The sequence below is a fragment of the Arachis stenosperma genome, chromosome 5, assembly GCF_014773155.1.
Source record: "Arachis stenosperma cultivar V10309 chromosome 5, arast.V10309.gnm1.PFL2, whole genome shotgun sequence".
NCBI lineage: Eukaryota > Viridiplantae > Streptophyta > Magnoliopsida > Fabales > Fabaceae > Arachis > Arachis stenosperma.
In genome coordinates this window covers 123827061-123888008 of record NC_080381.1, presented here as the reverse complement: position 1 = coordinate 123888008, position 60948 = coordinate 123827061, and the positions used below count along the sequence as shown (strand labels likewise).

At 33.6% G+C, this 60948-nt stretch overlaps 4 protein-coding genes, 1 long non-coding RNA gene and 2 pseudogenes across 6 annotated transcripts in view; 5 read left to right on the top strand and 2 right to left on the bottom strand.

Annotated features, from left to right (window-relative positions):
• Positions 1-3868: 3868 nt before the first annotated feature.
• On the top strand, positions 3869-7497 carry LOC130981302 (carbon catabolite repressor protein 4 homolog 5-like). The gene is made up of 11 exons (XM_057904900.1): positions 3869-4215; positions 4754-4778; positions 4891-4937; positions 5204-5291; positions 5475-5567; positions 5670-5702; positions 5935-6032; positions 6264-6396; positions 6734-6819; positions 6901-6982; positions 7094-7497. Exons 1-11 carry the CDS (start codon positions 3869-3871, stop codon positions 7121-7123), a joined length of 1062 nt encoding a protein of 353 aa, XP_057760883.1. The 3' UTR covers positions 7124-7497.
• Positions 7498-9361: 1864 nt separating this feature from the next.
• On the bottom strand, positions 9362-10065 carry LOC130982830 (uncharacterized). The gene is made up of 3 exons (XR_009087203.1): positions 9996-10065; positions 9840-9888; positions 9362-9589 (listed from the first exon to the last, which is right to left on the bottom strand). It is a non-coding gene; the product is annotated as an uncharacterized LOC130982830 (long non-coding RNA).
• Positions 10066-13254, bottom strand: LOC130981301 (probable ADP-ribosylation factor GTPase-activating protein AGD14; annotated as a pseudogene).
• An 11647-nt stretch (positions 13255-24901) lies between these two features.
• LOC130979107 (multiprotein-bridging factor 1c-like) lies at positions 24902-25328 on the top strand (annotated as a pseudogene).
• A 17011-nt stretch (positions 25329-42339) lies between these two features.
• LOC130979262 (2-oxoglutarate and iron-dependent oxygenase domain-containing protein CP2-like) lies at positions 42340-46702 on the top strand. Of its 2 annotated transcripts, none has more exons than XR_009086612.1 (9): positions 42340-42875; positions 43256-43303; positions 43902-44078; positions 44475-44625; positions 44791-44874; positions 45158-45282; positions 45678-45839; positions 46167-46278; positions 46366-46382. XR_009086612.1 is itself a non-coding variant. In XM_057902665.1 (9 exons), the coding sequence occupies exons 1-9, from the start codon at positions 42570-42572 to the stop codon at positions 46402-46404; spliced, it is 1161 nt and encodes a 386-aa protein (XP_057758648.1). In that variant the 5' UTR covers positions 42341-42569; the 3' UTR covers positions 46405-46702. The 2 variants fall into 2 exon arrangements, 1 of the variants encoding a protein (XP_057758648.1); XM_057902665.1 differs by having other exon boundaries at positions 42341-42875; positions 45721-45839; positions 46366-46702.
• A 2086-nt stretch (positions 46703-48788) lies between these two features.
• LOC130982955 (uncharacterized) lies at positions 48789-51064 on the top strand. The gene is made up of 3 exons (XM_057907108.1): positions 48789-49409; positions 49679-49864; positions 50439-51064. Exons 1-3 carry the CDS (start codon positions 48936-48938, stop codon positions 50724-50726), a joined length of 948 nt encoding a protein of 315 aa, XP_057763091.1. The 5' UTR covers positions 48789-48935; the 3' UTR covers positions 50727-51064.
• Positions 51065-60195: 9131 nt separating this feature from the next.
• The window catches only part of LOC130982841 (nuclear poly(A) polymerase 1-like), a 6513-nt gene continuing 5760 nt past the window's right edge, over positions 60196-60948 (top strand). Inside the window, exons 1-2 of the mRNA XM_057906958.1 lie at positions 60196-60284; positions 60417-60948. The exon at positions 60417-60948 is cut by the window's right edge and continues 94 nt beyond it. Coding sequence (XP_057762941.1) covers positions 60923-60948 — 26 coding nt within the window. The 5' untranslated portion in view covers positions 60196-60284; positions 60417-60922. The remainder of the gene's footprint in view (positions 60285-60416) is intronic.

Sequence of the window (60948 nt, the reverse complement as noted above, 5' to 3'; positions counted from 1 at the left end):
AGCCGAGCTGGCGGCCTGGGCACTTTCACTCGTTGAAAGAGAAAGAGAGAGAGCCCAAAAATATCGGCCTAGAAAGGCCGAGGAGATATCACTCTTATACTCCTCTAAAAGTTTCCCTAGTTGATGTATACAGGGAAATCTGCCATACTGAAAGACTACCACCCCCTAGACCCATCAAAAATAAAATGGGGGGGGAGTCACGGTAACTACTGTGAGTACCATAAGATGTATGGTCACTCAACAAATGATTGTTACGACCTTAAAAATGTGATAGAAAAGCTGGCCAGGGAAGGTCGGGTTGACAGGTATCTCACGGAAAGGTCGGACAATCATGGGAAAAGAAAGCGAGATGACAGTGATCAAAGAGATCCACCACCACAGACTCCAAAGAGACATATACATATGATCTCAGGGGGATTTGGGGGAGGCGGACTCACCAAGTCATCTTGCAAGAGACACCTGAAGCGAGTTTACGATGCCTCCGACCTCCCAACCATCTCATTCACCAAAGAGGATGGGCAAGGGATCATCCCTGGACACGATGATCCCGTGGTGATAACTGTGATCCTGGCTAACGCCCATCTTCATAGAACTTTGGTAGATCAGGGGAGTTCGGTCGACATCCTCTTCAAACCCGCGTTCGATAAACTTGGGCTGGAGGAAAAGGAGTTAAGAGCCTACCCTGACACCCTATATGGACTGAGAGACACGCCAATAAGGCCACTAGGATTCATACCCCTCCACACGACTTTTGAAAAGGGGGAAAAATCCAAGACTCTGAGCATAGAATTTATAGTTGTCGACGTTAGGTCGGCATATAACGCCTTGATCGGCAAGACTATCCTAAACCGGCTCGGAGCGATGGTGTCTACCCCCACCTTTGTATGAAATTCCCAACACTTGGCAGGATAGCAACGGTACGGGGAGACCAGAAATTGGCGAGGAACTGCTACAATTAAAGCCTGAACCTGAGAGGAAAGGGCAAAGAAGTTCACACCATAGAGCTCGGCGGGGTAAGAGCTAAAGAAGAGCTGCGGCCACAACCGGGAGAAAAAACTGAGGAAGTGCAAATTGGCGAGGAGGAAGGGAAAAACACCAACATAGGAGCCAGCCTAGAGGAAAACCTAAAGCGGAGGCTAACAAAGCTCCTACGAGATAATTCCGACCTCTTTGCCTGAAAAGCTTCCGACATGCCAGGGATAGACCGCGAGCTCATGTCCCACAGGCTCTCAGTATACCCCGAGTCACGACCTATACAGCAGCGCAGGCGTAAGCTCGGACCAGAACGGGCTCAAGTGGTGGAGGAACAAGTACAAGCCCTCTTGAAAACCGGCTTCATCAAAGAGGTCGAGTACCCGGCATGGCTGGCAAATGTAGTGCAGGTCAAAAAGCAAAACGGCAAGTGGAGGATGTGCGTCGATTACACTGACCTGAACAAGGCGTGTCCTAAAGACCCATATCCACTTCCCAGTATTGATACTCTAGTAGATTCCAGCTCGGGGTACCAATACTTGTCGTTTATGAACGCCTACTCGGGATACAATCAAATCCCGATGTACAAGCCGGATGAGGAGAAAACATCGTTCATCATGCCAAGAGCAAACTACTGCTATGTGGTCATGCCTTTTGGATTGAAAAAATTTTGGGGCCACATACCAAAGGCTGATGAATAAGGTGTTCGCCCCCCACCTTGGGAATTTAATGGAAGTCTATGTGGACGACATGCTGGTAAAAACCAAGGAGGAAACCGACCTCTTGACAGACCTCTCGCAAGTCTTTAACACCATAAGGTTACATGGGATGAGGCTAAATCCTACAAAATGCACCTTCGTGGTGGAGGCTAGAAAATTTCTGGGATTTATGCTGACACAAAGGGGGATCGAAGCGAACCCTGACAAGTGCAAAGCCATCCTAGAAATGAAAAGTCCGACTTGCCTAAGAGAGGTTCAACAATTGAATGGCGACTTGCTGCCCTCTCCAGGTTCTTGGCAGGATCAGCATTAAGATCCCTTCCACTGTTCTCTCTACTAAGAAAAGGATGCCAGTTCAAATGGACTCCGGAGTGCAAAGAAGTATTCCAGGAATTCAAAAGGTTTTTAAGCCAACCTCCAATTCTGACTCGACCTATAGTTGGGGAAAAACTCGTCCTGTATATGTCCGTAGCAGACAAAGCTGTAGCATCAGCTCTAATACGGGAAGACGAGGCCGGGCAGCATCCTGTGTACTTCACCAGCAAAGTTTTACAAGGCCTAGAGTTAAGGTATCAAAAACTGGAGAAGTTCGCGTACTCCTTAGTAGTAGCCTCACGAAGGCTACGGCTTTACTTCCAAGCTCACACAATAAGAGTTCGAACGAACCAACCCATGAAGCAAATCCTACAAAAAATGGATATTGCGGGCAGAATGGTTCAATAGGCAATAGAGCTCTCCGAGTTCGACCTAAAGTACGAAACCCGGACGACAATCAAAGCCCAATGTCTCACCGACTTCATAGCAGAATATGCAAGAGATCAAGAGGAAGAATCCGCTACATGGGAGCCATACGTAGACGGATCCTCAAAAAAGATAGGAAGCGGTGCAGGCATAATACTAGTTAATGAAGGGGGAACACAAATAGAGGTTTTCCTCAGATTTGAATTCCCAGCTTCCAATAATCAGGCAGAATATGAAGCCTTGATCGCTGGATTAAAGCTGGCGGAGGAAGTCGGTGCAACAAAAGTAATGATCTTCAGCGACTCTCAAGTGGTGACCTCCCAAATAAATGGAGAGTATCAGGTCAAAAACCCTAATATGAGGAGGTACTTGGAGAAGACCTTGGAATATCTCAGGCATTTCGAAGAAACCGAGATTAAACATATAACTCGGGACCTCAATAGTAGAGCGAACGCCTTCTCCAAGCTAGCAAGTACCAAACCAGGAGGGAATAATAGAAGCTTGATCTAGAAAACTCTCCAAGAACCCTCTATAGTTAAAGCAGAGGCCAAACAAGATGTCCTCGAAGTCACCGGGTTAGACCTCGAGTGGATGAAACCCTTAGTCGAATACCTAAAATTCGACATCCTCCCCAAAGAGGAAAAAGAGGCCAAGAAGACCCGAAAGGAAGCACAAAACTACACTATGGTGAAAAATATTCTCTATAAAAGGGGAATATCAACACCACTGCTAAAGTGCGTCCGACCTCAAGGACAACTGAGGTGTTAGAGGAGGTTCATAATGGAATCTGCGAAAATCACCTTGGAGCTAGGTCGTTAGCCAGAAAAGTAATCCGAGCTGGATTCTATTGGCTGACCTTGCAAAAGGATGCCACGGAATTTGTGAAGAAGTGCCAGCCATGCCAAATGCATGCAAACTTTCACGTAGCTCCCCCCGAGGAGCTCATTAGTATAACTTCTCCATGGTCTTTTGTAAAATGGGGATTGGACTTGCTAGGACCATTTTCCTAGGCGCCTGGGCAAGTAAAATACCTAATAGTGGGAGTGGACTACTTCACGAAGTGGATAGAAGCAAAACCATTGGCTACCATCACCGCTCAATGAAGTTGGAAGTTTCTCTACAAGAACATTATCACAAGGTATGTAGTACCTCACTCCATCACCACTGATAATGGCACTCAGTTCACCGACTCAACCTTTAGAAACCTAGTAGCCAGCATGAAGATCAAGCATCAGTTCACCTTGGTAGAACATCCACAAGCAAATGGACAAGCCGAAGCAGCCAATAAAGTCATACTAGCAGGGTTAAAGAAAAGATTGCAAGACACAAAGGGAGCCTAGGCCGAGGAGCTCCCACAAGTACTTTAGGCTTATCGGACTACACCTCAGTCTACCACAGGGGAAACATCCCTCTGACTTGCTTATGGCGTAAAAGCCATGATACCAGTTAAAATCAGCGAGCAAAGTCCTAGGGTGAGCTTCTACGACGAGGTCGGGAATATACAGGGGCACAAAGAAGAGCTCGAGTTACTCCCTGAAATCCGAGAACAAGCCCAGATAAGAGAAGCAGCGTTGAAACAAAGGATGACAAACAGATACAACAAGAAGGTCATTCGAAGAAGTTTCACCCCAGACGACTTGGTTTTGATCAGAAATGACATTGGAGTCAATAAATCTGGGGATGGAAAGCTTGCTGCCAATTGGAAAGGACCATACAAAATTAGAGAGGTCTTTGGAAAAGGCTACTATAAGGTGACCGACTTAAACGGCACCAAGCTACCTAGGTCGTAGCATGCTTGTAATATGAAAAGGTACTATAGTTAAAAGCGAATCTCACTCCCTGATGTACTCTTTTCCCAACTTTGTGGTTTTTTTCCAAAGAAAGGATTTTCCTGAAGGGTAGATTTTTAACGAGGCATCAAAGTGGGGGCTAAGGGGAACCAAACCCTTAGTAGCTAAAGAAGTACCCTTACAAATAAATAAAGATCTTTCCTTTTCAAATATCTCTTTATGAAATTCCTTTTTGCGTTATTATTCTACGAAACGCGCCGACTTATGCTCGACAAAACGTGAAAATCCCATGAACCGACCTAAATGGTCGTCAGGATAAAACGACAATGTACAAGTCGGTGTAAAGAGGTTATAAAAGTAGGTCATATAAGAACTCGGAGATTAATCAACCTACGAATCGGAAATCCCGAGGTGAAATGAAATGCATCACAAAAATAACCTAAGTCATAGAAACTCAATAGAGAAAAATTGAGTACGAGGAACACCAAAAAGAGATAAAAAAAAAACCCATTGAAAACGCAAAGACAAAAGCTGTCCCAAAATCTTTGAGAAAAATGTAAGAGCAACTTAGACAAGGATCAGCCGGCCAAAGAAAAAAAAATATTTTTCAAAGGAAAAGATCAAAAAGTTTTTATTTAGTTCTTATTTCATTATTTGGCAATTGGCAGGCACAAAATGATAAACCAGAATCCGAAACCTCTGGACTAACAACAGTGTAAGTTTCTCCTGGGCTTCGGGAAAATGGGTTATGGGTAATATAAACTCAATATTTTATGTCTCTGATGAATCTTTCAATTTAACGAGGATTTTATTTAAATATCATGGAATGGATGCTAAAGTATATAAAATTTGTTAACATGTGGCCTTAATCTTAAGCTGCAAAGCTAGTATTAAGTGAAAATTTTGAAAAGTGGAAGTGTCATGTACATGCTCACACTTTTCATACTTCCCATTTTGAAACTAATTTATCTACTTCTGTAGGACATCATCTACCGAAAGAAAAAGATCTGTAATAGGAAATATACATGTGCTCTTCAACCCAAATCGTGGAGACATCAAACTTGGCCAGGTATTTATTGAATTTCCTCAGCTAGTGAGGGTCCATTATGTTGATTTTGCATCTGCTGGCAAATCATTCTGCTTCACTGGTTGTACTAAAAGGGAGGAAACATATTTAGTTGTTTAGGGTTGATTTAATTTTCTAATCTATTTTATTGATTCGGTTAATTTTGCTACTTTACATGATGGATAGGTCAGACTTTTACTTGATAAAGCTTACAAGTTATCAGAAGAATGGGGTAGTATCCCTGTTATTATTGCTGGGGATTTAAATAGTCTTCCACAGGTAACATCTTGCTTTGTACTAAGAAGATGAACAATTTCTGATTAGGGGTCAAATATGCTGTTACTTCGTCGCTGCTTTTTGTTTAAATCTCATGTTTTTCAGAGTGCAATATATGAATTCCTGGCTTCTTCCAAAGTGAGTTTACCATATTCTAATCATGGTATAATCTAAAGCATTTTAGCTTGTTATTTTTAATGCAGTCTGTTATTTGATTTAGTGTTTAATTTTCCTTTCTTAGCACCCTAGCCTTTTGGTTTATGCATGGGATTGAGGGAACTGTTTTTGTTAACTGCATGTGTTCTAGATATATGGTTTCAAATGAGTTTTAGAGTTTTTATTAACTAAGTTATTGCTTTATTTTCTGCAGCTAGACATCCAATTGCATAATCGTAAAAATATGTCCGGACAACTTGAAATACAGTCCAATAGCAGAGTTTTCAGATCACAGATTGGTTATGAAGCTAGGTTGGTTTTGAGTCTGTACAAAGTCATTTATTTTAAGTGTTATGTATCACGAGTCATGACTTCATCTTCGAACCCCTCGGTATAAAGTGACAAATCAGATTCAGGATCATTTAAGTCTTTAATAATTCATGATAAGTTGTCTCTTTATTATTCCGTAGGGCTGGAATAATTGTTCGAGAGCCTGTAATCCAAGTGTTATTAATTAATTATTTGGGTGTATATCTGTTGCAGCATTTCAATATCCCATTCTAGGCAATTTCTTCACGGATGGACCATGGAAGAACTAAACCTTGCAACTGGCACAATTGGAGCCGCCAATCTTCAGCATCATCTAAACCTCCGCAGTGCTTACAGTAGTGTTCCTGTATGGTGTTTTAATCTGCCAATCATATTTTTGGGTCTCTTCCAACTAAAATTGTTACAATCTGCTACTTCTGCTCTTCAGGGGGAAAAATTGTCATTTTAATTGAATATGTTTATCTTCAGCACCTTCTAGCTCGACAGTACTCAGAATGGTGCCCTTGTTTTATGTTTTAATCTGGCGGCCATATTTCTGTCTCTAATCCAATTTCTCTTAAATTGTTTCAATCTGCTAATTATGCTCTTTGGAGCAAGTAGCTTTTTTTGTTTGATATGTTTCAGTTTCTGGCAATTGATATTTAGAAGTTAGTGTTGCATAAATCTCATAGTTTCTGCTGCAGGGAAACCATGGTACAAGAGATGATATTGGGGAGCCCTTGGCAACATCATACCACTCCAAGTTCATGGGAACTGTTGATTATATTTGGTAATTATATTTTTTTCATTTTAAACCCCCAAAATCATTTGCGTTTACCAAATTTTAAGTACTGATGCCAGTGGTAAATAGGCATTCGGAGGAACTCACTCCAGTAAGAGTTCTTGAAACCTTAACCATTGATATTCTTAGAAGAACTGGACTCCCCAGCGAGGTATTTAGTTAAATACAAGCCTTCTTTGTATATTTTGTTCCACTCAGAATTTGTCAACATCATACATCAACTCTGCTCTCTTCCTCCTCGGACATCCCTTGCGCGGCACAGTTATTTCATCATAAAGAAGCATATCATTAAGTAGGATTGTGAATTGCACCTGATGATTGGAAGTAAACATCATGTCACAAACGAGCTGCAAACCCTCCTCACCAGCTCCGATGTTGCATGCAAATGCTTTCAGATGCTTCAAGCAATTTCTGCATCGTGAAAGGGCTACGTATGCACTGGTTGAGTTTCAGAGAGTATTCTAATTGAGGGCCTCATCACCCTTTTTTAGCTATGATTGTAGAACTCCAATTCAATACAAATTATGGCATAATGTTTAAACCTTCCTACATTGCAACTCCTTGATATTATGTTAAAAACATCAGTCTTGTTAAGTCACATCATTCTTGTAATTTTTTTTCTTTTGTTTGCTCAAGTTTCATGGAACGGCCTATAACACTACTTTGTTAGCTCTTGCAATTCAAAAATAAAATAAAATAAAATAATGACTTGTGTCGCCTTCTCTGTAGAAAGACATATGAATTAGTAAAATTTATTTATTAAGACAAAATATTTATGTTGGACAAATAATGACCAAAAAAACTAAAAATTGCTGACCTCTAAGAATTATTTATAGACTAATAATCAAGAGCAGTCCTATTCAGAGCGTTGAGTAAAGTATATTTTTTTTTTGTCATTTATTTTCATCTTATTATCTTAAATATGCTGAAATCCATATTATAGAAGATGATTTTCATTAAACCTTGTCAAATCAAATACGACATAGGAAGAAACTTATCCGAGCAACAATATCAAATTCAATAATTTACTTTCAATTTTATTTCCAAATAAATTTTGATGAACATTATTTCACAAAATAGAATAGGATACAAACGTATAATAGTATTCAATCTATAAATCAGGCTAGCAGGAGCTGGAAGAATTTATTATTCAATCTGTAAATCAGCTACACACATTTTTTTCCGGTCTTACACTAAACGCACTCAGCACACTCGTACACACTAGAAAGGGTTCTATATTCTATTTCTGAAATTCGAACTCTAGTGTAGTTTGATGAGAGGCCTGTAACTCTTCCATCTATGCCAAGCCTCAGCTGCAGCTAGACATGTTTATTATCATCAATTTTGTTTCAGGTTTCTAAATAATCAAATCCAATAGATCTAGCAAGAATGTTGGTTGATAACTTGACTAGTTGTCGAACATACTCCTGTTTTTGAGTTGTGTGACCGCCATGCACCAGTAAACTTCATGCACAACGCTCCTGCGTCACTGAGTTACGATGACCCGTCCATCTCCTAAATAATGCACAATTGCTTTACCTCTCATCATTTGTTCACTGTTTGGCTCCTTGTTATGGAAAATCTGGTTTCTCCAAGTCTTCTATTGATATGGCAACAACAGTTCTAAACTTGCTTCCCTCGGTAACTTTTGAACTCGTCTTGTCTGGATAATTCCATCCATCCTACTACTTCCTCTGCCCTGATAATATTACTCCACCCTACGAATTAATCTACTCCGAACTTTGTTAACGTTTAAACTTCATTTTACATTATTTTTTTGGTGACTATTATTTAAAATTTAAAACTCACTTTTTAATTTAATTTAAAAAAGAAACAAACAAAAAAACAAAAATAATAAATACTAAATAAAACAAATTCTCGCTTTTTTTTTTTTTTTTTGTCTCTTTGGCAAGCGATTAATTTACCCGAGGGTGAATCTATTAATTGTTAAATGCCTTCATGCAGAGGGATAGAAAATTAATTCAACCGCTGGAAGGCACTAACTTACGAAATGAGATCCTCTTAACATTCTGGGTTTGGGTAATAATTTCAGTAAACAGATTGTTTGGCATAGAAATAGAATTTGGCTATAGTAATAGACGAGTTTACAAAAATATAAATAAAAAAGATGAGTTTATGTACCTTGACAAAAAGAAAGACCTTCCCAAAATTGAGATTACAAAATCATACATTAGAGTAAAACCGAAAAAAAAAAAAATTAAAATACAACTATGATACTAATAAGCACACCACTACTCAATCGACACGACAATCTTAATTGATGAACACATGGGTTCACCCTTACCCAAATAACAATCGTCTCTACCAAGGGTTTTTATGCACCCACTTGACTTCTCTCTTTCTTTTGGGGTACAATATTTTTCAGCTCTTCTAACTCATTCCTCTAGCACCCGCTTCCAAAAAAAAGGCATTGTCTCTTCACCTTTCCTATAGTAACAATTTGGCCGTGTAACAAACATTTGACTTCGACCAGGTACACCAAAATCTCTCAGAATGCGAATGTATCACTTTGACTAACAATAGAAACCAAAACTCATCCAAATTTGTACAGGGAGCAACAAGTTGATGCTTGATTTTACAAGTTCAGGAAGACACATTTTCACATCAGCCGAATGGGTTCCCCCCTGCAGGGAAGGGAGTAGAGGCAGGAGTGGTGGAGAATGAATTATTTAGCTGCTGATCTGGATTTGACAAGCCGAAAACAGCTCCTCCAGTTCCGAAACTACTAGCTTCTGGCCTACATTCAGTTAAAAATTTCCAAGTCATACTATGCTAAGGAACTATACACAAAAAGTGCCCCAGGGAAATCATTTCACAAAACAGGAAGCTCAGGTAATTGCACCTAATATCATTGAACTTCATGCCACATTTAAGAGTTACTGAAGGATTACACCCAAAGATGAGCTTCCAAGAGTATATAATGTAAACAAGCTAACCTATAACAACCAATTGAAGGAGCTCATTACAAAGTCACAGTCAGTAGTTACCTTGGCATTGGCAAGTTAGGTGGCGGCATTTGTTGTACAATGTAATTCCCTGTAATTTTCAGATGGTTCAGGCTCAAGATAGTAGATAATGATAAAGCCAAAGAATTTCAGCATGCAATAGTTGTTGACAAATTAATTAAAAAAGGATAACAATACTTGCTCCCGTAGCTGATGGATGAGTTTGTGCTTGTCCAGGCAGGACAGATACATATGATGATGACGGGGGCGGGTTCCAGGCGTGTGATGGATTACCCAGGCTTGCAGGATGAATTGCTCCTGAAGGTGGCATACTAGGCAGAGCACCATGCAAAGATGACATGGAAGGAAACTGGTCAAGGAAAAACAAAATAGAATATCATCAACCATGACCAACTATTTTTCCCCTAAAAGAAACTTAAAAGGTAATAGTACAATGAATTAATTGATGAATTGGCACATCAGAGAGTCAGCATGTTATCACCCTTCACTATTCCAGATTTCAATGACACAACAGAGAAAACAAAGGGCGATTTTCTACCATTTACTGAACATCCATTACTCTTAAGAGTGAATGCTCAAATTTGTCCCTCAACTTTTGCGTACGAGTCAAATTGGTCAAATTTTCATTGAATCAAATTGGTCCCAACACATCTGTTTTCAAGCCCTTTGACCCATGTTGATTTGGATTGTTGTTAAGGTTCATGTAGAATGCAACAAAAAGTCGACTTTATGGTACACATCAACATGTATCAGTGTGAAGACAGAAAATGGGTTACTAACGTGATGCATGCTAGATAATTTTGGGGGGCCCAATTTGATTCAATAGAAACTGGAGGAACCAATTTGACTCGCGTGTAAAATTTAAAGGAGCAATTTGAGCATTTTATTATCTTATTAATAAATATGGTTCAGCTAAAGTGCATGATGCACACTTCAGATACCAACGTATATACTTCAGTAACTAGATAAAAATAAATAAAATAAAACAAAAGAAAAACAAAAAAGAAAAAGGAAACAAACCAGAAACTCGAGTTCATCACTTGTACAAAATCAAATCCAAATTATACCATACCATTTATTTTCTGAAATATGCACTTTAAAAGAGTGAAATCCCCCATCAGAAATTTCAAATATTATGATTTAATACAATATTCATGCACAACCCACAAAAATTTAACTTTGGAAGAGACCATGAAGTATGAATTATTATTGGCAACACGTTAATTATAGTTGAAACCAATGGAAGTCACATACAGTTGGTGCTTGAGCTTGGGAAGATTCACCGCCGGCATCAAATGGATTGACAGATTTTGATTGCTGCGGAAAACTTGGCATGGGCTGTAACTGTGAGCAGACATTATATTAGCGAAATGCATCAAAGTTTTGTACTAGCCAAAGATTCAGATAATCTTGCAAGCTAATCAATTTGGATTGTAACAGTACCACCACATTATTATATTGCACTGAGACACCCATGCCACGGGGAAGACCCATTTGCCAACCTGGAACCAGCGCAGGATAGGATGGGTATTTCACAGTGAATAGATCCTGCATGAATCACAAAAAACTGTAAGACAAACAATACATATTTGCAAGCAATCTTGCACATTTAGATGATTACAAGGTAAATCTAAGCTGCAAGGAATACCTCGGGAAGTTCTTCCCATTGATTTTACTTCAGTGGAATTGTGAAACAACACTGATTGTATTGGCAGGGTTTATAGCATCATGGTATGCATGTGGCATTGGTGTATTTTGATGCCCTTGAACTGTCGGCACAGAGGAAATATTCCATGGCTGCAAGATATTTTGATTATTTTCAATGAAAGGGTGAACAAATACTATGCCAGAAATTAACAAGTAGAACAACTGAAAAGACTACTCTACTAGCCAAACCTGATTGTTTACAGCTCCACCTACAGGTGGTTTATATTGTTGTGTGGAATGGGTAGCATTAGCTTGAAACAATGGTTGCTGATGCTGCAGACCAGTCCACTGTCCTGCATTACTAGGAGGCAGTGCTGTTGCCAGTCCGGAGATGGTCCTGAAGAACCACTCATGGAAAAGCTGAGAAACCGCCGACACTTGCAGGTGTTGTCGCGTTGCCCGCAGGAATGGCTGTTGCAACAGTTGGGCCAGCTTGGACTCCAGAAAGATGTGCAGGTAAAGAAGCTGGCACTGACAATTGCGACAACACAGATTCAAGTGGATTTACATTCACAGGGCTTGGAGTTGAATTTGCTGTAGCTCGAGAAGCAACATCAAAAGAGGCCCAATTATCAGCACTGGATTTTTCTGGCTGCACAACAGGTTGAGACACATTAGTTTGTTGGGCTGGAGGAATTGCCGGAGCAACAGGTGGTTCAGGATCAGCATCAAAATCAATAAGGCTCTTTGTAATCTCAGGCTTAACATCCACTGGATTCCCATTGCTGGACGCCAAGCTACTGGAAGATGTGGTTCGCTGAAATTACGAGAAATGTTACTGTGTTATAAAATGCATTTGTAGTCAGGTACTTACTAAACTAAAGGAGACAAAAGGACAGGTCTGTCAAATCATACATACTTGCAAAAGGAAACACTGAGCCACATCACATAGAAAATTAAGAAAGACCCCAGATTAACAGTTAACATTCATGCTAATTGTATAAGAAAATTTTTACATGCTTGCACAGGAAAGCTTGAAATATCGATAGTAATAAATTCACCAGCAATTTAAAAACATCATGTCAAATGAACTAACATCTAGAATGAAATAACAGTATAAATATCAAATTTAACAGACAAAACATAGTTTACTTGCTATAGCATATAAGTATGTGGCTTCGTTTTAAGCAAACCTACCAATCAATGATAATAAATTATTAAAAACATCAGGATCAAAAAACACAGATGACTAAATTATACAAAGACTCCACAGAAAAGCCGGGTCAAAAGCATCAAGATCAAACACAATGACTAAATTATACAAAACACCATTGATATTTGATGATAATTTCACCTGTGTCAACACAGAGCCATCTGCAGCTTTACCACTGTTTGGTTTTGGGGGGTTCATTTATCCGAAGAGGTACTACGTTTTCCCCTATCTCTCTAACAGGTCGGACCACAGGTGGACTGGAAGAACCAACATCTCTGGCTCGATCAGGAGATTGATTTTCTACCTTATAATCCCCATCAGATACTCTACGATCTTCACGACGCCAATCATTGACTATTGGAGGACGACCAGGACTCCTCCCATAGTCACCATATTGCCTACTTTCTTGATCATATCCAGGACTTCTTCCACCTGAACTAGACCTGTCACTATAACGCCGTTCATATGTGTCCTCGTACGGAGGGCTTCTAGACCCTCCCTGATACATGTCATTTCTCCTGTTTTCATAGATATCATTGTCACCCTGCATAACATGCAACACATAATAGAGTTAGATTCAGCTGATAGATTTCTCTGATGAATCTCTTAGGACCATGTTGTTCATAGTCATTGCTCAAAAAATTGTCATCTTCTTCGCTTGAACAATCTGTTGCATATGGGTCACTATAAATTATTCTAATTCTCCTCATAATGTTCAAATTTCCTTCTTTTCCTCTCTTGCATTTCATTCCTTCAAGACCAGAATCATTCAAAATTTCAAACCAAAGACCTGTCTCACAGTGAGTCACAGAATTTGAAGATAAAATAGGAAAAAACTGAGCCTTTCTCAAGGGAAATGTGAACTGAATGTGAAACCTCCAAGACCCATGTCATGAATTTCATCACAGAACCATAAATTATTATTTTTAAAACACTAAAATGCAATGCAGACATGAAGGTGAAGAATCTACTTACCTTTTTTTTTAATCTAATGATCTTAGCATAATGGAAAAGGTTGGACTGTGCTGTTTGGGACTCTGATGGAAGTGATTGCATGCAATTGCAAAGGTGAACAAAGAACAAAATGCATGAAAGGAAGCAAATAGAAGGGACAGAAAAAGAAAAAACCAGACACTACTAATTCATAGATTCACACTCCAGATTTTTAAGATTAGGAAAAGGAAACATATATTTGGTTTCAATTCTCTTATTTTCTGCACAAATCCTTGACAGTATATTACATCTTTAACCCTTGTTTAGGGTTTATTGACTAATTAGTTACATCACTGATATTCAATTACAAGTTCATGGCCAGTTACAAAAAAGCTAGAGAACTTCGTGCTTGGATCCAAATAAAACTCAGATGATTCCCCAGCTGAGACCAACAATTTTCCATTCTGGCCGCTTCAATCAATGGGGGACGGGATTTAACGGTTTCTAACAAATCATCTATATTATTTACTAAATCAAATATATCTGATTCTCTTGACATATCAAGATGAATTTCTCCTCTTCCAAAACTACTGTCTCTAAAAATCACCCTTATGATCGATGATTCAGTTTTTGACGAGCGGGATGAGTGGGTTGGTGAAACTGGCTCCGAGGATTGGGTAGGTGGAACTACCTCTGAGACCAGGCGGTTGACCATTTCAGCCGCCGAATATGCAAGATTATACCTTAGCAGTTCGTTCTGTCCCACGTAGAAGGAGGGATCTCTCAGTGTAAGATCGTGCTGACCCTGCCGCACGAAGGGCTCTGCCGGTCGCATGGACGGGTAGTACAAGAAGGGACCCTGCTGCAAGAAGGGCTCTGCCTGTCGCATGGACGGGTAGTGCAAGAAGGGCTGTGACGGGTAGTGCTGTGACGGATAGTGCAAGAAGGGACCCTGCTGCAAGAAGGGCTCTGCTGGTCGCATGGACGGGTAGTGCAAGAAGGGACCCTGCTGCAAGAAGGGCTGTGACTGGTAGTGCAAGAAGGGACCCTGCTGCAAGAAGGGCTCTGCCGGTCGCATGGACGGTAGTGCAAGAAGGGACCCTGCTGCAAGAAGGGCTCTGACGGGTAGTGCAAGAAGGGACTCTGCTGCAAGAAGGGCTCTGCCGGTCGCATGGACGGGTAGTGCAAGAAGGGACCCTGCTGCAAGAAGGGACCCTGCTGCAAGAAGGACAATGCCGGTGCAACCGCCGCACCGTGCATGGAGGGGTAGTGCAAGAAGGGATGTCTTTGAAGATCGTGCTGCATGAACGGCTGCGGCACCACCACGCGAAGGGCGTTTCGGGTGGAAGCACCACCACGCCGTGCATGAAGACACCACCGTGCAGAAATGGTTCTTCAAGATCGTGCTGCTGCAAAAACTCTGACATTGTGATCTTGAGGAGAAGAAGAGAGTGAAAGGATATCAGAGAAGAAGAGAGTGAAAGGATATCAAAGAGACTTGTGAAGTAATCTTGATGTGAAGAAGAGAATGGGTGAGACTGAAACTGAATTAGGTATACTTATAAGGTGCGGTCTATGGTGACTAAGGCTTTTGCGTGGCTAGGCTTGCAAAAATTAATAATTCAGCAACAGTGCAAACCTCTTTCATTGCAAGCAGATGGTTCGATAGATTAAGGCTTGGTTTGGTAAAGCTTTTACTTTTCGAAAGTAGTTTATGAAAGCTGTCTTTTAAAAGATAGCTTTTTAAAAGCTGCAACACTTGCGTTTGTTAAAACTACGTCAAAAATAACTTTTAATAAGCATAAGCACTATAATTGTGTTTAGTAAAATAGCTTTTAAAAATTAAAAAAATTATAATAAACATATTTATAATGAAGAATAATTTTTTTTATTTTAGAGATCAATAATTTAAATATTTATTTGATTTATTCTCTATATTAATATAAATAGAGTTATCAATAGTCAATAATAAAATTGTATGTAATCCAATGTTAGTACTGATACATCCATTACTCATCTATATATATTGACTCACTTTTATAAATCACAGAAAATGGGACACATATCTCAAGTAAAATTATATATCTATATTTATATATGTATATATATGTTGTTATTATAATTTTGACTAATGTTCATGAAGTTGGTGTACGAAAATTTTATGATTGGTTTCCATAAATCAGGTCTCCTTCTTCACGTTCTAAAGAACAGAGAAAAACAAACATCTACTAGAAAATACAAAAACAACTCACAAAAAATAATATAAATAGATAGAAGTTCATACTAATACATGATAGAGATGTATTTGTGTTGAAATTGTGAAGATTAAGTTGGAAAATAAAAAATATATGAAGATTGTGTTAGAATTTGTGAAAGTTAGGTTGAGAAATTAGAAATATATGAATATTTCAATTGCAATATAATGAAGAAAATATGTGTGGGAAAACAAATAAAATCTGGTTTTAATAATTAATAATGGTAATTTTGAATATTTATTATATTAGATTTTTTTTAATTTTGATAAGCACAAGCCAACTTTGAAAAGCTCCCTCGTAGGTGCTTTCAAAAGCACCCATAACTTTTAAAAGCCGCAAGCACTAGCACTTGGGCTTTTTAATTTACCAAACGCAAAATGAGGTACTTGTGCTTTTAAAAAGCACAAGCACCTCTTCAAAAAGCTTTACCAAACCCAGCCTAAGACACAGAAAATTCAAAATGTTTGAATGGAGATGAATTTATCCACATCTAGAGTAAAAAGCTATGATGAAAAAACTTTCTATGTACAACCAAAGAACAATGTCATCTACAAGAATTTAACAAAGCCAACACAACTGTAAGCATGGAAAAACTTACAGAATTGGCTCCTCTAGCCTTTGCTTCTTCGGATGTCTCCAACTGCTCCACCCTTCCAACCTTGTATCTTCACAATGAAAGGAAAAACTCAAAACAGGTATACTAAGTCCTCAATTCATTAGCTACGAAATTGATATGCAAAATGATTAGTAAGATTAATTCATATCATCCAATCTATCTGGAGTTAGCCATACTCATCTATGTGCTGCACGAAATCTCCACTTCAGATGTACATTACATTTAGTCAAATCAACTTTCGAACAAAATCTCACTCTATCCTTAGTACTTACCCCCGAGCAACCAAGTTTTGACAGCATCATCAATCCCACTTTCAGATATACCAACCTGAAGTAGCAAGTAATAACAACTCTCTTTAATCTTTAAGAGGTAAAACCAGTAGGAAAGTAATAACCAAACGACAAAAGAGTTGATCTGTCGACATTTTCCCACACCACTTAATGTTATTTTCCAATCAAGCTCCTTATGGCCAATTTCAGCATCCATTTCATAGAGCTCATAAAACTTCCCCTGTGATTGCCATTAATTATGGCAGACTACTATTAATTGAAGTTAATGAATACACAGTAAATCCTCAGAATTAAATGGTATTACGACATCAATAGTCAAAATACTTCATGGACTAACCACTTTAAAAATAGCAGAACATCTATGTATTTACACGTCCTGTCGTACAAAGGATCATTGGGCCTTCTTCCACTTGCATCCCTGATTCGAGAAGGATCAAGCCACTCAAACCTGCTAGCCACTTCTGCTTCCTTCTTAGTCAAGTTCAGTGATGGTGAATCCTCAAGAAATCTGACTCGTTTGCCAGAATCCATCAATGAACGAAACTTGCATTCCTGGTGTTTCAGGCCTAACAACATCATCATAAATTTCGATAGGCACCATGTTTAACTGATTTGCCTTTGCCTTGAGACTTACAGCAGTATTTTTCACCATAGGTTGGAAAGCTCCTTCATACTCCTGATGCTGTCCTTTACCGTTAGCACATAATGGTGAAGAAGACTTACACAAACTGTCATCTGATGACTGGCTCCTGCAAAAACATTAGCACACATAATATCATTGTAGTGGCATAATAACAAAAATAAAAATGAAACTAAACAGTGTTTTTCATTTATAAATTTCAGTTCCAGCTGTATGTTCGGTATCGTTTAACTTGCTAGAGAATGAAATTCTTTGGAGAAATCAAATTGCTTCAATTTACTATGTTGCAAAAGTTTACCGAATAATCCAAAATATGATGATTGATCATCATTCTCAAAGTGAAAATTCACATGCTATTTTTTTTCCATTCACCTTTCACATGCATTTAGTTCAGATAACAAGTTGACACTTCTGTAAACTTACAATTTTTCTATTTTCTAATAAACTTAATGGAAAAAGGAAACAATATAAGAAAATAAAACATCGAAACTTTACGAAATAAGCACATTTCATTTTCTTCTCTCGCATTTTGGTGAAACAAAACCATAAGGGGAACGAATGACTTGCCTATGACTATGCTTATCGCCGTCGCTGACAAACTTGTGCATGATGCTCTCAAAGAGGTTAGGAGCAAAGCCATTCCCGATCGAAGCGAAGGTCGCCGGTAGAACCTGACGCGGCACCTTCTCCGGCGGCGTGTCGGTTCCTCTGACATCTTCTACCGCCGGCGCTGGAGGATTGACGGCGGCCGTGAAATTACGGTCGTGTTGACGGACAGACGAATCGGGAGGTCGGCGCTCACCGGAAGATTTGTTTTCCAGCGAGGCTTTCTGGAAGAATGAGAGTATCGATTTCTGGCGATTCATCGTTGAGGTGAGAATGGGAGAGTGACAGAGAAAATGTATGAAAGGGTTTTAAGCTTTACGGTAGAATTGTGTATATTTGAGAATGTGAACAGTAAAATTTTTTGGCGCCAAGGGAAAGTTTTAACGCTCATTTTAAACCTGTTTGTTAAATGGAAAAGTATAGGGTACCAAGAAGTATCTGCCAACTATTACCAACATTAAAACTAATTAAATATAATTTATCATATCAATTAAAAATTTAATAAAAAATCAAATTTTAAATAATCCCATTCAAATTTTACCCTAATTCTGTTTTGCTTCCACCCACCCATTACTCTTTCTGCGCTGTGCCTCCTTCTTCTCCTTCCCTCCTTGGCGCCGGCGTTGCCTCTTTCTCCCTCGCCTCCCCGGTCTCCATCGCACCAAACCCCCGCCCTCGCGTCACTCTCCTCAACCGTGCCTCAGTGGCGTGTCCTCCCTTATGTCATCCTCCACTACGATGTCACGGCATCGTCCATCGTTCGCGTTGTTCTGTCGCCGCCTGTCACCGTTAGTTCTCAACCCTAAACCTCCCCCCTCTCTCTCTCTCTCTTGCATAAAAATTTGTTATTATTCACTCAACTCATTGCTCCTTTTCTTCAATTTCTAGATTAAACATTTCATTTGGATTTTTCTATTTTGCTAATTTCAGCTGAAACTGAACAAAACGTGCCTGAAATATTTTCCATTTCAATTTTTTGGGGCAAAGAAGAAAAATATTTCAAGTTGGGAGCTTTATCTAGGGCTTAGTATTTATTGAGAATTTGATAGACTGAGATAATTCGTATCAGATTTACAAAGTACTACATTGTATTGTGCATTTTCTAATCTTAAAGTAATTATCATAGGTTTTTTAGGAATTAGGTAAGTACTGAAGTGCATGGCATAGAGTGTGCTTGATAAAATAATGGAACTGCAGTTTATGTTTTGGAGTCTCTTTCAATTGTTTCTGTTTTGTCAAGCTTTCTGTATACATTGCATTAATGTTGAGTGTTGTAGAAATGTGACCTTATTTTTCAGTAAGGAATTCCTAGCTTGTTCCATCGTCCATCATCCATCTATTTTTAAAAGTAGATGTTTCTTTGAGTTATAATTGTTTCTTTTATTTTTATTTAATCCCTTTGGAATGTGATTATATTATGTACAGGTAGTTTGTTGGAATGGGATTAGCCCCAAGTTGTTGGGTCTTGTGACACAGACGTCTGTATACCATTGGTCAATTGAAGGTGAGACATAATTTTGCTAATTCAAATATGTTTTCCATCTTATGCATTTTGATTGAGGTGCTTGTAGCTTGTATGGAAATTGTTAAATGGGTTGTTGATCTATGATATATGTATCATGTAGGATATTCTGAACTTGTGAAAATGTTTGAAAGAACTAATTTGGCAAACAATCAACTCATTAATTATCTATGTGACCCTATAGAAAAATGGTTGTTCTTGGTTGGTATTGCTCCTGGTTCCCCTGAGGCATGTCTTTGCCTTGCATGTGTTATAATAAGTAGGCAACTTAGTTAACAACATTCATTTTCAAGTTTGCTTTAAGATTGCTGCCTCTTTATGCAAGTTAAAATTTTAACACGGTTTGTAAAATTTCTGAATAGCTTCTATACTTCTATTTTAGTAAATCTCCACTAGCAGAGATGATTTTTATAATTTAAGTTGGTCTTAGCTACTATTTAATGTTCTACAGGCTGTGAAGAGGAAGATCAACAAATTAAAGAAGCTGAGTTGCTAATAAATCACAACATCTCTATTTATTTTTCATTTTTGCTTTTTGCAGAAGCAATGTACTACGTCATCAGAAGATATGCTCAAGGATTCCGAGCTGCAAGACCACATTGAAAAAGCAGAAAATCTACTTTAAGATGATTGATGAATCTGAACTAATGGAAGAGGAATTTGAAACAGTTGATGAACCGGATGAAGTGGAAAAGACGTGATCCAAGTGTAGCAAATAGAAAGTTGTTTTTTGTTTAGCTAGTTGTATGGCATTGATATAATAATTTTAATTACGATGTAGCTTTACCCCTCTAACTAAATAGAAAGTTCTTGCAGTATTTTTGGTCATGATGAATTCCTGATTCTACAGTTATGTAAATTGTATGGATAAGTTGAATGAATATTATGATTTCTTTCATTACATCTCAGCATGATGACAAGTTATAGGATCACTATAACCAAATAGATGTAACAAACAATTGAACTTACATTGATGTAAATACGTCTAAAGAAAAATTGAGAAATTTGGAAAAATCATATACACATACATTCATATAAACTTTTGAGAATATGTCTACATTGATGAATAAACTATGTTTCTTTACGTTCAAACTAAGAATCTAACAAATCCTTAAGAGTATAAATCACTTAATCTTAAAAAACTTGAGAATCCAACAAGAAACTATTCGATCAGAGCACTCTTCATGTTAGCAACCTCTTGATCACACTCCCTTGGATGAAACTTCAATTCCTCTATCTGACTTTATTGAGAGAACAAGTTAGTTGTAGCTTCCTCCATCTGCTCTTCCAACTTCTCATACTTAGTGCGAGCAGCTACAATTTCCCTCTCTTATAACAAAAGAGACATCTATTAAAGACACATTCAAAAAAGTTTTTAACAAGAAGGCATATCCAATAAACACATTCAACAGGAGACACATCTATCAAAGACACATCCATGTAAATTTTAAATATAAGATATATCCATAAAAGACATATCCATTAAGGAAATGGAAGACATGTCCATTGGAACACAGCTCCATTAGTAGACACATCCAATACAAAAAGACACATGCATAGAAGATACGACCAAAAAAGACACCTCTATTAGAAAACACATCGATAGTTAACACACATCCTGATCCATTTTCCTTATCATTCCATTTCTTTTTCTTGGTCCATAACTTGATTTAAAAAGAGCTATCGATATATATACATAGATATATAAGCATTAAAGTGTATATATAAGCATTAAAGACAACGCAAATGAGAATGTGACCAATATATTCTTCTCCCTGTGGCTATCTTCTACGTAGAAACATAAATAGAAACAGGTAATTGCTATCACAATAGGAAAATGACTTGATGTTCCACTAGATTGTAGCAATTTGTTTATAACCTCTAGAAAGAGTAGAAGATTGAAGACTCTTCCCTTTGAGCAAAAGAATAATTATAGCTCCAAGAAGACAACATGGTTACCAATGATTCATAAATCCAAACGAACATGGATATTTAACAGGCTTAATTAAATGTGCTATGAAGGTACTTGAGCTGGCAAAAATAGAAATTCTTGTGTGCATTGGCCACAATCAAACTAATCTGAATTGTTACAAATTTTCAATAGTTATATATTATTCTTCAATCTATCATTGTATTTACAAAATTAGCATCTTCCACACAAAAGCATTAGAGATATATAATTGTAACATTTATGATTTATCAACGTTATTTAGGAGAAATTAAATCATCATAAACTAGAGGAGTAAGCAGCTAGCTTTCAGCTTGAAATGGCTAGTCAGAACCAAAACAAATCACCTACTGTGATGTCATTCTTTGTATGGTTATACCAGGGCTTTTGTGAAATACATGGTTATATGTCTTCTATTCTTCCATGCTTGAATTTCTAGAGCTAAAAAAAATTGAAAATTAAATCACTATATTTCTGTCACCTGATCTGTGAGTTTTATTCAGTTGAAAAAAAAAAGAAAAAAAGAAGACTGAAATTAAATAATAATTTTGATTTTTTTTCATGATTCTTGTTTTTCCTCTTGCTCCAAAATTAAGGGCATAGCTTGTTTCAGCATTGAAAGGGTCACCACCTATTAAAAGAGAAAAGCAAAAAAACTAAAAGCTGGTAGGAAGAGGCTGCTGCAAGCAGTTCAATCAAACTTTAATGTTTGGTTTTCATAGAAAATAATAGTCAACGGAGTAGGAAAGCTTTATGAGAAGAATGATATGCCATTGGCTCATTATCAGCAAGAATCAGTACAAACATTCTAAAATGGGAATATAGGGCAGAATAAAAAAATAGTTATTGATGAATCAAAAGAATGGGATGATTAGAAGACTCATCAATTAAAGACACATCAAAATAAGTTTTAAACAAAAGACACATCCAAAAGAAGACACATCAATGTTCATGTGATGAGACGAGTAACACATAGAGGTTTTTGAAAACGAAGTAACTCAACATAACTAGCATGATCAAAGAATGCAAGTAAATTACTAAAGGAAAGTTAACCTTTAAGAAATCCAGCAATGCAGACAGAAACAGAAATAGCAAAGTGAAAGACATATCCATTACACAACTCCATTAGTAGACACATCCGAGAGAAAAAAGACACATACATATAAGACACTGCCAGAAAAGACACCTCAATTAGAAAACACATTCATAGTTAGACACATCCTGAAAAGACACCTCCAAAATGGCACAACATTTACTCCGTAGACTATCTTAACCCCATTTTTATCCCACATTTGCGGATTCCCTAAACAAAAACAATTAATAATGCATACAAAAGCTCTGCAGCAAAGCACAATGAACTGAGATCAGTTCATATAATTTAACTTCTAACATTACAAAAAATAACATCCACAAATTCAAAATGCATCTTATATGAATACCTAATCCAAGTATATGAACCCTCAACAGATCGGCCACATCTAGGTACATAAACCATGAAATACTACTACTAACCTGTTAGATCAGTGGCGCCAATGAAGGAAGAAGCGTCTGAGCGACGCGTCTTGGAGCCGGTGCTAGTTGCGGCGTTGACTGGGGCTGGTCAGATACAAGAGATGAAGTGGGATGGTGGTGCTTCAGCAGGACAGGGAGATTTTCAACGAGGCGTGCATGGAGGCAGAGCAAGCGGACGCACTGTCGGCTGGTCCAGCAGAGAAGAGACGCATCTGTCGGCCGGGTGTCAGTTTTGCGGATGAGAGACCGTGGTTGTTAATGGCGGCAACTAGTTTCCCGGCGGCGTTGATTAGGTTGAGGAATGCGACCGGCGAAGACAGCAATCCGGCGTGCTATGCGGCGCTGCAAGTGGAGATGGGGGAGTGGGGGTGTGTCTCCACCGTAAGAAGAAGTGAAAAAGGGTTACAGTAGGATTAACAAAGTTAATTTAGGATGTGTTTTTTTAAACAAGTGGGCTTTGTCTAGCAGCCCAATAAGCTTTTGGCAGATATTGGCAGATTACTTCTTGGTAACGTAGCACGGTTGTTGTTAAATTGGCTGTTGCAAAACTATAAATTGCTTTCTCGGTTTCTCCCTTTCTGTCCAACTATTGATATGGTAAATATTTAATATTGTTAATGTGCGTAAAGTAAAAATATTATCAATTAAATAATATCTTTCTAACATGTATATATATTTCAATTTCAATGTTATAATTTTAGAGATAGAAAAAATTAACAATATTTATATTAAAAAAATATTAAGATTAATAAATTAACAAGAAGACCAATATATAATCATGATATGAAAACTAAAAAGATAAATTAATAATATTTATTTAACTAATTTCGTAATTGTTATGTATGTTATTAAGAATATTAAATATTTTTTAAATTTAATAGAACGAATAACATTATAGTAAATTAAAGTCATTTGAAATAAAATATATATATATATATATATATATATATATATTTCAATTGACAGTATTTTAAGTAAGATTCGATCCAAAAACTAAAATAATCCTTTAGTCTATTTTTAATTGATTTAAGTATTTTCACATTTTTTAAAAACCAAAATTTTAAGGAAATTTAATAAAGTATTTGCTTAAAACTACTTCTTATATTTTTTATTCAAATACAATATTATTTTTTAATAATAAATTTTAAGAATATAAATACTGTATTTTCGTCCATTGTCTCATTATTTGCTTTGTTGAAGTTCATAATCTATAATTAACATCCAAATAAGGAAATAAAACAAAAAATATATAAAAATATTATTTATGTTGTGATAGGAATGGGACGAGGATGACCATTTTCTATATGAAATTTACATTCTCAAAAGAAAATGAAATTAATGAAGGTTGACAATATCCCTTTCATATGCTTATAAATAGGAAGTTAACTTCCGTTAATGTGACATAACAAAAAATACCATTCTCCCCTCTTTATACATAAGCAATAATAATCTTTCTTCTCTCTCTTTCATATTACTAATTTTTATTCTCTCTCTTTATATATCTTACTATAATATTAGTAAATATATTAATCATATCTATTATATTATGATAATAATTGTGGTGAATATTACTATTAGAGTTATATAATTATACTTTTATATTTATTACCTCTTCCTTATTTATTTATTTATTTCACAATAATTTATATATTAAAATTAGTCACTAATATATTTATATATAAATATTTATGTAGTTTAATTTATTTTTAATGTATATTTGTATTTTAATATATATTTTATATTAATATTTTTTTTATATTGGATTTAATTTATACTAATTTATTTCAACATAAACATATATTTTATACTGGTTCTCTTAATTTATTTTCACTCACAACCAGTTTTCTTTATTCAATTCATCATTTCATTTTTCTTCAAATTTTACCTCGTGTTTTGCAATGATGCTGACTCGATCAACGGGGACCATAACACAGGACTGAGAGCCTGTGGTTCTCCAGGCCCAAGGCCTAGGACCTTCGTAATTCCAAGGCCGTGAACCAGGCCCTGAGGTCGGGCGCCGAGGTGCAGACCCTCAAGAAGTTTAACGTGGGGTCTAACAGGAAGCCCATGCCTGGGATCAACGCGAGGAAGCTGGAGGAAGGGACGGAGCTCGCGGCGCTGGAGCGGGTGGCGGTGGAGATGAGGCAGGCCATACAGAAGGCCCGTCTGAATAAGAAGATGAGCCAGGCAGAGCTGGCGAAGCAGATCAACGAGAGGCCGCAGGTGGTGCAGGAGTACGAGAACGGCAAAGTCCAATCCAACCAGGCCGTGCTCGCTAAGATGGAGAGAGTTCTTGGTGTCAAGCTCGGGGACAAAATCGAAAAATGAAAGAAGATTTTCCTTTAATAAGAGTGCTTTGTGTTGTGGTGTTGTGTTATGTTCTGTTCTGGATCAGAGTCTAGAGTCTGTTGTTTAATATTTGATATGATAGAATGGAATATTAACGTGTGTGATTTTTTGGAGAAAGTGTTAACAAAAGTTTGATAGTGTAATGAGATCTCGCTATAAATTAATGTCATTATGACTTATTTGATTTTAAAATTTGGAGATTACATTGATTCGCATGTGAAATTTTCATTAACTAAATTGTTTGTTTTTCTAAGAATAGCATATTGTAATAAACTAATAAAATTCAAGTACGGACAATTTACCAAAATAAATAATTTGGCTTTCAATTTTATCAGAATTCACATTTTGCAAAACACTTTTTAATTTTGATATTGGAGAGTATTAGTGTTAGGCGTGGATATGGGGTGACTGGGTGCTTAACAAGGGTGTGGTGTCAGGAAGAAGGCCATAACAGGAATCGGACCCAGTGATTCCCCCTCCCACGAATCGGACCCAGCGTTTGGAGGAATCGGACCCTCCGATTGATCGTGGATGAAACGCACCGTCCGATTGCGCCCCCTTCCACGTGTCGAACAGCAGCTTCTCCCCAGGACGGTGCCCCAGCAGCCAGCATACCCCCTTTCTCCCACTCCCTCACTCCGAAACATCATTTTCAAGCCTCAAACCCCATTTCTTTCTCTCTGTGTTCATCCTCTTCCTCTCTTCTTCTTCAAGAACGTTGCATGCAATAAAATCTGTAGAAATGGCTAAAAAATACAAAGCTAAAAATGTTGATCGTCCTGAGCTTCACATTGTAAATTATTTGTCTCATCCTGATTATGTAAGTTAAAATTTTTAATTTTTTGCAAATTTCTGAATTTTAATTAAATTTTGTAGGAAATTTTTTTGTGTTTTATGGTTAAATGTTGAAGTTAGGTAGATAGATATTTAAATGTTATTTGTTACAGATTTTGTAAAAAAATTTTTGGAGTAGTATTAGAAATTTTAATTAATTAATAAAATCTGATGATTAATTTAAAAATTATAATATTAGCAATTATGATAATTTGTTGTTATTATGTTTAGATGTTGTTAGTTAGTTGAAGAATATGTTAGAATTTTTTTTTTGTAATAGAATTAGAAAATATAATTAGTTAATTAACTTTTGTGATTAATGTTTCTTTGAATTATATCAGTTACAAATAACTTGTTGGGTTATTTAAATATAGATATATAAAATATAGATCTACTAAAGCTGCCTAAGAATAATAATACTACTGTTCAGATATAATAAAAAAATAAATATTAAATATTATTGTATATATACGTCAATTATTATTAAACAGAAGAAGCAAGATAAATTAGTTGTAATAATTAAGTAATTAAGTAATGAGTATTTAAATTGTATAGTGAAATAGTATAGTTGTTGTGAAGTTGCATTAGAAAATATATTTTTAGTGATTAATCGATTAAATAGTATGATTAATATAAGTTGTAAATTAGTAATCATTCATGATTTGGCTAGTAACATGTTATGTTTTTGCAGAGTTCACCCATGATGACATGTGACCATTAGCTACATAGTTTTGCTTTTATTTGTTCTGTTTTTCTCAAAATAAAAAAAAAAAAACGGTTAGCCTAGTTATAGTTTTTAGTTTTACACACGTTACTCTAAATGTGACATCCCTTGAGACCAAATTTCTCTTAAATCTTTCTTTGTATGGTTCGTAGAAGATTTTATTATAACATCTCACTCTCTTTGGGCCCATCAAAAGAGTTTACCAATTCAGCTTGATGCATTATTTCATTAGTTATACCCAAAACACACACCTTTCCCTTATTACTAGTCCCTTAATTATTTTTACTTTATTTACAGTTACACTATCAAGAGGAGAAAATACATATATGAATATTTACTTTATAAATTCTTAAAAAATGAAATAATTAAGATATTAAGAAACTACTACTATACACTCCACTATATATATAAAGACTAAAGAGAGAGGCAGAAAGTAAATAAGCACCTCACTCTAAAGTTTTACATGAAAAACCAATAAGAAAGGCTTGTTTCACCGATAGGTTTCAACAACACTACATAAAGCTACCCATTTTGTCTCCAATCATGAAGGTAAGATCTCATATGACACTATATATTATATACATATAAATTATTTTCACATACATAAATATAATTAAAAAAATATTCAGCTACTAAATTATCTCAAACCGAATTTGTATACATATTTTTCATTTTTTAATTTACATAAATTGCTATAGGTGATAGGATTTTACAATTTGTTTATAAAATTCATACACTTACAATGATTTATGAGCGATATTTCTAACTTCCTTAACAAGTGTATACCGTTTTTTAAGGATATAAATTTTACATTTTTATTTCGTAAAACCTACAAATAAATTAAACCTGCAATAATTTATAAGCAAATTTTTAATTTCATTAATAAATTAATCGTTATAGCAGTTTCAATTTTAGGGTTATACATAAGATCCAACCCTTTGAAACAATTTATTGGTATAGGATCATTTTGTCGTTGTTATTTTTAATTCTCCGTATTATATATTAATTAAAGTCAATTAGATTACTATAATAAGGGAACATTGTCTTTGGAGAGTGATTAAAAAAATAACTTTGGTTTTGCCTAGTATTGATTTTATAGAGAGAGATATTGTTTTGAATATTCAATTTCTAGTTTATCATATTAGCATCTACTTTACCATTTTTGTATTGTAGTATGACATAATCTAATATCTTTTTTATCCTTTGAGTGAGTTAAACATTGATAAACACCTATATTTTTAATGGGTTTTCTTAAATATTACTTTAACAATACTCGTTAAAAGTTAAAAAAAAAAAGGTTTTTGTAGAATTCAATAATATCCGTGTATTTATTGTCATTGAAATTTTATTTAAAAAAATATTTGTTATAGAAACTGTTTAGTTTTAAAAGTTTAATAACTATTAAAAAATGATTAAAGAAAACTCTTTTATTATCCAGATACAATTTTTTAAATAAAATTAGAGTTTAGTTAACTTGTGTCTAACATACGTAACTATTATAATTTTTTTTATTTTTTCTACTTTAATAAATAAACAACAAATGTATTATTGAAAATTTAAACTTTATCTTTTTTCTATACAAATTTTCTTATTTTAAAATTATTAAAAATATAATCATTCATATTGTTTCCTCTTTTCAATTTAATATTTGAGGGAAGTACTATCATAGAAATCTTAAAATGTGCTTTTAGAGCATATATTAATTAAATTCATAAATAATTAAAAATAAATCAATTTGACATTTAATAATTAATATACTTGTAATTAATAATGTTTTAATTATAACTACTTTGTGCAGGACCACTTCAAACTTTAAATTTGCACATAAAGCTTCTAATTTTGTAGTAGCTAGCTAGCTATATATGTGGTTAATATCCTCAGGAAGTGTGATAAGTGATGACATGCATGTGAAACTAACTCTAAATATATGTATTCTTGTGCAGCAAAAAATAACCATAAAGATGCAATTGGATTGTGACAAATGCAGAAGCAAGGCACTCAAACTTGCATCTCAAGAAAAAGGTAACCACGTATTTTGTACACAATGATATAGTAATTAATGCTATGATTTCAATTCACTAATTAGTTATTATTCAGGTGTAAGCTCAGTGGCATTGGAAGGTGATGATAGAGACCAATTGGTGGTGACTGGAAAAGTTGATGCGGTGTGTTTGGTTAGGGTTCTTAGGAACAAGTTTAAATGTGTAAACCTCGTGAGTGTCCAAGAATCGAAGGAGAATGATGACAACAAACGCAAGCAACATAATAATAATAATTGTGTTTGCTATTACACTACTCCTTCTGCTCCACCATCTGCTCCTTATTGCTACTATCCGGTTTATTATAATTCTGATCCATCTCCCAATAATTGTTCCATCATGTGACAAATTATACTGATTAAGATATTAATATAATTAATGATGATAATAATAATAATAATTATTTACTAGGTCTTCTCAGTTTGTTATATGTTAGTAGTTGCAAGAAATTAAATAAATGTACAATTTACTTTTTTTATGTTCTATTTCTTTCTTTCAATTACTATAATTTTAGAAGTTGGTTGTGATATTCTTCATTTTAATATAGGAAAGTTTTATAGTAGTATCGATTTTGGTGGTTAAAGGTGACATATATAAGTTTGACCAACAAATAAAATATTAACATATGACAAAAAAATTAAATCTAAAATCAAAATTATTCTCTCTCTTTCTTATAATTTTTTATGATTATTTTTATCAAAATAATTTCTTGTAATTATTTTTATAATTAAAAAAGATAATTTCAAAAAAAAATTATAATTATATTTATAATTATTATTTTATTTTTAAAAAATAATTTTTATAATTATTTTTACTAAAATAATTTTTTATAATTATTTTTTTAATAATTTCAAAAGCTAACACCAAAATTATTTTTTTAATTTTTTATTATTATTTTTATTTCTAAAAAATAATTTTTATAATTATTTTTTTTGTAATTTCGAAAAACTAACACCAAAATGATATTCTCCCTCTCGGTGTTAGTTTAAAAATAATCATAAAAAATGATAAGAGAGAGAATTATTTTGGTTTTAGTTTTCCAAAATTACAAAAAAAATAATTATAAAAAAATTTATTTTGATAAAAATAATAATAAAAATAATTAAAAAATAATTTTGGTATTATTTTTAGAAATTATTAAAAATAATAATAATAAAAATAATAAAAAATAAAATAATTATAAAAATTATTTTAGTAAAAATAGTTATAAAAATAATTATAAGAAATTATTTTTTAAAATAAAAATAATAATAAAATAATAATTATAAATATAATTAAAAAATTATTTTGATATAAGAAATTATAAGAAAGAGAGAATATTTTAGTTTTAGATTTAATTTTTTTATTATGTATCAATATTTTATTTGTAAGTCAAATTTATGTCACCTTTAGTCACCAAAATCAATGCCACCATAAAACTTTCCTTTAATATATTCTTATTATTAATTAATTAAGCAAAACAGAGCATGCTAAATTATTTTGCCCTAGTCACATAGAAGTGTGTTTTTACACTTTATTATTCCATCACTTTAAATAGGTAAAGTTCAATCCAATCGAAAATTAATGTGATTTTTAACTTAGTCCATTTAACTCTGTCTTTCTAACAAACAATAGAATAATTAAGTTTCTACTATTTCAAAAGGGTTACTCTATATTTTGGGAATAACTAAAATAATATAGTCCATATAGAGAATCAATGAATAGAAAAGATGACAAATTTTTCAATGGAGCAAAGTATTGTTTAAAAAATTTTGATAAATTATAAGTAATAGTGTAATCTAGAGAGAGTGATGAGATGTATAATTTATTAGTTTTTACCTTTTATCCAAAGTTATTTTTTGTATTAGTTATATTTCAACATTGAGTAGATATAATAAGTAGCTATAAAATAGATATTGGTAAAAAGTAAAATTAATTAACTTTTTTTTATCAATATTAGCTAATTTTTTAAATATTATTTAATTATCTTAAATTTTAAATCATAAATCATAAATATTTAACTTTAAGTACTAAATTATAAACCTAAACCTTAAAATTGGCTAATGATAACTAACCAATAATTAATTCCATCCATATATATTTAAAAAAAAAAATCCACACGCTTACACACAAATACAATTAAGAAACTTTTAGAACTTGCCAATTATATCTAATCCTCTCACCAAAAATACAATTAATTTGCTAAATTAATAATTTAAATATTAGTAGATATATAATTATTTATGTATTTTTTTATTAGATTAAACATTTGAAATAAATAATTTCATAATATGATGATATTAGAATTTTTATTCTATTATCTAAAGATTTAAAGATTAATCCTGGATGACCCCAAAAGAATGATTTAAGCATCATGCAAACAAAAGATAAATAAGGCTAGTAAAAATTTATGCAAACAAAAATTAAAAAAAAAAAAGAACCTCTTGCGTGACAAATATGTTAGCCATCTAAGTATTGATGTACTTTTTTTTATTAACTTAAAGTTGTAGGGCAAGTGATTTCATGATACACATTATTGGTTGACTTGGCTCCTCTTTATCGTCTCTATATTACAATAAAAACGAATGCTACGATATAGAAAAAAAATTCCTTCTACAGCTGTAAAAAAAGGGTAATGCTACTGTGCTGATGAAAAAATTTTTCCTCATCTGCTGAGGAGGCATGGCACTAAAACAAAGATGACACGTGTTAGTATTGTTTCTATATTTGTGCTGAAAAAAATTAGATGAAACCAAAATTATATTTAACAAAACCAAAATGTTCCAGCAAAAAATTTAATTATTCAATAGATTTTTATCTAATTTCATAAAAAAATATAAACCCAAAAACAAACAAAAAAAAACAGAATAAAAATAACATTAGTCATTCATTTTGAATAAATGATTTTTTTGAAGTAGGGACAAATTTAAAAAAAAAACAAACATAACTTGTTTGAACAAAGTTGGTGGTTTTAAGTATTTAAAGTTATGAGTAAAGTACCATTTCTACCCACGGAAGTTGAAAACGCTGACAAATCTACCCACAAAAGAAAGAAACTACCAAATGTAACCATCAATCGTGAGATCCGTGGGACGAAACTAACCAAGCCTTGTTCTGGCGTTGACTCCGTTAGTAACGCTACTTACGTGGCAATTCACGGCGTGACATGGCTGGGGGAGCTTCACACGTGGATTCTATAATTATAATTATATAAAAATATAAATGGATTTCAAAATTTTAATTTTTTTAAAGAAAAAAGGAAATTAGAATTGAAGAGTTATCAAAGGTACAAGTCTTCGCGCGTTTCACAGAACAGAGGGTAGAGCCCTAAGAAGAAACTGTTCATCTTCTCCATTCACAGAAAGTCTCCGGTGCCGACAATAATCTTCGTGTTGAAGAGAGGGTGGTTGTTGTTGTGGATCGTGTTAGCTTCTGGAGTTCGGTGATGTCATCCATAGGTAAGTACTAACCTTTGATCTCTCTGTAATGTTTTCCTGGATTTTCGGTGCATGGTTGTGAATTTATGATTTTTTATTAGGGTGTCTTTGTAGTGGGTATGATGTGGTTGTGAATTGGTTTTGTTTTCTGTGTATGTATATTTGCAGATGGCAACTATCCACATTACGTTAGTCATTAGTCACAGAGAAAAATTTGTCAAGGGTGATGATGGGAAACTGGCATATGTTGGAGGTGAGAAAACAGAAATTGAAAGAGTGAATGTGGATACTCTTAATAAGTTCTTCCTGAATGACTTAGTAAAGGACATAGGGTACAATGATGTGAGCGAGATTTACTGGCTTGAACCTGGGAAGGAGTTGGATGGTGGGTTGAGGTTGCTTAGACTAGACATGGATGTGGTGACTATGTACGAAGCAGCCATTGCTAATGGGAGGAGAGTTGAGGTGTTCACTGATCATCCAATTGACCTTCCTGAATTTGTAGAAGAAAACAATGAGCCTGAACCAGAGGTTGAGATATTACATGTTAATAGGACCCCAATCAAGCATAGAACCAAGATTTGTGTTAAAAGGACCCCAACCCCAAAGAAGAAGAGAAATAGAGTGGTGAAATTGAGTGAGAATGTAGGAGGTGTGCATGGACCGGATGCTGAAACAGAGGATGATTCGATAGATCAAGATTTTCGTCATACCACAACAAACACACAACAACCATATTTAAGCCATGATCAACCAAATATACCCACCCATTCACCTAAGGTAACATTTGATGAGGCACCAAGAATCGTTCGGCTCTCAGATGCACCCAATGAAACCAACTTACCGCCGTCTCAGCAGGTGGTGAAGACTCCTCCACAACCTGAACAACCAAATGTATCAGCTGCAAGTGAAGAAATTGGACACCAAATTCCAGTATCGGCGGAGTCAGTGGCTCCAACTGTTGATCAAGGGCCTGCTGAATCTGTTGAGGTTTTTACACAGTACATTCCACAGCCTTGTCAAGAACAAGAGTCTCAGGAGCAGAGCATTCAAAATGAAAAGGGAACAGTTGGTAGTGGTAGTCAACCCAGCAGTTCACAGCCCGGAGTAGATATAAATCGAGATGTGGGTGGTGGTAGTCAAAAGAAGAGGAAGAGAAGATCAACAGTCAGGCCTCCACCTTCAGGGCAAACATTCATACCTAATCAGGATCCAACCAAGCATCCTTCATTTTTTATACCTGTGGAGGGTGAACTTATGTCAGAGGCAAGTGCAGGAATGCATTGTTACGAGTCGGAGGAGCTGGATTCTATTGCAAGTGATGATGAAGACAGTCAGCATGCAGCATTTCCTCAAGCGAATCCAGATGCTCCAGTAAGGGAAGTAAGGTTGGAGGTTGGCATGGAGTTTGAAAATCTGGACCATTTCAAGAAGGCAGTTAGGAAGTTTAACATCAACTTAGGCCGAAGCATATTCTTTCCAAGAGTGGATTCAACTAGGTGCAAGGCCATATGCTATGATGAGAGTTGTCCGTGGCAGATATACTGTGCAAAACGGTCATTTCCATTAAGCTTTCAGGTGAAAACGTTTGTGAATGAGCATACCTGCAGTAGAGTTAATAAGAATAAATCTGCAGATGGTAAATGGGTTGTAGAGGAGCTTGAGGACAAGATCCGTGATCATCCAGACATGACTCAAAGGCAGGCACAAGATTTTTTCAAGAAGGAGTATGACGTGATTGTGAACGAAAGGAAGATATACAGGGCCATGGTGAAAGCCAAAGAACGAATAGAGGGCTCAGAAATAGCTCAGTATGCAGTTCTTAGGGACTATGCTAATGAAATTATGAGGACCAACCCTGGCTCCACTGTGAGGATTAGTACTGATTTTGTTGAAGGGACTGGGCATAAGTTCAAAAGGATATATATATGCTTGGAAGGGTGTAAAAAGGGTTTTTCGAGTGGCTGCAGGCCCTTTATAGGGTTAGATGGAACTTTTCTAAAGGGATACTACCCTGGCCAGTTGTTGACTGCAATTGGCCACGATGCCAATAATAACCATATATACCCTATATCGTATGCTGTTGTGGAGTGCGAATGCAAGGATAGCTGGAAGTGGTTTCTCGAACTCCTACAAGAAGACTTAGGTGACGCTGCAATCAATGGAATCAACTTCATGTCAGACATGTAGAAGGTAAGGGCTGAATTCGTGTGCTATGTATATGTGTTCACGTTTAGTTTCTTACAATGTATCATGCATACCTCTTGCTGTCATAGTTACTAACCTTCATATGGTATATTGATATAATTGTGTTGCTTTTCTCATCTAGGGCCTCATCCCTGCTATGCGTGAAGTGAATCCAGGAGCACATCACAGATTTTGTGCTATGCACATATGGCAGAACTTTAGAAAACAGTAGGGGGATACAGAATTGAAAATTGCTATGTGGAGATGTGCCAAGGCCACAACCTCCCAAGAGTTTAATGCTGTACTGGATAGGATCAAACGGGTTAATCCCCATGCTTGGGATTATCTAAACAGGATCCCTCCAAGTCAATGGAGTAGGAGTGGTTTCAGTGAATACCCAAAGTCTGACAACTACACGAACAACAATTGTGAATCATTCAACTCTAGGATAAAGAAAATGAGAGGGAAGCCTATTATAACTATGCTGGAAGAGGTGAGGTGTTATATGATGAGCATAATTGCAAGAAACAAGAAGGCGTTGGTGGGATATAATGGAGTAATCACTCCTGTGCAGCAGAGTAGGCTGGAAAAAGAGAAAAGGGAGAGCAACAAGTGGCGGCCTTTTCCCACCGGAGATGATCCTGGTAATGTGTATGAAGTACAGTGCCTGCCACATAAGGTTATGGTGGATATAGGAAAGAGGACTTGTTCCTGCAGGTTTTGGCAACTGACTGGCTTGCCGTGCAGGCATGCATGTGCTGCCCTTGGATACCAGAATAGGAGGCCAGAGGAACATGCTCACAACTGGCTCTCTATGGGGGCGTATAATAGCACATACGAGTTCGTCATCCAGCCGGTTCCTAGTCAAGAATATTGGCAGCATGTTGATCTACCTCCAATATTGCCCCCAGTATACAAGAAGCAGATTGGGAGGCCAAAATTGAAAAGAGACAAAAAGAACGACGCCCCAAAAGATCCCACCCCAGATCCTCATAGAGCTCCAAGAAAGTATGGCCCCATCACCTGCAAGTACTGCCTGAAGGTAAACCTTATTTCATTTGCTTTCATTACTTGTGCTTTCAATGCTCCATGTTTATTTCATGTTAAATGTATTACAGACTGGACACAACAGTCGTAGCTGTTCCAAGAAGAAGGAGGCAATGGCTGGGAGTGGTGGGGGACAAAGTTCAACTCCACACTCAGCTGCTGAAGATAATGAGGAGGATGCGGCAAGAATGGAGGAGATGTTTTGGGAGGAAACTCTGGAAGCTGTTGAAGCTGCTGAAGCAGCAGCATCTCAGCCACCACCTGTAAGTGTACTAATTAAGTTACAAAAACTCTTTACAACTGCTGTTTTATCAACCCACTCATATGTGTCTACTCTTATAGGAAACCAACCCAGCTCCTCAACCAGTTCCTAATCCAATGAGGTCTCCTTCAACTAGGCCACCAACTGCAAACAAGCCACCAAAGAAGAAGAAGAATCTGCGAAGACCACCGCCAACTACTCAGCAACCACAGTCTGCTCCAGCAACAAGAACTACTAGTAGTGCATCACCCCTGCTATCTGATGTGCCACCCACTGTGACACCTCAAACCATGCTAGCTGCCTCCCAGGGCACTACTTCCAGGTTCATGGAATTCATGCCAACTCCCACAGTGAGAGGATCAACTTCAAGTAGGTGGCCGCAGCCTGCCTTCCTTCCACCTCGAATTTTGAAGTCCACCACTGCACACTTGAAGGAAGGGTCAAGCGGAAGCAGCAACTCCACACCAAATCCTTGAAGGAAGATTATGTTCTTTTTTGTACTGTCCATGGCAGTTTATTTTACTTTTGATGGATATGTCAAATACTTTAGCTTCAATTTTCGGTATGGGTGCATACTCGTTGTTGATAGCTCATACCTATAACTTGAACAATTAAGTAACTCAATTTCTACATACTTATCAGGTTATTTTGCTTGTATTTCATGTTATTTTCGAGCAGAAAGTAAACAACGATTGCAATTAGTAATAGATAATATCTGCAAGTTACATATCTGATATCACTTTGGTTGACATTTTCTGAATTCCAACTGTCTACAAATGACATATTCAGAATCGAACATGGGTATTTTTGTCCTTAAATAACACTAACAACTACATAGGCTCAAAACCTTCTGAGAATCAGATACAAAGTACAGACAATGTTACACACCACCACCATTGACATAATCACAACCCAAACCCTAAGTTTACTAACTTCAACTTCAAACCTCCCTAACATCATCAACATCTTCACTTCAGCCTCAGCCTCATTAACGTTTTCCTGCACATTTCTTTCTAACAGTCCTCGTCTCAGACCCTCCCACTTCCCTTCGATTTCGTCTACCCATTCAAAGAAGTTGCAGTCTGAGTTCTATCCATGGCAAAAAAACTAAAATCAGACTCACATTCAACTCACATAGAACAGGGTGTACAACGAGTTACCTTCCAATTCGGACAACGGACGAACCACCTCCCAGGATTCATTGCCGTTCCTGATTGTAACAGCGTCACCCCCAACCCACAGTAACATCTGCCATTGAACTTCCTATCATGCACCCTCTTCGAAATTGAGCTTGCAGACACACTACCACTGCCGTCCGAAGGTGGAGTAAAGAGTCTTCTCCTCGACATTGCTATAATTTCCAAGATTTTCGTGAATCTAGGGTTAGGGATGGAACAAGGTTTGAATTTGGGAATTCTGGGGTTAAGGATATAGTATAACGGTCATACAACTCAGTAATCCACGTGTGAAGCTCCCCAAGCCATGTCACGCCGTGAATAGCCACGTAGGTAGCGTTACTAACGGAGTCAACGCCGGAACAAGGCTTGGTTAGTTTCGTCCCACGGATCTCACGATTGATGGTTACATTTGGTAGTTTCTTTCTTTCGTGGGTAGATTTGTCAGCGTTTTCAACTTTCGTGGATAGAAATGGTACTTTACTCTAAAGTTATTATATATTATATAATTTTATTTTTAAAATAGAGTAACTAACTATTTTAGATAAATAATTAAATTATTAAATTCAAAAGTAAGTAATAATTTTTAAATTGAGATAACTATTTTTTTATCTTTTTTATTAAATATTTTTTAAATTTTTAAAATTTAAACTTTTTTCCTCTTTTTAGATATTTTTTCTCTTAATGCTCATACGTATTATCATATAAAAATACTTTAATATTTATAATAATAAAAAAATCTTTATAAGTACATGCATGAAAATAAATTATTTTAAAATTTATTTATTTTTCTTATGATATTAAAATTATAACATATTAAGTAAATTTATTAAAACAATTATATTTTATATATTTTATTCAAGAATATATTTTAAATACATATAAAAAAGTTATTAAAATAATTTATTTATATTATTTTATAGCATATTTGTTTATGATATAAAACATAAAAATATAATTTACTGTTATAATAATATTCAACAAAATAAACTAATAAAAAATAGATAACTTTTTATATTTTATTGAATTTGAAATAATATATATATATATATAAATTAAGATAATTTTTTTATATAACAAGTACTTATTAGGATTTTTTAATTAAAAAATATTAGTTATGATTATATATATTACTAAATATATAATATTATATTTAACTATATAATATTTTAATTTTTGACATGTTCTCTACTAAATTTTTGGATTTATCTCTGATTTAAAGATAAAAATATATTTATTATTATATAAGTTAAATATGAGGATATATATATATATATATATATATATATATATATAAAATAAAAATTTCAGTGAAAAAAAAAAGAGTTAGATAGTGATATTCTAATTTTTTTTCTTCTTTTTATTATTAATTTAGAAGGATATTATTGTTGTTTTAATTTATTATTTTATGGACCAATTCCTATATGATGGATAATATTCACAAAAAATTTAAAACGGTCAAAATTTTTCAAAACTAATAAAGCCTAACAAATAAATTATCACCGTTCAAAATAAATTAAACCAATATAATTAGCATTCATAATGTTGACATTTTTTATCCACACTATTTTAACATAAAACTTGTTTACAAGTATAGAAAACAAGACTATACGGTAGCGTTTGTTTGTAGAGACACGACAGAACAGGACACTGAGACAAAGACAATAGGATAGAGATATTAAAAATTATGTTTTGTGTATCGTGTTTGGATACGATGGATAGGACACTAATGTAATGTCCAGTATTATGTTTGGATACACATGGACAAGACTAAAATATTATATAAAATGACTAAAATAGTTATATAATTCCAAATTTTTTAGTATAAACTAATTTAATAAATAATGAGAGTACGTAGGAGTACAGACAGTGGAAACTTGAAAAAATATTTGAAGCAGTCAAAAATTTTAATAAAAAATTATATAATAGTATTTATATTAAAATAAAATTTATAAATATAATTATTTTTTTAAATTTATTATTAATATGTAGGAATACATATGGTTAATATTAATAAAAAAAATCTGAGTTTGATTAATAAAAAATTTCATTTAGGTTAATAAGCCAAATTAATTTTAAATACAAAATCAGTTTTAAAAAAGAATTCATTTTTAAATGGAAAAAAATTAATTTTTGCACATAAAAATCTATTTTTATTTAGAAAATTAATTCTTTTTATCTAAAATTTTATTTTTCTTTTCAAAAAATTAATTTTTTTAAATTATATAAAATCAATTATAATTTATAAATTATTTTTTAGTATTTTAAAATATCAATTTTATCTTTATAATATTTATCTTTTAAAAGTCTCCAGACTAATTATTTTTGTTATTATTTTTATTATAAATCAAATAATATAATATAAGGTTAAAATGATGTTGAAGTAAGAATGATAAGAAAAAAGAAATTATCCAGTCTAATAAAAAATTTTATAAAAAGGAGAGAATACCTGAGAAAAAAAAGAAAGAAAAAGAACGTAAAGATAGAAAAAGAGCATAAAGTAAAAAAAGTACTTTCTGAGAACAACGCAAAATAGGAAAAATAAGAAGGGGTAACAGTGGAATAATAAAAAATAGCACCATGGACAAAAAAGAAAAAAAATTCATAAAAACAGTCCGTGTCCCTCTTCCAAATTCTGTGTCCATCATTGTCCTTCGTAAAAGAGTGGACACAAAAGTATAAAAAACTGTCCCGAAGACAATATGTTCAGTGTCCATGTCTTTGCTTCTAAACGCTTTTTAAGAATGTGCTGTCCATGTCTCCGTGTCCTGTTTCCGAAAACAAACGCTACCTACATGTCGTCTCTTCTCTAGTGCCACGCTTTTTCAGCACATGCGGAAAAATTTTCCATTCATCACCGTAGAATCTTCCGTAAAAGATATGTGTCGCGTTACCGTGAAAGAATCTTTTATGTAAAAAATTCCTTCTACAACCGAAGGGTGGCATGATTTTTGAATTTACCTTTTGAGCCTTGTAAGCACTTGTAAGATAGAGTGTATTTTGATAGCTTCGAAAAAATAGTCTTTTGGGCAAAAAAAAAAAAACAATTTAGATGGGTTTTAGTGTGAGCCTAAAAAAATTAGAACCTAGAGAAGAAGTTTTGTTTTTGCTGTGGGTTGAAATAGCCCACTGTGTTAATAAATGGAGAATAACAAATAATTTTCTAACCAATTTGGATTGGTCGAGTGGTCAGCTCACTCGTCCGCTTAAGCAAGTGTTAGGAGTTTCAATTTCACCTTGTGCATTCAGCAACTTATTAGCCAACAGAATAATGTGGTCAGTGAAATTGCATACAAGAAAATAAATACAAATTATTTTATGGTGTGGTATTTGTGATATGTTTAATTTACATATTTGACTATAATATTAGTAGGAATTTGTAGATAAAGTAATTACAAAGCGTAACTAAAAGGAGTAGCCGTTAATTGGTTTGAAACTAGGTAAGTGGTTTAATAAGAAGTTGTTTGTGATGAAATTGCTTTTAAAAAAAAGTTATAGATTGACTCTTAGATTTGGTATGTTGTGGGTAAAGTAATTCCTTTAGTGAAAAATATTTTGAAGATGTAAAAGTTTAAGACAATAATTAATATTCTGGGGCCTAACATGCTTCATGCGTATGCTTTAAGTGTCAACTAGTAGGATTAGGGTTTCATGACAATGAATTGTATACAATGGTAGATTGTTGAATGATAATATTATAGAATAAGTGTTTGTTTGTGTCGTCATTTTGATTAATTTTTTTAATAATTTTTATTTTATTTTTTAGCGTGTTGGACAAATTTTTAATAATAAAAATAAAAAGACTAAAATAATAAAAAATATTTTTTTAAAAAAATTATAATTTATATTTTTTTTAAACCAAAAGTATACCCATATACCACACTTTGAATGTAGTCTACAGGAAAATTTTCCAAAATTTATTTACATAATGAATGTCCACAATTTTATATTTTTACCTATTATGTACTGCCCAATAGATTAGATGTTTAACCAAAAACATTTATTCTTGTGCAATTTTTTCGTTCTTGGTATCAATAATTGATTGTGCCATATTTTTGTATTTTGACTTTTTTCATTCAATATGGTGTTACTATTTACAATTTTTTTTTTTTGACATTGGTATTATTCTTTAAATATATTTTAACCAAAACCAATAACAAAACACCTATATAATGAGTAGTATCATCCACTATTTCTTAAAACGAGTATTCGACATATGTGCAGTGTGGATATATCCGGTGTGGGTATGGATTTTTTTTTCTTGTGTTAAAGGATAAGAAGAAACAAAAAAAAAAAAAAAACACACTAAACAGTAAACACTAGGGAGTAGTTCCGTTGCAATAATATTGTTAAATTTTTTTAAGGTTCATTTCATTTTAATTGTTGAATGTAATTAGATGTTGTATATTTAGCCAAAACATCAGCAATTTAGTTGATATTTTTTTGAATTAAATTAATTTTTACTCTCTAATTCTAATTTAAGATTTCTTTGATTTTAGTCACCAAATCATTATCAGAATTTTACACTTGATTGTTTCTATCATTAACAAAAATAAAAGCATCTAAATAATCTGTTTCGCAAATAATTTTTCTAAACTCAGTTTTTTATACTAAAATTAGCCCTTTCCAAATTACAAAAAACTCACTTCAAAAAATAGTAATAAATGATAAAGAACTAGTACAACCACACAACTAAAAACTATTATAAGTGTATATGGATTTAAAATTGATTACTATATTAATAGCATAAAAAATAATTTAAATGTAAAAAAATGAGTTCAGACTTAATTGTGCTATTCATTTTGAGTGGTTAGTTTATAATATACATTAGCATTCTTATTTTTCTGTTATTTTGTTTTTGTACATAGCACGGACATGTCTACTAGTAAATGAAATAAAATTAGTCTTATTTTGCAAAAATTGTACCATCCTAATAAAATTAACAAATAAAATTTTGTTATTTGTATAATTATTTTAATAAAATAATTAAAACGAAATTAAACGAAAGGAGTTGCTCTTACACCCACCAATATTTCCGGAGCGTAACTTCCACGTACCAAGGTAGAGAAAATCAAGATTTTACGTGAAATCGAAAAAATAAATAAAAAACGTAAAACATAAAATCTTAACAAGATTTAAATCGTAAAATCGTCAGACTTAGTATAAATTTTGTAAAATCGATAAACTCATTTAAAATCATAATATCGGAAGATTTTAAGAGTTAAATCGAGATTCTATCTACTATGCCACGTACCCAAAAAATCCTTCAGACCAAAATCCGAAGTTAACTTAAAACCATCCCTCAAATTCTCAAAACACTTTACCAAAACCGAACATCGAACGAACTTCACTCCCCAACTTCATTTCTTCAGTACTTCAACCAGAAAGAAAAAGAAGATACTACTAATAATAAAACCCTAAATCCCCAAATCTAATTCAACAAAACCCTAATTTACCCCTCCGATTCTCGCATCTCCATGGTGTGAAGTGCGAACTGGGGCGTATTCAATTGCTCCCACAATCAGCGGTTTGAAGAATGTCACAAAACGACCGCCCGGAGGCGCCGTCCCCGGCGACAGCTGCAAACGGCTCCCCGGCGGCGAAGGCGGAGAATCCAGCTGCGAGGGCGTTGGTTTCTTCGAGCTTGAGGCTGAGGCTGAATCCGAACAAGGAGCACAAAGCGGAGGAGTACGAAGACTTGCAATTGGAGTACTGCCCAGCGGTTTTCACCGCGCTGGAGAGGTACCTTCCGCCGAACATGCTCAATGTTCGTCGCGAACACAAGGCCAAGTTCATGCACGACATTCTAGCCAAGTATATGCCCCGCGCAGAGCAGACCAGAGTATGGTGCTTCTTTCTCTCTTTCTTTCTTTTTTAAGTTTTTTATTTTTCGGTTAATTTGTTTTGTTGCTCGGAAAATGTAAGTTTGTGGTTTGAAACATCAAAACGTACATATTTGCCCCTGTTGAAAGTTTGTGGTTCAAACATCAAAACGTACATGCATTACTATAGTTTGTCATAAAATATTAGGTAGTTGCTGTGCTCAGAATAGACAATTAGTCATGACAATCTTATGCATGCAGTTTTATATTCTATAGTACTGATTAAGTTGTAAAATCTATCATCACATCATTGTTATTATCATTTAGTTTTATGGTTATTATTTTTTCTGTTACTTTGTCTTCCACAAAATTTCATGACTGTTTAAATTTTCATTGGCAGATACAAAAGCTAAGAGCATACAGACTGAGGATAATAGCAAATTATCGGGTATGCGACAACCCAACTTTTAACTTTTACTATTCTTTTTGTATACTTTTGTATACCTGGAGTTGATTTTGAACCTGAAATGAATATTTCTGGAGACGGAAGTGGAAGAAGGAAAGAATGTCACATAAATTATTTTTTTAAAAAATTGAGAATGTATAATAAATTACGATGCTTGAATCTGAAAATGAATTCTACTTCCTATTATAATGAACCTCTAGTTTGGCCGAATTGCGAATATGCTAACTGTAGAATCCTACTTCCTATCTTGTCTTTCGTTACTCTAGTAGCATAATATGAGGTTAAAGTTTCTCTTGATCCCACTAAATGTATGGCATCGGTGTATTAGGCATTTTCTCTATCTTTGAAGGAAAGGATTTCTATAAACATGATAATTAAATATGCTATAACTGAATAAATTATTACTTACATCAAAATTGCAAGGATTAGAGGCTCGATGGAGTTTGAAATACGAAAGAACTTCTGTCCTTTTTTATTGTAGATGTGCTGTACTGTAATGACAATTGTCTTTCCACCTCCCTGTCCCTTTGTTGTGTTAATTTTTAGCAAGACTGACAGGTTTTCTATCCCAACTTTGCAGCCTCGTTTCCGAGAATTGTATACTCTGAATCCTACGGCATTCTTTGTCCCAGCATTTCTGAATGCAATTAATGAAAATACAGAACAAAGCTTTAGAAGGATAATATCCGAGCCTTCTCCAGGCATCTTTATATTTCAAATGCTACAACCACGCATTTGTGAGTTATTCCTCTCCGAGGTACATTACAATGTTAACCATCACTACCTGTCATATATACCATACTAGAAATTAGAATGTGCGCTTGGATTGACTTCTTGAAAGGAAAAAATTACTTTTCATCCTCCCCCTCCCAAATATAAGTATTCCCCCCCCCCCAAAAAAAAAAAAAAAACACATTCACACACACACACAAGTACTTTTATAAAATTTTAAGTGTGTTTGGATAGAATCATGTTTACCAAAAAGTCCTTTTAATATACAAAGCAATAAGGTAGTAATATTTTGCGGGGTTTTGAATGAATTGTTTATTAAAACAAGGTACTTTTTCAAAAGACAATCCAAATGCATACATGCATATCCTTGATTGTATTCTTTAATTTTTTAGACGTTATGTAACTTTTTCTTGGTGTCCAGATTGAAAATGTTGAGAAGTTTGTAGCTGAAACAAAATTCCGTATCATGCGTCCGAATATCATGAATAAGTATGGCGTTGTGCTTGATGACTTTGGCTTTGGACCAATGCTTGAGAAACTTATGGAAGGTTTTATTCGACCACTGTCTCGAGGTGAACGTTGTGATTGATATTGTCATGATGATTTGTTGGAATTTGTTCTCTAGAAATGACTATCCTGCTTATTGATTTTTTTATTTAAAATCTTTTTCAATTTCCCTTGTTTGGTTCGTGCTAGAGAAATGTGTTCAATTACTTCTTCTGTTTATTTTTATACAGTCTTGTTTCCCGAAATTGGATCATCGCTGGATTCTCATCATGGATTTGTTGTTGAATATGGTAAAGATAAAGCTGTTGACATGGGTAAGGGCACTTCCTGATCAGTATTTATTTTTTATTTTTTTGCAATTCCATAGGTCACCTGGATTATATTTGATGTTTATACTGAAGAAGGCTAGTATCTTAAAACATTTTATTCTTACTGTTATCATTTAATCTCTTCCATTATAAAAATTTCGATGAACCAATTTATGCTTATGTAAAAATTCCAAATTCAAACTAAGCTTGGATTCCTATTCCTATAGCAGCCAATTTATCTGCATTGGATGTTTCAATAGAAAAGAGTCTTACATTTGTACTTTCGCAGGTTTTCATGTCGATGACTCAGAAGTAACCTTAAATGTTTGCCTGGGCAAGGAATTTTCTGGAGGGGAATTGTATTTTCAGGGCACAAGATGTGAGAAACATGTAAATACATCAACCTATACAGAGGTAAGTCTTAGTGGTATTAGGAAGATTTTATGCTTAATTTCTTATCTCTTTTTCCAATTTCACCATGAGTATGCAAGGATCTACTTTCACTAAAGGGGCAGTGCATTTAAGAAACAAATCTCATTTTAAGTTTCTGCGCAACTGTTAGCTTGATGAACTGTGGGTTTGGTTAACACAAAGGGGAATTTTGCATTAAATTGCAAAGAGACTTATACTCTTCATGTGTGTTTTTGCTGTATGTATTTCTGTTTTTTTCCATTATATGTATACCGGCATATGTTAGCTTTGATAATGCTGATGAATCCAGATGAAATTATTCATTTTGGGTTCATATTGTGACAATGTACTATTTTTAAGGAGATTTATGGACCATTGCTTGTTGCTATTTTTCATAGGTGGTTGTACACTTTTTTTATGGAGTCCATTATTTGAAAGCAGGAGTACTTTGACTATTCCCATAAACCTGGACGAGCTGTGCTTCATCGAGGTCGCCATCGCCGTGGTGCCAAAGCTACAACATCTGGCCATCGTGTCAACCTACTTCTGTGGTGCAGAAGGTTTGTTTGCTTATAGATTGGCCTCCATGCAAATTCGGTTTGTCCAATAATTTCTTTCTTTTCAAATAAAATAAAATTTTATAATAGCAAATAGCACCGGTCTCTGCTCGTGTTTCATACATCACAGTCCCACCCTTGTTTGTCATCATTGGTTTGAGATGAGAAGTTGCTTGCATGTCTACCAGCAACTCATTTGGATTGCGATATTGAAATTCTGTTTTGCATTTTTATTATATTACCCTTAATTTTTGCTTGAATGGATTAGTCAATTCAAAGGTATGTCACTCTCCATTTTGTTGAATTAATGGTTGCATTATTTCTGTGTAGCTCTGTCTTTAGAGAGGTGAAAAGGTATCAAACCGATTGCTCCAGCTGGTGTGGGGAGTGCAGTAAAGTGAAAAGGGAAATGCAGTGCTCCCGGATCACATCTACCAAATCGGTAATCTCTCTCATCCGAATTCTTTATGCTCGAGAAGGAGGTTGCAAAATATGACATCTGTGATTTTATGGTATTACGCTATTACAGGAGTTGCTTGCAAAGGAAGGCGAATCCACTTCGAAATGATTTGCAATGTGAATTGTTGTAAAATGATGCAACTGTTTTCAGTTGTCAAAGGCAATGAACTTGTGATTCATGATCCAGGAGTCTGTAAAAGTTATCTCTGCTGGATGAGGATAATTTTGTTGAAATAAGCTTTGATTTCTAACCCTGATAATATCTTATACTTAAGGTTATTGTGCATTGCAACATCTAGTTTAATTTATATATACATATATATTATGTAATTATTGTATTTTAACTCAATTTTCCCCCATCATTTTTCATTTTTAATAGAAGAGATCCAGCAATTGCCTGTTGCCTATTTCAAGAATGTTTAAATTAATAATCAATATAGAGATATCGAAACTTTCTTTACCTCCTTTTTAGGGACAAGATTAAATTACAAACTTTTAAAGGATAGATTTTATTGCAAAATTTGAAAGGTTTAGCTAGCATGTATTCTAAAGGTATATGTTAAAATTACTAATTAAAAAAGTTTTTATAGAAAGATATGTAGTGTACTTATTAAAATAAAAAGTTAAAAAAATTTTACCAATAAATAATTTAAAATCAATATTTTCTAAGGATATATGTTAGTTAACTTTTAATTTTTAAAGTACAGGGATTCACTTATAAATTTAATAAAATTATAGAAAATTTTTAATTAATTAAATCCAAATTTAATTTAGACCTACTCAACCAATATTAGACTAAAATATACTTACCATTACCAACCACCAGGCAAACCAGGATTTAAATGGATATTTTACATTTTTACCCACAAATGTTTTTTCCCCACTATGATCATAAGTCATACCTATTGGTGTGGAAGTGGCTGGATTTGTTACATGATGGCAATGTTTTAATCTACCCAACAATAATTGGTGTTTTAGGTCAAACCGAAAATCTGGGGGGAAAATGAGAGGAAAACTGCAGAGCAAGATAACACAATCCAAGGCCTGGAAAAATGCTTACTTGTTGAGAATTTGTAACGAAGTCTATCAGAGGGAGGACAGTTACAATTCCATTTTCAGCCAAAAAAAAAAAAGTTTATGAAAATATAAACAAATTCTAATGTACGGTATGATCTTTAATTGAACCCGGAAAACAGGTTACATGTGCACATTACTTAAATATCATGTGTTGCTGTTTTTAATTGACAATATGACATGCATCCGCAAAACAAACTACTGGCAGATTCTTGTTTGTTGAAAAAATCCCTGTAATGTGTCGGCTGCTCAAATTCCTTCTCTCCTTTTACCAACCTTACAGTTTCATAAATCACATAAACAACCATCTCTCTCTCATCACTCATCAGCCATCAAGCATATTCTTTTTTTAATTCCCATCTTCCCATGTGTCCTATCCTTTACTATTATTATTTGTTTGTTATATTTTGTTTTATTTACCCAAAAATTATTTCGTTTTTCACTTCACAAATGCAATTCAACCGAGAAAGAAAGTTGCTTACCACTAGTTCCTTGTCCCTTGTTAATAATTCCTGCTCTGTTTCATTACCATTTTGTATTCATTTTCCTTGTTTTGCAAATACATATTTATTTTTACGTCACATTGATAATAATAATAATAATAATAATAAGAAAAAATATAGGGTACTAACATATTATCTGCTAACTTATTGCCAACAATGATTAATTATTATATTTTAAACACATATAAGAGATACATCCAAAAAATATATCTATAAAGACACTTTTATTAAACACAGCTATAAAAAAGACATTTTTATTAGACACATCTACAAAAACATTTCCATTAAACACATTGATAAATAAGAATTGGCAGATATTGACAGAAATGTTGTTGGTAACATAACGAAATTGTAATAATAATAATATAAGATGTTTAATTTATTATCAATATAAAATAATTTTATCCATGCATATAATTATATAATATTATATCAATAAAAATAATTATTTTTTAAATTAATTATATAAATAATTATAAAAAAATAAATATAATTAAACAATTATATAAAATATTTTATATTATCTCTGTCACTCTATTAAAATTATCCTTATCTTATAAAACCTAAACCTTTGTAAGAAAACTTTAATCCAAAAGCAAAATATAATCTACGTCACTACTCACTACAGCAACTATCTAATATTCTTCATAATAAAAAAAAAGTTGAAAAAAAACTAAAAAGGAAAAAGGAAATAAAAAAAAGTCTGCGTCAGGCAAAAACAAAGAGTCGTTGCTTAGTGCTGACCCTCTCAGCTATCACAGAAAGTCACAATTCAGAGATCTAGTTGTGTCCCATTCTTCTTCCTTGATCCTTCCACACTCTCCAAATTATTTTTCATAAATATTTTTTTTTTAAGTTTCTTTCACCGAAACAAAAAAAAAAAAAAAATAATAATAAAAAAAAAACTCCATTATTATTGAACCTTGACTGAACCATTTCATATTTCCATTCCCTTCTGAATCAAATAATAACCCCTCTCTCTCACTTTGATTGATTCATCATTCATCAACACACAACAACAAGGGAGAGTCTCATTGATCATAAAAAATTTGAAGAAGAAAAGATGCATCATCATGCAAAGACAGACTCAGAGGTAACAAGCGTTGCAACTTCATCGCCGGCAAGATCACCGCCGCGCCGCCCTCTCTACTACGTCCAGAGCCCTTCAAGGGACTCCCACGACGGCGAGAAGACTGCCACGTCAGCTTCCTTCCACTCCACGCCTCTCCTGAGCCCCGCCGCGTCACCTCCACGCGCCTCCACCACTCGCAGCAACAGCAACAGCAACCTCAACGGCAAGAGCACCATCAAGGACCACCGCCACCACCACCGGAGCCACAACAACAAGGCCTGGAACAGCCACATCGATGCCATTGACGAAGAAGACCTTCTCTACGGCGACGATCGACACGATAAAACTCTCCCTCGCCGCTGCTATGTTCTAGCTTTTGTTCTTGGCTTCCTTGTTCTCTTCAGCTTCTTCTCTCTCATACTTTGGGGTGCCAGCAGACCCATGAAGCCCAAGATTTCCGTCAAGGTTCTTCTTCTTTTCTCTCGTTGGAGTCTCTTAAAGTCTTGATTTTTTTAGGATTTGAGAATGAAATCTGAGCTGGGTGTTGCTCAATTTTGCAATTTCTTGCTCATTACTGTTTCCACTATGCTTTCATTTCCACTACTTCCACTTGTTTTGATATTTTCAGAGTCAAATCTGAAGTGGGTCTTGATAAATTCAGTATTTTGCATATTATTTCAATAAGGAATTTTAGGGATCTAGGTTCAATTTGTGGCGTGGGTTTGTTTTTGCAGAGCATAAAGTTCGACCATCTTAGAGTCCAAGCTGGTTCAGATGCTACTGGTGTGGCCACTGACATGATCACTATGAATTCTACACTCAAGTTCACATATCGCAACACTGGCACCTTCTTTGGGATCCATGCATCTGCAACACCTTTGGATCTCTCCTATTCAGATATTGTTATTGCTTCCGGCAATGTGAGTCACTCTTATTCATACCCATGCCTACTATTTCGTTAACATCATTCATTAATTTGTTTTAGATTAATCTCCCAATTTGATATTATCAATTAAAGTCAAGAATTGCCCAAATGATGGGACAAACTGTTAAGCGCCTAGAGTGGTCCTTCACATTGGTTACTAAAATAGTTTTCGAGATCCCAGTTGCACCAATTAGGTTGGCAAAAGTGCACCACGGTACGACGAGTCACTTGATGAAAAACGACCCGGGGACTAACATGATGCATTTTTGCCTATATAATTGCTGCAATTGAAATCTCGAAAACTATTTTAGTGCACGCAGCTAATTTAGGGGACCATTTTGGGGCTTACCTAGGCAAATTAGTCTTTCAAAATTTAAATTATGTTCGTTCATCTTTCATTCGAAATATGTATCCTCTATATGGTAGTTGATTTAGTAGCTGACTTTTTGTATCCAGTAGCATGATCGACAACTAATTAGGGATAGGTGAACTAATTTGGGGTTTTACATACTCTTGGTTATGAGTACAAGCATGTTTTCTATTTTGTCTAACGTTATTAATTGTTGCAGATGAAGGAGTTTTATCAATCTAGGAAGAGTCAAAGGTTGGTGAGTGTTTCAGTTATGGGCAACAAGATCCCTCTCTATGGAAGTGGTAATAGCTTGAGTAGTACAACGGGTGTTCCAACTGTGCCAGTGCCATTGAAACTTAGCTTTGTGGTGAGATCTAGAGCCTATGTTCTTGGGAAATTGGTGAAGCCAAAGTACTACAAGAGGGTTAATTGTTCCATCACTTTGGATCCCAAGAAGCTCAATGCCCTAATTTCTCTCGAGAAGTCTTGCACATATGACGATTGATTGGTGCACATGGAAAAGAATTATTAGAAGGAACAAAAAGACTATTTTTTTTTTCTTTCTAATTTGTGGTTTATTTTTTGTTTTTTATTATTGGGTGGGGAATGAAATGGGTACAGCTCATTGCATGATGCTCAGGGCTCATTATTTTGGATTCTTTTTGCAGCTGAAAATGCCTCAAATTGTGGTTAGATAAAGACATGTTAGTGGCTGGGTTCGGTGGAGAATTTAATTTTATGAATACTTTTTTTAACTTTTACTTTTTGTATTAAAGTCCTTTGTTGGATTTCAATGTAAAATGATAAATTATTTAAATTTATTCAATCCCAGTGTTGTTGTAATTGCTTTTTTCTTTTTTTTTTTTTAATGTAATGTAACTCTATATATGGTGTAATTGACACGTTAACTATAACCAACTAACTTAGCTTTTTTTTTTCCCCCTTTGGTTTAATTAGTATCCTTTGGTAGCTGGAGGATTAATTCAACGCGTAGTGGATAGAAATTAATCAAATTATTCATTAATTAATCATTGCTGCTAGCTAGTTTCCAATTATTTAAAGACCTATCATAGAAGTATGCACATCAACTGCCGAATTCCAGCTGTTCATTTTCCACATGTGAAATTGTTTTATTCGTTGGCTCCTCAATTGCCAAATATCGGGTTTCATTTCTTCCTTTCTATTTTTTATTTTACAGTAATACCCCAACTAATTTATTTTTTGGATGGATATTTTGATCTTTAATAATTTTTAATATACAAATATGTTCCAACTCATAGTGTCATTAGAGAATTTTTTTAAATAAACAAAATAAATATTTTATTTACCAAATATACATTTTGTAGCATTTTTACCGAAATACGTCGTATTTCTTATTTCGTTTATAGTGTAAATGAAATTAGGCATGAAACGGTAGACGTGTATATTTCGTTTACACTATAAATGAGATACATGAAGAATTATAACGTTTATAGTATAAACGAGATATGTTACAATAAATTTTGAGCTGCTATAAAAGAATGTGCAACCATTTGTATTCTCTACAAACATTTCTCTTCTCTACATTTTTTTCGGAAAAATAAGCCAAAATATCTAGTAGTAGTGGATATTTGGTTGTAAGTGTGTATCCTCAATTGCCATATGAAAAATTGTGATACTAGGGTGATATTTGAGTGTGAGAATTCCATTCCATTGCGTACTCGCCGAGTAAGTTCTTTGTCGGAGCCGAAGAATTTGATATTGAGTAGCATCGGTGATAGCGGGAGAAAAGAGATCGAAAGGATGGGGTATAGGTTGCTAGCATCGATGGAAAACATAGTTTTTTGGTTTCGTCTGGTTTGGCTTCATGGCGACAAGCATGTGTGCCTAATGTTTGACATCCATGGGAGAATCATGGCGAAATAAGTGATGGAGTTTTCTGCAGAGGTTGGTGATATCGATGGCGGTGGATCTAGCCAGTCAAACTTTGTGTAGGATGGACCACCTCTCCACCACCACCACTACACGTTGCTACTTCAGTGGAAGACATGGACATTGACGGTGAGGACTTCGACGAGGAGTATGTTGCGGATAGCAACGAGAGTGGTTCTTATGAAGATATGTTGCAGATAGCAACGAAAGTGGTTCTTCTAAAGATGATGATGAGGAGGAGTTTGTACCGGAGATCCGGTCGAGCCATCACGTCGGTATCTTCTGCCTGCTCCGCAACCAATTCCGGCTTTGTCATCTGTACCCAGTCACTATTATACATTGGATCTGGACGCAATGCAAGAGAAAAATCCATTTTCCAACAAGGGTAAGGACGATTACAACTTAGACGGTAGTATGGAGTTTTGGATTGGACACAGGTTCAAAAGCAGAGATGCGATAATGCAGTATGTGAAGAATTATAGCATTCGCAGAAGTGCTGAGTATCGAGTCGTGGAATTAGATCGATTAAAGTATCATGTGCATTGCCGGCATTATGAAGCAGGCTGCCCTTAGCGTCTCCGTGTTGCTCTCCGACAGACCCGCTTTTTCAGGTACTGTAATGAGGACGGAGAACCTTTGATAAATTACAACAACATTCAATCTGATCTTGAACCCTATCATGACGATGCGCTCCTCGATGATTACGAAGATGAAGGGGATGGTGGCGATTGGCGACGCTATGTGCACTCGCAGACTCCGGTCTACGATAACAATTTGTCCAAGTCAAAGCCAAGTAGAGGCTCATCAAGAAGGGTGACACTGGGGAGACAGTGAGTTGCACCGGAGTTCGAAGACAAGTTGGCGGAGGAGTATAAAGGCGGGGCGAGGTTTACGAGGGAGGCGTCGGAGGAAGGGAGGAAGAGGAAGAAGGGGGAAGGAGGGTGGAAGTGGGAAGAGAGAATATGTTTAAAGGGGAGAAGAGGTTTGCGATTGGTGAAAGTGGAAAGAGCATGTCCAATTTAGGGGATCTAAGAAAGGGGAGGAAGAACAAATTTTGAAGATGAAGATTTAAGAGTTTGTTGTAAAATAAATAAGGAGTATAAATATAAAATAAAAGAAATGTAAACAAATAACTCTAGTAGTAATATTCACCATAATTACTATCTCAATATAATAAAGATGATTATATTTACTAATATTATAAAAGGTGAGAAAGAGAAATATTTAGAATAGTTATAAGAGAGAGAAAATTGTTTTATTGATGATGTATTGCTTCAACCGCAGCATCTCTTATTTATACATGTAACAAGAGTTGATTTTCAAATTTCATTTATTCTGATTCTATCTTAAAAAAAGATTTCTTCAATATTGAGAAGATTAGTCCACCTAAATCATCCATGGCCATCCATATCTTATCACAATAAAATTAGGATTTTATAATTGTATATGAGTCGATTTAAGTGTTATAAACAAATTTAGATATTAATTTAGGTTAAATTTATTGTTTGTACTGTCTACATTAACTTGCAATAAATTACTAAATTGACACTTAACTATACATATCAATAATGTTAAAACGACTAATGATATTTAGATTAACAAAAATTTATGTTTCTAAAAATGAAAAATATATTTAGTTATTTAAAAAATAGAAGACTTAATTACAACGAATTGAGACTTTTAACAACCATTTAAAATATTATCTCGATAAATTTTTGTGCTAGTTGAAAATAAGATAATTCGGAGAGAAACCATAATGTTTTTAATGGAAGGGATAACTTTAAATTTTAAAATTTTTCAATAGCTTATATGTTTTTTATTAAAGAAAAAAAAAATCTTAAAAACTTGTTTGTCTATTTTAAAATATGATGGTAAATGACGTTGTTCTCTTAGCTGACATAAATTTATTGTCATAGCAACATGTGGCACTTAATTACCACGTATAGGATTTAATATTACACATGAGCAATTATAGTTAGTTACTAATTATTGAAGAGTAAAATTTCCCCCAACTTCCGAGTCCCTGACCATTGTTCAAAAAAATAATCTATTTCTCATCAATTGAAAATTGATAATGTGGTATTAATGACTAATTTTGTCAAATTTTTTGGTTTTTTTTATTAAACTCTATTTAAAATTAACAGATTTTACCTACCTACAAAGTTAGTTGATTATGTGTCAGTAATATATTACAATAAAATAGGACAAATAAATTTTGATAAAATTTTTTATAAAATACTTAAATTTTTAACTAATTATAAACATAAATACATAAATTTATAATGAATTACTTTGATTGATGGACAATTTAAATATAAAAAATTGATTTAACCTTAAAAAATTTGTAGGTAATGATCAATTAAAACATTAGGTTGGACTTGATTACGTACATTATACTGATCAATAATCTTTGTAAGATCTGCGATTTGAAAGAATTTTGTGAATGAGATAAATGAAAGAAGTTTAAAATTTGACAATATCATATTCACAATTGACAACACGAAGGTAGTGTTGGATGGAGAGACAGAGACTGAAAGACTGATACTGAGAGATAGAGACTAAGAAATAGAGACCGTAATAAATCTCAGTATTTTGTTTGGTATAAAATGGGAGAGAGAAATTGAAACAAGAGTAAAGCTCTAATTTAATTTGCACAAAGGGTAAAATTGGAATTAATTAATTGAAATAAGAGCATTTTAGATATAAAATGTTATTAAGATTTCAGTCTCTATCTCTAAAAGTTTCAGTCCCTTGTGTCCTCACTTTTTGGAGGTACTGAAATACTGAAATTTTGGAGATATAGACAGAAATTTAGTACCAGTTTCTAAGCCAACAAACATGATACCGAGTCTCAGTCTTCCAATCTCTGTCTCAATACATCAAAACAAACGCTACCTAATAGATGAATGTTGCAAGGATGAGATATAAAATCTGCATTGGAGATCAAGAAAAAAAAAAGATAGATTGGAGGGGTATTGAGCCTGATGAGGTAGCTTTTACTGCGCTTATATAAGAACTTTGCAGGAAAAAAGATGGAGAAAGAGGACCAAGAAACTGAGGCTGCCACCAACCAATACCAGCAACCAGTGCAGCAGATACAATATGTTGTTGAAAATTATGGTTACTTATCCTAATTTATTATAGATTTATGTGTCTATATTTATAATTAGTTAGGAGTTTAAGTGTCTCGTTACAATTTTTTTCAGGGGTTTACTCGTCCTACTTTATTACAGTGTATTGCTGACACGATAGGAGACTTTTTGTCCCTTGAAATAGTTCCTTAATACGTAATCAGTTAACGTTATACGTAGGCCAGATTCGTTAATTATTGATGGAGAATTTAATAGAAGAGTCAGAAAGTCTGACATATTTAATGGTTAGGGACTGCATTGTCATTTTCCAATCAATAAGGGACGTATTGTTATTTTGAGTAATAGTTAAGGACTTGAGTGAAATTTTACTCTAAAATAAAATAAATTGATTTTACTTTAACAACTTAACATAAAAAATACTTTATAAATTTTTAAAGTATTACAAAAATACAATGAAAAGAACCTTCACTGAATTTTAAAGGTATTAACTAAAATGAAGAACTTAATAAAGTATAAGAGAAACGAAATCAACTTTGCAAGAAAAGTAAATTGTATAAATATAAAGTGCATAATTTGTAAAGCATTATAAGAAAGAAGATGGAAGACAACCTACAAAAAAAAATCCTAACTGAATTTCTAACCCTTTATTCATCGCTCATTACTCTATTTATAGGTCTTTTCGACCAATCTCATGCTGTAGTGTGTCAACTCCCAAGACACGCATATAACAATCTAATGTTTCTTTCCCTCCTTCACTCTAAACTTTTAATTTTAAAAGAATCTTCTCCTCTCTCCAAAGAAATGTCTCTACTGATACTGCTATTGTTGCCATTGTTGTCTTTAAAACTTTAATCTTCACAACACTTTTATCTACTCTTTGAATCAGGTATGTTTTGCATCATTCGTATTAACTACTTAGTTTTCTTCCTCTTCCTTTGAGCTCTACTCTGTAATATTTATTTGATTCTTCATAAAGGAGAAATTTTCTATTCTCAGTATATCAACAGTTGTAGGTTCTTCAGAAAACAAACTTTGATAGGATAAAAAAAAATCCTCTTTCATTTATCTCGAATGCCACCAATTACTTAATCATCATTAGTATTAAAGGAATATAACTTTTACTTTTTAACATCTAAAGAAAATATATTAAAGGAGTTGGTATTTGCTTCGAAAAGTGGTAGCCTGGTAAATATATTAAAGACAAGAATAGATAATTTGAGTTAATACTCAATTTGGTCCCTAAACTTACACACGAATCTCAATTTAGTCTCTGAGATTTCAATTGTCTTTATTTAGTCCCCAAAATTTATAAACGTGCCTCATATTAGTTCCTGAGACGATTTTTAATATAAAAACGTTAATGGAGTGCTGTTATAGACTATCAGATGTCACGTTAAAACTTGTAAAATGATACAGTTTTAGTTTTGGCATTTAAATAGCTCAAAAACGGCATCATATCACTTATTTTGTTAGGTAAAATTTTAATAAACACCATTTACGATGTTATTTTTGGGTTATTTGAGTGTCAAAACTAAAACGACATCATTTGACAAGGTTTAATGTGGCATCCGGCTATTCATCCATTAATGTTTGTACGTTAAAATTTGTTTCAAGGACTAACATGAGTTATGTTCACAAAGTTTGAGGACTAAATAAAGACAATTAAAATTTTAGAGACTAAATTGTGGTTTACATATAAATTTAGGGACCAAATTAAATATTATCTCAGATAATTTTGTATAATCTTATCAATGCATTCATTTTTTTTATCATTAATTGAATATTTTTAAGAGTTATGTAGGTGATTTTACTTTTTTTTTTCAAGCAAATGACAAAAATCAAGTAAAACTTTGGTATTTAAAATGAAGTCAATTTCCAAAAGGAAATGAAATAAAAGGGGCCAGAAGGAAGGATATTTGTGCCCATACAACGAAATGAAGTCAATATACCATTCTAGGTACAGAAATTATTTTTAATATAAAAAGAGAAGTAGTGTTTTAGTTGATATTAATATTTGAAGTGTATTACAGTGTTGTGGAAATTATTCAACACGCCCTTTATGTGTTGCACCACGTTCCTCACGTATTGGCTAATATGCTACTACGTGTTCATCACGCTCCTCACGTATTGGCCAGAATGCTGTCACGTGTTCATCACGTTCTCCACGTGTTGCACCACACCCTTCACATGTTGACTTTCCACAAAAAAAATCCACCCATCTGTAATTACACTAAATACTCTCATTTTAAACAAAAACACCAATATTTTTTCTATACAAAAAATTAGCCTTCTAGGCAGTGACGGACCCAGAAAATTTTAGGAGTGGGGAAAAAAAAATATATATATATATATATATATTAAATAAATTTTGTTAAATATTATTAATTATATGGAGATATAAAAATTAAAAAGAGTTAGCGAACACTTTTATTCTTAAAATACTATTTATTATATATAATTTATAAAAAATATTTTTTTATTTCTAAAATTTAAAATTAAAATTTTTTAATTAAATTATAGATAACTTATTATCCTAACTAATCTTTTTATACACATTTAATAATAAAAGACTGAATTAACTGGCATATTAGCGCATAATAATACATTAGTATTTATAATTTGAAATTAGAATTATATATAAATACTAGAAAAATTAAATCTTTATATGAAAAGTATGTTTATATAAAATAATAAAAATATAATTTTTATAATTTTTTTTATTTTTTAAAATAATTAAATTTGTTATATATTTTTTAATTTAATTTTGATATAATATTAGATAAAATATTTTATGTATCTGTTTAATTATATATTATAATTAAAATATTTTTTTATCATTATTTTTAAAAATAAAAAATATATTCTAAATTAGTAAATTAATCAGTTTATTTTAAAATTTTATATGCAACATAGATACATATATTAGAACAAAAGATAAAAAATAAGTAATAAAGATGAATAAATCGAGAATAAAATAAAATATATAAAGTCACGAAAAAAATAAAATATTAGATTGAACCTAAACTATAATTGTTTGAATTAAAAAATGCAATTAAAAATATCAAAAAGAAAAATAATGAAATTGAAAGATACATGGAGAGCTATATAAAAAAATTGGAGAATTTAAAATTTATTTTTTGATGAAGAGAAGATGACCATTAGACAAGAAATAGAAAAAGAAGGTTGAAAATATAAAAATAAGAAGAGGATTTAAGAAAATAAAGAACTGACGGTACAATAATTAAATTTGATTAGGTTAAATAATAGTCAAAATGATAAAAAAAATAAAAAAATAAATTTAAAACTTTAGCTAATTGAATTTATTTTATTTATAGTGGAATCATTTAAAATTTGAAGTGAGGACATATTATATATAACTATATATTTTAAAACAAAAATTAAAAAATCATGGGGGCAAGTGCCCCCTCATTTATATGCTTGGGTCCTCCCTGCTTCTAGGCATAACACTATTCTGTCCCATCTTGAGACATATCTCTATAAAATTTTCCATATCAAAATTTTTAGCCGATATTTGTGGCCGCTTTTAACATGCCATCACTTAATGTGTTGATCAAGATGTGAGGATTACTTTTGGTTAGAAATAATGTTTGAGGTGTGTTTGTATCTTTTCTTGAAACTATCATATTCTATGTACAAAAAAATTTCATCAGCTTTCCGTTTGTACTGTAGTAAAGTAGTCAATAACCATATTAGTTTGTATAATAGAATAGCTTTAAAATGATCTAAATAGTCAGTTGAAAAATCTTGGTAGAAACTTAATGGTGGCTCAAATTTTTTTTTTTTTAATTGTGGTGGATGTCTGGTTTTGTTTCTTCTTTTGTTATGAACCTTGACTCGTGATTCATTGCTGATGGCTGAACCTGATTGTTGGCTGTCATTGCACATATTTATGATTGGAGCTTTTGCCTCTACTGCTTATATGATTTATATTGATTTCCATTTTTTTATAATTAGGACTTACGTTACGAGTTTAAGTTTTCGTTTATTTCATTCAATCAATTATACCAAATCAAACATAATTTAAATACAAATTTAACATAACATACACATAAAATTGTCAACATATAAATTAAAATAAAATAAAATAAATTAAAATTACTTTTATATATATATATATATATATATATATATATATATATATATATAAGAACGTTTAAATAATTTTTTTTAAAAAAAAATTGTGAATCGCATAAAGCAGGTACTTCAATTTTTGCCCTCATTCTCATTCTCATTTACAGGTCCTCTTTAGCTTCTATATTACTGATAATCTCTACAGATATTTATGGATGTAGATTTTTTTTTAACAATATGACTAATTACCATCATTACTGCTACCACCTTCCTATGCAACTATACTTTATCATCAATTCATCATGAACACTAATACTAATACCATTAACATTAATGTTCATTTCTTTTGTGTTTTTTGTTCAATGCTATTTTTTCTAAAAGACTTTAGTACTGTAATTATTTTTTTTCTTGTAACATTATCTCTAGCAGTGGTGTTTTTCTACTTAACCAGGTGAAAAAATTGTTCAAAAATAAATTTATTAATAGTACATGAGAATTTAAAACTCTCAAAAATTAAAGATAAAACTGTAACAATTTTTTTTTATGACTATTGACTTTTAACCAATAAAAATATTTGTCATCATATTAATATATCAAAATTAATTTAGGTTAGTCAAATAATTAATAATCAGTTTACTCATTTGTTTAAACAAATATTATTTTCGGTATTTGGTTTACTTAAGATTAATAGTGCTTTGTTTTTTAATAAATTAATAATTAATTTACGTTCAAGTTTTAAAATTATGAATTTTTTTCAATACTATATTAACGAAGTGTTATTTTTAGAAAATATTTTAGATCAAATTCCTCTTCTTTTTGACTTTTTATTATATATTATAAATTGAAAAAAATTATATAAACATAAGAAAATAAGATAAATCATTTTCTTCGCTTTCATCATCAGTTCATGGAAATCACTCCAAACCGTTTCGAAAACCTAAAACAATCCTTTTTCTCTGTTACTCTTCGTAAGCACTTTTGTCCCTTTCTGCAATCTCTATCCTTTGTAACTCGTTTCTTTTCCATTTTCATCATTTATTTATTTAAATATCTTTTTCTGATTTGTTTATTCACAATGCACATTTTTGTTTTAATTGAAGCATGGAGTTTCAATTATATTCGAAGCTGGTGGAAATGCTAAACCTTCGAGGATTCCTCAAGTTTGAGACTTTCCAGTTCTGATCGCGGTAGCACAATCTCTCCATCTTCATCTGGTTCCCGTCATTGCTCGGTGCTGATTTAGTCCTTTAGGTTTCGATTTTGATTCGGAAGTAGGAAACCTAATTGAAATTTTGTACTCTGTTTTTGCCCCTTTTGGCAATGAAGTTGTTCTGGGTGGCGGTGTAATTTATTCTTTCATTGCTTTATGGTCAAAGTTCATAGATTTGAATGTTTCTCCCAAGTACTGTACAATCAACAATTATCATAACATCATACCATTGTTATAGTGGCGTTTTTTTTTCTGTTTCATAACGTTGCTTTGATTTTTTGGGAAAAGGATGAAAAAAAAATCATAACTGATAATTCTCATAGCTCCTTGTCATTGTAAAGAAACAATCTCAAATATAACATTAAAAATAAGGGGAAAAAGATTATCACTTTAATAATGGTGATCCATGGATTGAGCAATCT

What these genes read in the sequence shown, in the direction of transcription:
- LOC130981302 (XM_057904900.1), top strand. Translation starts at nt 3,869, where the DNA reads ATGATACCAGTTAAAATCAGCGAGCAAAGTCCTAGGGTGAGCTTCTAC. An exon ending in ACCTCTGGACTAACAACAGT is followed by an intron (nt 4,938 to 5,203) that starts GTAAGTTTCTCC and finishes CTACTTCTGTAG; the next exon opens with GACATCATCTACCGAAAGAA. An exon ending in AATTCCTGGCTTCTTCCAAA is followed by an intron (nt 5,703 to 5,934) that starts GTGAGTTTACCA and finishes TATTTTCTGCAG; the next exon opens with CTAGACATCCAATTGCATAA.
- LOC130979262 (XM_057902665.1), top strand. Translation starts at nt 42,570, where the DNA reads ATGTCACAAAACGACCGCCCGGAGGCGCCGTCCCCGGCGACAGCTGCA. An exon ending in GTGAGTTATTCCTCTCCGAG is followed by an intron (nt 44,079 to 44,474) that starts GTACATTACAAT and finishes CTTGGTGTCCAG; the next exon opens with ATTGAAAATGTTGAGAAGTT. An exon ending in GGATCACATCTACCAAATCG is followed by an intron (nt 46,279 to 46,365) that starts GTAATCTCTCTC and finishes ACGCTATTACAG; the next exon opens with GAGTTGCTTGCAAAGGAAGG.
- LOC130982955 (XM_057907108.1), top strand. Translation starts at nt 48,936, where the DNA reads ATGCATCATCATGCAAAGACAGACTCAGAGGTAACAAGCGTTGCAACT. An exon ending in AGCCCAAGATTTCCGTCAAG is followed by an intron (nt 49,410 to 49,678) that starts GTTCTTCTTCTT and finishes TTGTTTTTGCAG; the next exon opens with AGCATAAAGTTCGACCATCT. An exon ending in TTGTTATTGCTTCCGGCAAT is followed by an intron (nt 49,865 to 50,438) that starts GTGAGTCACTCT and finishes TAATTGTTGCAG; the next exon opens with ATGAAGGAGTTTTATCAATC.